Source organism: Eriocheir sinensis, unplaced genomic scaffold (assembly GCF_024679095.1).
Source record: "Eriocheir sinensis breed Jianghai 21 unplaced genomic scaffold, ASM2467909v1 Scaffold1579, whole genome shotgun sequence".
Lineage (NCBI taxonomy): Eukaryota > Metazoa > Arthropoda > Malacostraca > Decapoda > Varunidae > Eriocheir > Eriocheir sinensis.
The window spans coordinates 1-55615 of NW_026110938.1; the positions used below are offsets into that span (position 1 = coordinate 1).

At 45.7% G+C, this 55615-nt stretch overlaps 2 protein-coding genes and 2 long non-coding RNA genes across 5 annotated transcripts; 2 read left to right on the forward strand and 2 right to left on the reverse strand.

Moving 5' to 3' along the window:
- Positions 1-34: 34 nt before the first annotated feature.
- LOC126990351 (28S ribosomal protein S35, mitochondrial-like) lies at positions 35-2621 on the reverse strand (the record flags this gene model as incomplete). Its single annotated transcript, XM_050848932.1, is given in 3 exon segments — positions 35-249; positions 1275-1368; positions 1853-2621. Coding segments are annotated over 3 exon segments (427 nt in total), but the record flags the coding sequence as incomplete, so codon positions are not given.
- Positions 2622-3040: 419 nt separating this feature from the next.
- Positions 3041-6251, reverse strand: LOC126990350 (zinc finger protein 418-like). The gene is made up of 2 exons (XM_050848931.1): positions 4823-6251; positions 3041-4588 (listed from the first exon to the last, which is right to left on the reverse strand). The coding sequence occupies exon 2, from the start codon at positions 4450-4452 to the stop codon at positions 3118-3120; it is 1335 nt and encodes a 444-aa protein (XP_050704888.1). The 5' UTR covers positions 4453-4588; positions 4823-6251; the 3' UTR covers positions 3041-3117.
- A 9283-nt stretch (positions 6252-15534) lies between these two features.
- On the forward strand, positions 15535-33624 carry LOC126990352 (uncharacterized). 2 transcript variants are annotated; one of them, XR_007744241.1, is made up of 6 exons: positions 15535-16528; positions 22838-22948; positions 26057-26164; positions 29076-29161; positions 33061-33225; positions 33600-33624. It is a non-coding gene; the product is annotated as an uncharacterized LOC126990352 (long non-coding RNA). The 2 variants fall into 2 exon arrangements; XR_007744240.1 differs by having other exon boundaries at positions 33061-33618.
- Positions 33625-35834: 2210 nt separating this feature from the next.
- LOC126990353 (uncharacterized) lies at positions 35835-44281 on the forward strand. The gene is made up of 3 exons (XR_007744242.1): positions 35835-35923; positions 39681-39797; positions 44209-44281. It is a non-coding gene; the product is annotated as an uncharacterized LOC126990353 (long non-coding RNA).
- Positions 44282-55615: the final 11334 nt, after the last annotated feature.

A 55615-nucleotide genomic window follows, 5' to 3' on the forward strand; every position in this document is an offset into this window, starting at 1 on the left:
CGGGACACAACACAAAGTCACAACACATCCTTACTCTTCAAGGCCTGGCACTGCCGCTGGATGACTGGGGGTGTCAGGTGGAGGAAGTTTGGTATCTTCATGAGCTCCGCATTGCCCCATTTGTCCGGCGTGGGCTGGTTGGAGGCGGGGTAGCCCTGGCGAACTGGGAAGGGCACGGTGGCCGGGTGGAAGGATCTTGCCGCGGGCCATACGCTACCCCAGTCCTGGTCGATCTTCTGTTGTTTGTATCTGGGGGGAAGGATATGAAAGGTGGTTTAAGGTGAAGGGAAAGAAGCGAAGGAGGGATAAGTTAAGAGGAAAGAAATAAAGGGGGCATAGGTAAGTGATTTTGGGGCATAAATTAAAAGGGAAGACTAGGAATATGGTACATTGAGGTGTGTATTTTTTTCTTTTCACATCCATACGTTACTAGGAAAGACTTTGAATACAATACAAAGAGGCCTCTGCACCATGAACGTGAAGGAAAGGAAGGGGGTATAAATTACGAGGAAAGAAATGATAAAAGGAAGAAAATATGAAGGGGATGATTTACAAGGAAAGAAGTGAAGGGGGCATGAGTTGAGGAAAGAAATGAAGGGGGGCATTAGTTGAGAGAAGAGACTAGGAACAGGGTAGAAAGGTGTGCAATTTTCCTTTCTTTTAACATCAATAATTCATGAGGGAATCCTGGCCTATCTTCTACTGTTTGTATCTGGTGAAGGAAATGAAGGTACAGAGAAATAAATAAATAGGGAACAAGGTAGAGGGAGAGAAATAAAGGGGGGATAGTTGAGAGGAAAGAAATTAACCCGGTAGCAGCGACGGGCCAAATTTGTGGTTTTACCGTGTAGCAGCGAGAGGCTAAATTTGTGCCATGATATAAACCCCCCAAAAAAAGATGATACATAATCTGATCACAAATGCTTTGATATATATTATGAAATAGTTTGTGTGAGGGGTGATTTTTTCTAATTTTTCTCGCTTAGAGGGACCATTAAGAAACATGATCCCCGCTGCTACCAGGTTAAATGGGAGTAAGTTACGAAGACACTTTGGATATGGTACAAAGAAATGTGTGATTTTTTTCTTTATACTACATTTATGAGTTACAAGGAGGGACTAGATATATGGTACAAAGAGATGTATATTTTTTCTCTTTCTGTTTGTATATTTTTTTTCTCATTACATCCATGAGTTGAGAGGGGAGGAAAACTGGATGTTAAACAGGTGATGATGATGATGTTTATCTCCAAGAGCCTGACTCCTCCACTCACCTCGGAGGCAAAGTGTTCTGTGTCTTGCGCGTTCTCTGGAAGCGTTTCTCTATCTTCTTCTTGGTCAGCTCAAGGGTACGAAACTCCTCCTCTTCTGGAAAATATCAAATGAAGAAATATATAAATAAAAATAATACATTTCAAAGAGCATTTAGGTTGGGGTCATTCAACACATGCCAAACTTCACCTGAATGAATAATCCAAGTAAAACATCATGAAAGGAATGTTTGCTGAATGATGACCATGATGATGATGTCCTTCACTAAGACTCAATGCAGCCAGCCAATGCAAACAGTTTAAATATGCTCCCCCACCCTAAACCCTCTGCAAGCTATTTTGCGGCTGCGTCGGCGCTTTTGCGAATTATTATCCCCTATTTTCAACAATAAATAGTCCTGAACTGGATTCTTTCTCCTTTCTGGAAGTCACTTGTTACTGCAGTGCATTCAGGAACCAAAAAGAAATCCATGATGTAAGTATTAACTTTGCCAGAGGTGGTTAAGGTTTCGTAAATTTTCCCCATAATAATAATAATGATAATAATAATAATAATTACAATAACAAGAGCAACCCGTCACCTGCAGCCTTGGTCTCCCCGGTGAGCGGCGGTGAGGAGGCGAGGGCGCGGCGGGCCAGGGGGCGAAGGAGCTGCTGGGCCCCCCGGAGGTCACCCACACACGCCTTCTGCAGGAACATGGCTGAACGGCTGACAGTCTGGCTATATGATACTGAAATGATTGCCTCCTCCGTGTCCTTCCTGGCTGTCTGTCCCTCAACTCCCGCCCTCTTCTTAGCCTCGCAGGACACACTCAAGGGTTATTTGCGTCTCCCCGGCGGTGCTGTCAAGGGAGGCGCCGCTCACTGCCTCCCTGGACGGTCATAATGCTCTTGGGTCACTTAATTCCGCCTTAATTCACCTGAAATAACGTTTGTTTTGGTGTCCGGCTTCCAAGAGCGTGTGTGTGTGTGTGTGTGTGTGCGTGTCTCGGTCTTGGTCTTGAATCAGAGTAAGTGAATTGAATTGAAATAGTGAAAATAAGTGACTTTATTGCAGTTAGGAAAGCTATGTAATACTGAAAAGGAAAGTGTGTGAATAAGAAGAAAGGAGGAACGAGAGGTGGAGGACCTAAGAAGTGATACAAAGCGTCACAGGTCAAGAGAAGAAGGTCGTGGTCAGTGTTCCCGCCCAATCCCATCCCAAAAGCCGCCCAAAACCCGCGGACTGGAACTATTGGAATACAGACATTGTTGTTTACTTGCAACAATAAACTATCAATCAATCATCAATTATTGCACACTTTCTGCAATGGCCACTTCCTCCATCAGTCCATTACAAATTTCTGTACATCTGCAAGAAAAGCTGCGATATTTCCTTTGGTGGTTCACGCATCTTCCCTTCTAATTTATCTCATGCCCCTTCAAAGATATAGTTTCTACACTGTACGTATGTGTGTGTGAGAGACAAGACGTGCAGGCTCACCTTGGCCAGCACCTCATCCAGTGTATTGAAGGGCAGTCAGTTTCCAGTTTACTAGAGGGCATATGAGTCTATGATGCATGGTAAACCCTGGCATGTTAAATACTGTCTTGAGAATTTTAGGTGAGCAACATGAAAAACTAATGTATCTATTTGTAAACACGCTACTTATTTATTTACTTTGGGTATGGGTTTCACATTAGCTAGTATGGTTCCCAAACTTAATGTAGAACAATGGTAATTAATGTGTAGTAAAAGGTCCCAGGCCACACTCAAGAAGAATAAGAAAAAGAATGTACTATTTATTTGTTGTTCCCTGAGCTACACTTCGCTCCACCACCACATACAGCAGCACAACACAACACCTCAGCGGAAGTGGATCTTCATGTGTTGGGCAATATCATTCTTCAACTTGAAATGTTTTCCACAAACATCACACTTCAACTCTCTCAGACCAGAGTGTCGGAAGATGTGCTGGTTCAAAAGATACTTGGTACTGAACCTTCTGTCACACTCCAGGCATTCATGAGGTCTTTCACCAGTGTGTGTTAGGGTGTGCATGCTGAGGCTCTGCTTTATACTGAACTTTTTGCCACACTCTTGGCATTCATGAGGTCTTTCACCAGTGTGTGTAAGGGTGTGTCTGGTGAGGCTCTGCTTTGCACTGAACTTTTTGCCACACTCTTGGCATTCATGAGGTCTTTCCCTAGTGTGTGTAAGGGTGTGTTTTTTAAGGTGACTCTTCAGGGTGAACTTTTTGCCACACTCTTGGCATTCATGAGGTCTTTCACCAGTGTGTGTAAGGATGTGTCTGTTGAGGTCCTTTTTTATACTGAAGCGTTTGCCACACTCTTGGCATTTATGAGGTCTTTCACCAGTGTGTGTAAGGGTGTGTGTATTGAGGCTCTGCTTCGTACTGAACTTTTTGCCACACTCACGGCATTCATGAGGTCTTTCACCAGTGTGGGTAAGGGTGTGTGTGTTGAGGATCATTTTGCTACTGAACCTTTTGCCACACTCTTGGCATTCATGAGGTCTTTCCCCAGTGTGTGTAACGGTGTGTCTTTTAAGGTGACTCTTCAGGCTGAACTTTTTGCCACACTCTTGGCATTCATGAGGTCTTTCACCAGTGTGTGTAAGGGTGTGTCTGTTGAGGTCCTTTTTTCTACTGAAGCTTTTGCCACACTCTTGGCATTCATGAGGTCTTTTACCAGTGTGTGTAAGGGTGTGTCTGTTGAGGTTCTGCTTTGTACTGAACTTTTTGCCGCACTCATGGCATTCATGAGGTCTTTCCCCAGTGTGTGTAAGGGTGTGTTCTCTAAGGTGACTCCTCAGGCTGAACTTTTTGCCACACTCTTGGCATTCATGAGGTCTTTCACCAGTGTGTGTAAGGGTGTGTGTGTTGAGGATCTTTTTTCTAAAGAACCCTTTGCCACACTCTTGGCATTCATGAGGTCTTTCACCAGTGTGTGTAAGGGTGTGTCTGATGAGGTGATGTTTCAGGCTGAACTTTTTGCCACACTCTTGGCATTCATGAGGTCTTGCACCAGTGTGTGTAAGGGTGTGTCTGTTGAGGTCCGATTTTGCACAGAAGCTTTTGTCACAGTCTTGGCATTTATGAGGTCTTTTAGCAGAGTGTGTGGGTGTAATTGTAGAGGTCACCCTTCCCAGGGAGTCTTTGGCCACACTCTGGTCACTCATGGTTTCCTTCACCAGTGAGCCCAAGGCTGCATCTAGTGAACTTGCTCTCAGTCTCCAATCTTCTCACACTCAAACGTTGTTGTTGTTGTCGTCGTTGATGAGGTTTCAGGCCCTGCTCTGCCGCTGATGCAGCGCTCTACGAGGGCCGTCAACAATTTCAATGTTAGCCTCAATAATAGTCTTCGATACACTTATTCTCAAATATCGTAGTGAGTGAATGAGTGTCTTAATTTCTTTCACAAATAATATCACATATAACAATTAGTTCAGTGTTCATGTCTGCTATTTTTATTATAGTATCACAATTAAATATCCAACAATTATTTCCAGCACACTGAACATTCATCACACACAATTTATCTTGGAGTACCTTTTCTTTATGGCTGGAGATACCAGCAGCAAGATGGTGGTGGTTCATCTGATCACCCCTGTTCTTCACACCAGTGGCAGTCTGCCCCTGCTGGTCCCGGCCACTCAGGCTGCTGTCCGGCCCTGCATCCTCCACTGCAACTCTGCTCCTGATGTGAGGGGTCGGCAGGTCTTGCAGGAACCTCAGGGAAGCTGCAGAGGGTGGCAAGGTACCCTGATGCCACACTCGGGGACCAAGCCAGCAGGCCAGGTGCAGGATGCACCAAGTCAGTGGTGCTGAGCATAGCACCCGCCCCAGACCCTCACTTCAGCACACTCAGGGACCAAGCCAGCAGGCCAGGCGCGGGATGCTCCAAGGAGTCCTCAAGTCAGTGTCGCTGAGCACAGCAGTGACAGCACCTGCTCCAGGCCCTCACTTCAGCACCGGCACCAGCGCTGCCTCTCCTTTCTTCTGCAGTGCCTGGCGGGCTGGGGCTGAGGGGCTGTGAGGTCCCGCCGCGGCCTCCTCGAGCAGGCAGAGCCGCAGAGATCCACTCCGCTCCGCATTCCCGCCGAGTCGGATTCCCGCGCACTCCTTTCCCAAAACGAGCCCAAAACCCGCGGACTCCACCTTCCGCAAGAGCCCAAAAGGAGCCCTCTATTTTATTAAGAATGGGGCGGGGGTCAAGACGCCTTTGCACACCCATCCAGTATCAACTTATCAAGTCACTTGTAAGAGTCCGTTGTTTCTCCCTCGATCACCGGTACAGGCAGCTACACGAGGCTGAAGATAAATTGGCTGTGTCGAGTGTGTGTGCTGTGTGGTGCAAGGCAAGTATACTTGCCTTGGTGTGGTGTATGTGGAAATGATGGGTGCAGGTATTTGGGATGGGTCAACCAACGACGGTCTGAATGAGGTCGTGCCCTTATGATATAATCCTTACACGTCTTCTTCTTCTTCTTCTTTTGACCTGTAACGCATTGTATCGCTTCTTAGGTCCTCCTCCTCTCGTTCCTCCCTTCTTATTCACACAACTTTCTTTTCAGCGTTATGTAATTTTCTAACCTGAAATAAAGCCACTTATATTCACTTATTCAGACATTTGTGCCCTTTTTTTCCCAGCACTGCGCGAGGAACACTTTTGCCAACTTTACCATTCTTCTTTCCGTTTCCTTTTTGTCTCCATACAGCCCCAACACCGTGCAGATCGCCCCGTATTCCTCCTCTAGTCTCCTAGCCCACTCCTCTCCGCCTATTACCATCACTACTCCTGCCACCAACTCCCCTCTCTGCCGCTCATAGTTGCTGCATTCCACTATTAGGTGTTCTACTGTTTCCATCTGCCCTGTCCTACAGCTACAGTCCTGTGGGTTTCCCCCGTCCCTGTTCCTGCCGTTTACCTCCAGCTGGACTGGACTGGACAATGTTGCCAGTATTTTGCTGCCAGGTGGTAATTTAGGTAATTGCAGGTGTACCTACTCAGAAATATTATCAGTATTTACATTCTAATTCCTTTTTCTGTCAACTAACCTCAACATAGCTATGTGTTTTTAGTTTTGTACAATGGCAATTTTTATTTTTTTGTAAATAGCCTAGTAAAAGGGTATGTCTGCAAGACCAGCCATCCCCACTATGTTGTATTTTACATCAATAAATATTTCAATTCAATTAAAAAAAAAAATAATACACAAAGCCCTGGGGAGAAACCTCGAGCCTCCTGTGACATCAAGATCAAGACCAAGATCAGGCCCCGAGATCAAGCAGAGAGAGAGAGCAGACGTGTGTGAGCGGCTCCGAGTGTTTTTGAAGAAGTAACCTGCAGTTTTGTGGTGAGAACCTTTAACCATTGAAAAGATGGGTGTGAGTGACTGTGGCGTGTGTGGCAAGGGAGTGGGCAGGGGCAGCGCCGGTGTGTGCTGCGAGAGGTGTGAGGTGTGGTGCCACCAGCCGTGCGTGGACATCAAGACCAACTCGCGGCTCCTGCAGCACACCCTGCTCATCTTCCTATGCCTGGCGTGCAAGAACGTGACGAAGGACGAGTGGCGAAGAGACAGGCAGAAGACGGACAAGAACGTGCAGACGGAGACCAGCAACGAGGAGAAGGCAGTCCAGACGACCCCCAAGGACACCCTGGAGGACAGAGGTGTCCAGACGACCACCGTGGAGGCCCCCAAGGACACCCTGGAGGACAGGGGAGTCCAAACGACCACCGTGGCTGCCCCCAAGGACACCCTGGAGGACAGGGGAGTCCAAACGACCACCGTGGCTGCCCCCAAGGACACCCTGGAGGACAGGGGAGTCCAGACGACCACCGTGGCTGCCCCCAAGGACACCCTGGAGGACAGGGGAGTCCAACGACCACCATGGCTGCCCCAAGGACACCCTGGAGGACAGGGGAGTCCAAACGACCACCGTGGCTGCCCCCAAGGACACCCTGGAGGACAGGGGAGTCCAGACGACCACCGTGGCTGCCCCCAAGGACACCCTGGAGGACAGGGGAGTCCAGACGACCACCGTGGCTCCCCCCAAGGACACCCTGGAGGACAGGGGAGTCCAGACGACCACCGTGGCTCTCCCCAAGGACACCCTGGAGGACAGGGGAGTCCAGACAACAGCTGTGGCTGCCCCCAAGGACACCCTGGAGGACAGGGGAGTCCAGACAACAGCTGTGGCTGCCCCCAAGGAGGACCATGTGGAGAGAGAGGTTCAGACTGCTGAGACCCTCAAGGAAAGACCAGACCAAGCGACAGAAACAGCAAGACCTAGACGGACAACAGAAATGAAGGTGAAGAGGGCCCCCATCCGTATCATTGGAGACAGTATGATGAAGAATGCGCACTGGCACGTTAAGTGCAACATGGACGGCAGTGGCTGCACCAGCATGAGTGGTGCCCAGATCAGGAACATCAAGAAAAGAGTGCAGCATGATGCGGCCGACTTGAAAGACGGACTGCTGATCGTCCAGGGTGGTGGGAACGCCCTGGAGTACGTCGGACAAGAAGAAACAGTGAAGGACGTAGACTCTGTGAAGGCAGTGGAAGGAAAAGGAATGAAGGTTGCAGTTGTGGGAATTATGAGACGCCCAAGGGAAGGACCACAGTACGAGAGACTGTGATCTACAAACAAGAGGATCCAAGAAGAAATGATGAAGATGAAGATTGAATGGACGCGAGGGAAGAAGGGCGACGTCAGTTTCATCGACATGGACGGAGTCCTGAGGGGAGATGCAGCGTTCGACGTGGATGGCGTGCACCTGAGCGGCAACGGAACAGGAGGATGGGGAGCGCCTGCGTGAATGGGTGCGGATGAAGTCACTGTATGCAGTGGGGACAGTTTGAGCAGGTATAAATGACCTAGCACGGAGGAGTGGATACACAACCCAGGCAAGTGAAAGTATGAAGATTGGATGTTTGAATGTGAGAGGTTGGGGTGTGGGCAAACTTGAGGACATGAGTAAGGAACTGGATGAATGGAAGTATGATATAATAGGCTTGACTGAGACACACCTGAGAGGTGACGTGCAGACTGAGGGGAGTGAGTATGTGATGATTGGGAAGGGGCGAAGAAACAGGAGACTATGGGAGGAGGCGTAGCCTTCCTCCACCGCAAAAATGAGAATCTGAAGGTGGAAGAGCTAGATGTAGGTAACAGTGCTAGCAGTGAAGATGTATTGGCCGTGAGTGTGGAATGCAAGAATAAAAAGGGCAGACTAGAAAGAGTAGTTATGGTTGTTGTGTATATGACTGTAGAAGGTGAAAGAGCAGTAAGGGAAAACAGGGGAAAGTACAATATTCTTAGAAAAGTTGTGAGAGAGCATGCAGGAGAGAGAGTGATTGTTATGGGTGATATGAATGCACATACAGGTATGTTAGGTGAACGTATATAAATCGGAATGGAGAAATGCTAGCTGAGTTTGTAAGTGAAATGAACTTAGAGAACCTGAATGAAACTCTGGCTGAGGGACGTGACCTGGAGTGCAAGAAATCAGGAGTCTGCGATTGATTATGTACTGGTAAATGGGAGAATGCGCGAATGTGTGTCTCGTATGTGGATAGATGAAGAGGGAATGATTGATATTGTGTCTGACCATAATATGTTGACCGTGGAGTGCGGGCTGAAAGGTAAAAATGAAATGAAAGAAAAGGACAGGAAGAAGAAGTGGAGACTGAGAGATGTAGGGTGGGAAAATTTTCAGGTAGACTTGAGTGAAAGAAATTGGGAGCCGGGTAGTTTGAATGATGTGGACGCTTTGAATGAAAGGCTCGTAGAGAATGTGAGAGGAGCTGCAGTCCAACATGTAGGGTATGTGAGAACGAATGGTAGAAAGCGTGTAAGGAAACCGTGGTGGAACGATGATATTGGGACAGCTAGGAAAGAACGAAAGAGACTAAATAGACTGTGTAGACGAATGAGGAGAAGGAGGCAAGAAAGCGAAGAAGCTGAGGGTGAATACCAGAATGCATGGGAAAGCTACGTGAGACACCAACGACTGACAAAGCGGAAGATCATGAGTGCAAAGGTTCAGTGTGAAAGAAGTGTGATTCAGACCCTGAGAGAGAAAGGGCTTGAGGGAGGTCGTGAGTGGTATAGATTCCTGAGAGGTGAGAGGATGAGTGACAGTGAGAATGTGGAAAGTCTGAAGGTGAATGGTGAAAAAATTACAGATAAGGAGAAAATGAGGGAGTCAATTAGGAATTTTGGGAAGAAATAGGAGGAGTAGGGAAGTATTTGGTGTGAGAGAAGTATGTTGAACTATGGAGTTGTAAGATGCAAATGTGATGAATGAAAGGATCAGTAGGGAGGAGGTTGAGAGATGTGAAAAGACAGAAGAATGGTAAGGCTGCAGGACCAGATGAGATCCCGTATGAGTTGTATAAAAATGGAGGTGAGGCTGTGATTGAGAGGATGACTGAGTTATTCAACCAGGTATGGGAAGAAGAGAGAGTGCCAAGTAAATGGAATGAATGTAGAGTGACTCTGATCCACAAGGGCGGGCATAAGAGTAAGCAGGAATTAAAGAACTATAGGCCAATCTCTCTGGTAAACTCAATAGGAAAAATCTTTAGTGCTGTGTTGAATGAAAGGTTGTGTAAATGGATTGAGAGTGCCAGGGTGCTGGGTGAGGAGCAGAACAGGTTCCGAGTGGACAGGCGAGCAGAAGATAATATGTTTGTTGTGAATGAGCTGATTGAAAGGAAAAAGAGCGAAGCCGGGAAACTGTACTTAGGCTTCCTAGATATAGAGAAAGCTTATGACAGGGTGAATAGAGATGTGTTATGCAGAGTGCTTGAAAAAGTTGGGCTGAGTGATAAGATTGTTAACATAATTAGAAGTATGTATGTAGGTACAAGAGCAAAGTATAGACTAGGTGATCTAGAGACAGGTTGGGTGAAGAGTGAAAGAGGAGTGAGACAAGGCTGTATATTATCACCAACATTATTTAGTCTTTTCACAGAGGAATTAGCAGTCAGAATGAGGAGAATGAATGCAGGAGTGAGAATTGGAGAGGATAAAGTATGTGTGTTGTTGTATGCGGATGATGTGGTGGTTATGAGTGAGTCTGCTGAAGAACTACAGAGTCTCCTAGATGTGGTAGGGGGTTATGGAAGGGATTTTGGGGTTAGGTTCAGTAGTGAGAAGAGCAAAGTAATGATAGTGAATAGGTCAGAGGATGAGAGAAAGAACTTGGAGACAGGAAGGGATGAGTTGGAACAGACGGAAGAATACAAGTATCTAGGGGTGTGGATGGAGGTAAATGGATGCGGCAGGGCCAAGAATGTAAAGATAAGTATGGCAAACCAGTGGGTTGGCCGTTTAGGGTGTGCAGCGAGGATGAGAGCGAGCAAGTATGATATCATCCGTGAGGTTTGGAAGAGTGTGGCTCCTTGGCATTATGTATGGAATGGATGTGATGACATGGAATGACAGTGAGATAGAAAAATTGAGGTGGGGGCAGAGAATAGGGTAAAGAATGGCACTGAATGCACCAAGGTTTGCAGCAGTAGAGGCTCTTAGGGGGGACATGGGATGGAGCACGTTTAGGGAAAGACTAGTAAAGGCAACCTTGAGATATAAAGTGAGACTGGAACAAATGGAGGATGCAAGATTAGCAAGGAAAGTATACTTGTGGAGTATAAGAGATGGCAAATGGGCTTAATAAATGTGGGCTAATGATAGACAGGAATGTTATGCTAAGTAGGTGGGTGTACCGACCCTTTGAAGATAGACAGAATGTGTTTGAATGGAGAATAACAAACAGAAATGGAGAGGGGTTTGAGTGGGATGTAAGAAAGTGGAAGAATGTGATAGATATGGCAGTTAAAGATGAGGGATTGAGCAAGTGGAAGAATGAGATGGAAAGAAAGGAAACTCTCGACTGGTATAGGGAGAAAGAGGCCCCAAAGTGTGAGGTGTGGTATGAGGGAAGCCTGGGAGGTGATCTTCTTTTCCGTGCTAGAGCGCAGTGTCTGGATGTGAATGCAAGGAACTATAGATGGTCTGAGTCCCGCAGCAAAGTATGCCAGATGTGTGACAGGGGTGTGATTTAGACTGTGCAGCATGTAGTGCTGGAATGCAAGAAGTATGACAGGGAGAGAACGAAGATGATGCATGTGTTTTTGAGCGAGATGGGACGTGATGTAAACGGGAGGACTGGAAGGGAGTGGATGGTGCTGCTGCTGGGGCTCAGTGGAAAGACGAGTGGACGAGTGATTGAGGCAGTGAAAGAGTTCTTGGAGGGCATGTGGCGTGAAAGATGTAGGGAATGATATCTTGCCCCGAGAACATTGACTTCCCGCATGTTTTGTTTTCTTTCCACAGGAGCTGCCGATATAAAGGCCTGGCTGGGGAGAAATCCCGAGCCACCTGTGACATCAAGATCAAGATCAAGATCGAGGCGGAGGTAAACAAAGGGTGCTCGTGAGGGTGTGTGTGAGAGCGGTCCGAGGTTTTTGAAGATTTTTCCGGCTACGTGCTCTGTTTTTGGTGAGAACCATATTTAATAGTTACTGAAGAGATGGATGTGGACGACTGTGGTGTGTGTGGCAAGGAAGTGACCGACAGTGGTGTGTGTTGCGAGAGGTGTGAGGTGTGGTCTCACCAGCCATGTGTAAACATCAAGACCTCGCGGCTTCTGGAACACACCCTGATCGTGTCCCTTTGCACGGTGTGCCTGGACACCAGCAGGAAAGAATGGCGGAGTGAGAAGCACGACAAGACGGTCCAGACGGAACCCAGCGTGGAGGAAAAGGCTGTTCAGACAACGGTCGTGCAAGCCGCCCCAGCGAGTGAGCCTGCCCCCAAGATCGGCGTGGCGGTCCAGACGGAACCCAGCGTGGAGGAAAAGGCTGTTCAGACAACGGTCGTGCAAGCCGCCCCAGCGAGTGAGCCTGCCCCCAAGATCGGCGTGGAGGACAGGGCAGTCCAGACTGCCCTGTCCCCTAGGGCCGGACTTGAGCGGCGGGACCTAGAGGACAGGAGTATCCAGACCGAAGAAGCCCGGAGGAAGAAGACAGTGAAGATGGAAGTGAAGAAGACTCCAATCCGCATTATAGGCGACAGCATGGTTAAGAATGTCCACGTGCATGTGAAGTGCAAGTTGGAAGGAAGTGGCATCACCAGCATGAGTGGTGCACAGATACCGAACATCAGAAAGAAAGTACAGGAAGAAGCTGCTGGAATGAAGGATGGCCTCCTGATCATACAGGGCGGTGGGAATGGCCTGCAGTATGTGGGTCAGGAGGACACCATCAAGGAAGTCATAGACTCTGTGAAGGCAGCAGAAGGACGAGGCATGAAAGTGGCAGTAGTGGGCATCATGAGAAGACCGAAGGCAGGACCCGACTATGAGAAGATGCGACGGACGACTAACAGGAAGATCCAGGAAGAGGTGATGAAGCTGAAGATGGAGTGGTTGCAGGAGAAGAAAGGCGACGTCAGCTTCATCGACCTGGACAAGGCACTGGAGAAGGACGCGGTGTTTGCTGTGGACGGTGTCCACCTCAACGAAGAGGGGACGAGACGGATGGGACAGCGGCTGTGTGAGTGGGTGAAAATGAAGTCCCTCCGTCCGGTAGAGGCTGTTTGAATGGGCCCGAGTGCCCTAGTGCGGAGAAGTGAAGACACCAACCAGGCGAGTGAATGCATGAAAATTGGATGTTTGAATGTGAGAGGCTGGGGGGTGGGGAAGTATGAGGACGTGTGCAAGGAGCTGGATGAATGGAAGTATGATGTGGTAGGTCTGACTGAAACACACCTTAGAGGTAGGGTACAGTCTGAGGAGAGTGAGTATGTGATGTTAGGAAAGGGCCGCGAAACAGACGATGATGGGAGGAGGCGTAGCCTTTCTCACCAAAGCACTTGAAGATGGAAGAGTTGGATGTAGGAAACAGTGCTGGCAGTGAGGATGTTTTGGCTGTGAGAGTGGAATGCAAGGATAGGAAGGGCAGACCAGAGAGAGTAGTAATGGTTGTTGTTTACATGACTGTGGAGGGTGAAAGGGCAGTTAGGGAGAACAGGGTGAAGTACAACACCATTAGAAAAATTGTAAGGAGCATGCAGGCGAGAGAGTGATTGTTTTAGGTGACATGACCGCACACACGGGGATGCTAGGTGAGCGCATGAGCAGGAATGGGGAAATGTTAGCTGAGTTTGCAAGTGATATGGATCTGGAGAACCTGAATGAGACTATAGCAGAGGAACGGGTGACCTGGAGTGCGAGAGACCAGGAGTCGGCGATTGACTATATGTTGGTGAATGGAAGAATGCGTGAATGTGTGTCTCATGTGGATAGATGAAGAGGAATGATCGATATTGTGTCTGACCATAATATGTTGACAGTAGAGTGCATGTTGAAGGGTAAGAATGAAAAAAGAGGTCAGGAAAAAGAAATGGAGGCTAAGAGATGTAGGATGGGAGAATGTTCAGGTAGATCTGAGTGAAAGAAACTAGGAGTCTGATGATATGTAGGATGTGGATGCACTGAATGAGAGGCTTGTGGAGAACGTAAGACACGCTGCAGTCCGCAACATTGGGTATGTCACAACGAATGGTAGAAAGCGTGTGAGCAAACCGTGGTGGAATACAAGTTATAGAGAAGAAATGAAGAAGAGGAAGAGGATGAATAGACTGTGTCGGCGGCTGAAGAGAAAGAGACATGATAGCGAGGAAGCTGAGGGTGCGTATCAGAATGCATGGGAAGGATATGTTAGGCAGCAGCGACTGACGAAACGAACGATTATGAGTGCGAAGGTTGACTGCGAAAGAGGTGTGATTCAGAGCCTGAGAGAGAAGGGCTTGAGGGTGGCCGTGAATGGTATAGATTCCTAAGAGGTGAGAGGATGAGTGACAGTGGAAATGTAGAAAGACTGAAGGTGGATGGTGTAACAATTACAGATGAAGAGAAAATGAGGGAGGCAGTCAAGGAGTTTTGGGAGAAAATAGGAGGAGTGGGTGAAGAAATGAACGTGAGAGAAGCGGGTGTGACCATGGAGAGGAAAGATGCAACTGAGATGAATGAAAGGATCAGTAGGGAGGAAGTTGAGAGGTGTATTAAGAGACAGAAGGATGGAAAAGCAGCAGGACCAGATGATATCCCATACGAGCTTTATAAGAATGGTGGTGAGAGTGTTATTGACAGAATGACTGACTTGTTTAACCAGGTGGGAGGAAGAGAGAGTGCCGAGCAAGTGGAATGAATGTAAGGTGACTTTGATACATAAGGGTGGACACAAGAGTAGACAGGAGCTTAAGAATTACAGACCAATCTCCTTGTAAACACAGTAGGGAAAGTTTTGTGCAGTGCTGAATGAAAGGTTGTGTAAATGGATTGAGAGGAATAGGGTATTAGGTGAGGAACAGAATGGTTTCCGGGTTGACAGGAGAGCTGAAGATAATATGTTTGTGGTGAATGAACTGATTGAAAGGAAAAAGAGAGCAGGAGAAAAGTTATACTTAGGTTTTCTAGACATAGAGAAAGCTTACGACAGGGTTAATAGGAGTATGTTGTGTAGGGTGCTGGAGCAGATTGGACTGAGTGATAAGTTTGTGAACATAATAAGTAGTATGTATGCAGGCACAAGAGCTAAATACAGGTTAGGGAGCCTAGAGACAGACTGGGTGAAGAGCGAGAGGAGTGAGGCAGGGTTGCATTCTGTCACCAACATTATTTAGCCTGTATACAGAGGAGCTGGCAGTTAGGATGAGAAGAATGAATGCGGGAGTGAGAGTTGGAGAGGACAAGTTGTGTGTGTTGTTGTATGCGGACGATGTTGTGATTTTGAGTGACTCTGGGAGACTTACAAAGAATGTTAGATGTGGTAGGGGCTATGGAAGAGATTTTGGTGTTAGATTTAGTAGTGAGAAGAGCAAGATTATGATAGTCAATAGGTCAGAGGATGAGAGAGAAACAACTTGGAGACTGGAAGGAATGAGTTGGAACAGACCGAAGAATACAAGTACCTAGGGGTGTGGATGGAGGTAAATGGATGCGCAGGCCAAGAATGTAAAGATAAGTTTGACAAACCAGTGGGTAGGGCGTTTAGGGAGTGCAGCGAGGATGAGAGCGAGCAAGTATGATGTCATCCGTGAGGTTTGGAAGAGTGTGGCTGTCCTGAGCATTATGTATGGAATGGATGTGATGACATGGAATGAGTGAGATACAAAATTGGAGGTGGGGCAGAATAGGGTAGCAAGAATGGCACTGAATGCACCAAGGTTTGCAGCAGTAGAGGCTCTTAGGGTGACATGGGATGGAACACTTTTAGGGAAAGACTAGTAAAGGCAACCTTGAGATATAAAGTGAGACTGGAGCGAACGGAGGATGCAAGACTAGCACGAAAAGTATACCTGTGGAATATAAGAGATGGCAAATGGGCGAATAAATGTGGGGGAATGATAGACAGGAATGTTGCGCTAAGTAGATGGGTATACCGACTCTGAAGATAGGCAAAATATGTTTGAATGGAGAATAACAAAAACATAAATGGAGAAGGTTTTGAGTGGGATCTAAGAAAATGGAAGAATGTGATAGATATGGCAGTTAAAGATGAGGGATTGAGCAAGTGGAAGAATGAGATGGAAAGAAAGGAAACCCTCGACTGGTACAGTGAGAAAGAGGCTCCAAAGTGTGAGGTGTGGTATGAGGGAAGCCTGGGAGGTGATCTTCTTTTCCGTGCTAGAGCGCAGTGTCTGGATGTGAATGCAAGGAACTATAGATGGTCTGAGTCCCGCAGCAAAGTGTGCCAGATGTGTGACAGGGGTGTGGACGAGACTGTGCAGCATGTAGTGTTGGAATGCAAGAAGTATGACAGGGAGAGAACGAAGATGATGCATGTGTTTTTGAGCGAGATGGGACGTGATGTAAACGGGAGGACTGGAAGGGAGTGGATGGTGCTGCTGCTGGGGCTCAGTGGAGAGACGAGTGGACGAGTGATTGAGGCAGTGAAAGAGTTCTTGGAGGGCATGTGGCGTGAAAGATATAGGGAATGATATCTTGCCCCGAGAACATAGACTTTCCGCATGTTTTTTGTTTTCTTTTCACAGGAGCTGCCGATACAAAGGCCTGGCTGGGGAGAAATCCCGAGCCACCTGTGACATCAAGATCAAGATCAAGATCAAGATCAAGATTTGATTTTCTCTTCTCTGTTCTTTGGAAACGCACGATAAATTAATCAAGCCAAGGAGAGGGTGTTCCCCGGCTGCCTGGGACGTGACGGGAGAGCCAAAGAGGTAGAGTTATTAACACATGCAGCCGTGAACACTTTTTGAAGAGGCGCTGTGGGATTACTTGTGTGGGGAGAGGAAGGAAGGTGAGGCCAAAGGGTGCTGTGTGTGTCTTCCTCATAGGTAAGGGGGCTTCGTGGTGCAGTGGTTAGCACACTCAAGCTCACAACCGAGAGAGCCTGGCTTCGTGGTGCAGTGGTTAGCACACTCAGCTCACAACCGAGAGAGCCTGGCTTCGTGGTGCAGTGGTTAGCACACTCAGCTCACAACCGAGAGAGCCCGGGTTCGATTCCCGGGCGGAGTTGACAAATTTGGGCGGCCTTTCCGATACCCTACGCCCCTGTCCACCCAGCAGTGAATGGGTACCAGGTATTAATCGGGGGTTGTGTCCCATCTCTTGGGATCTGACTAATTCCTGGGATCTTCTATAATTCCTGGGAGCTCCTATAATTCCTGGGATCCTATAATTCCTTCCCCTTCTGTCTCTCCGGCATATGACCACAGATGTTGCGCCGACTAAACCAAACTTTCCTTTTCTCAGGGGTGACAATGGATAACACCCACTAGTTTGGTTAGGGCTTAATTAAGGTGTGGAATGTTGGAGTTTGTGTTCCCCGTGTGGGTGGGTGCTACTTATTTCCCTGTGTGCATGTTAGTTTAACCCGGTAGCAGCGGGGATCATGTTTCTTAATGATCCCCCCAAACAAGAAAAATAAGAAAAAATCACCTCTCACACAAACCATTTCAAAATTTAGATCAAAGCATTTGTGATCAGATTATGTATCATTTATATTGGGTGGTTTATGAATAGGCATGAACTCGGCACAAATTTGTTTGGACTCCCATATTTCAAAAAGTACTGGTTCAATCTTCCTCAGGTTTTGACAGTAGGTAGACATACATATGAACTATATAGTATCCAAAATTTAGCCCTCTGTGTGCAGCATTTTTTGAGTTATGGCCAAAAAACGTGGATCAATAATAAGTAAGCGAAAAATTATGGTAAAGATTCGTATTAGGTCCGTGCCAGTATCTCGTAATCTACTTTATGAAACATCAGTATCTCTTCATATATCTTTTCTACAAACCTTCAACAGTCATGAAAACGCTTTGAAAATCCAGTTCAAGGACTTTTTTTTTACTCTTGAAAATAGGGGATAATGTTTACGAAAGCGCATCGCCTCCTCTGGTGCTGACCGCGGCGACGCTGCAGCCTCCGCAGCCGTAAAATAGCTCGCAGAGGGCTTAGGGTCGGGTAGCATATTTAAACTACTCCAACCGAACTTTATGACCTACTAACGGGGGGGCTGAGCCCCCCTCGATCCCCCCTTCTAACCCACGTGTATATGTGACTTATTTCAGCGAGGAGGTGTTTCTCGCAACACCGGCTGCAGCGTTGCTGTGGCCGGCACCAGAGGAGGCGACGCGCTTTCGTAAACATTATCCCCTATTTTCAAGAGTAAAAAAAAAGTCCTTGAATTGGATTTTCAAAGCGTTTCCATGACTGTTGAAGATTTGTAGAAAAGATATATGAAGAGATACTGATGTTTCATAAGGTAGGTAATGAGATACTGGCACGGACCTAAAACGAATCTTAACCAAAATTATTAATATGCAAGTATTTTGATAAGTTGGGAGACACCACCAAGCCTGTGCTCTGCCTTGCCGTGTTATCTTAAACCCAAATAGCCCTATCTTGACTTAGTGAATAGTAACGAACTTGGCGCAAAAAATTTTGGACTCCCATATCTCAAAAAGTACTGGTTTAACCTTCTTCAAGTTTTGACAGTAGATAGACATACATATGAACTATATAGTATCCAAAATTTAGCCGTCTGTGTGCATCATTTTTTTAGTTATGGCTGAAAAATGAGAATCAATAATAAGTAAGCGAAAAATTATTAATATGCAATTATTTTGTTAATCTGGGAGACACCACCAAGCCTGTGCTCTGCCATGCTGCGTTATCTTGCCCAAATAGCCCTATCTTGACTTAGTGAATAGTAACGAACTCGGCGCACGAACTCAGTAGTGCAAAAAAATTGGTACTCCCATATCTCAAAAAGTACTGGTTCAATCTTCCTCAAGTTTTGACAGTAGGTAGACATACATGTGAACTATATAGTATCCAAAATTTAGCTGTCTGTGCAGTATTTTTTGAGTTATGGCAAAAAAACAGGGAACAATAATAAGGAAGTCAAAAATTATTAATATACAAGTATTTTGACAAGTTGGGAGACACCACCAAGCCTGTGCTCTGCCATGCCGTGTTATCTTGCCCAAATAGCCCAATCTTGACTCAGTGAATGGGCACGAACTTGGCACAATTTTTTTTTTTACTCCCATATCTCAAAAAGTACTGGTTCAATTTTCCTCAAGTTTTGACAGTAGGTAGACATACATATGAACTATATAGTTTTCAAAATTTAGCCCTCTGTGTGCAGCATTTTTTGAGTTATGGCCGAAAAACTGGGATCAATAATGCGGCGCTATCTAGTTACCAGTTAAATTTGCCATGTCTGTAGTAGTAGTAACGGTTATAGTAGTAGAAGTGGTTGGTTTTCTTTCTCTTTGTTTTGCTTTCTTTCTTTATTTCCTTCCCTCTTTCTTCCTATATTTTTCATTCTTCTCTCTTTTTCTCCTTTCCTATTTGATGATTTCTGTTTTTTTTTATTTTTTTTTATTTTTTTTTTATTTTTTTTACAGCAAAGGAGACAGCACAAGGGCACAAAAAAAAGGAAACAATAAAAAAGCCTGCTACTTAGTGTATAGGATATGTTAAGGGTTATAGGATATGTTAAGGATATATGTTATATGATATGTTAACCCAGTGTGGCGGACTGAACGTTCCCCCCTGTTCCCCCCTCTACTGCGCATGCGCTGACCCGTGTTGGCCCGCCCCATTTAAAGGGGGGGACCAGCTGGCCCGCATCTACTGCAGACTGATCGGTCCCCCGACGAGACATCGGTCCGCCCTCCTTATTCTAGTAGCAGCGAGGATGATGTTTCTTAATGGTCCCTCCAAGCGAGAAAACTGAGAAAAATCATCACTCACACAAACCATTTCATAATATATATCAAAGCATTTGTGATCAGATTATGTATCATCTATTTTGGGGGGTTTATATCAGGGCACAAATTTGGCCCATCGCTGCTACACGGTAAAGCCACAAATTTAGCCCATCACTGCTTCACGGTAAAGCCACAAATTTGGCCCGTCGCTGCTACACAGTAAAGCCACAAATTTGGCCTGTCACTGCTTCACGGTAAAGCCACAAATTTGGCCTGTCACTGCTTCACGGTAAAGCCACAAATTTGGCCCGTCGCTGCTACACGGTAAAGCCACAAATTTGGCCCGTCGCTGCTACACGGTAAAGCCACAAATTTGGCCCGTCGCTGCTACACGGTAAAGCTACAAATTTTTCCTGTCGCTGCTACACGGTAAAGCCACAAATTTGGCCCGTCGCTGCTACACGGTAAAGCCACAAATTTGGCCCGTCACTGCTACACGGTAAAGCTACAAATTTGGACCATCGCTGCTACCGGGTTATGGGCAGGATAAGGTAAACCTGTAAACCAGCAACATATCCCCTATTAAGCTGCCGGGTCCAACAGTGCTGGACCAGTGATTGTTGTCAGGCTGTGTTTTGAGAATACTGTAGAGTACCTTTGGTTCCTAACATGCTTTTTTTTTTTTTTTTTTTTTTCTCATGCTGGCCCATATCGGTCTTGCTTGAGGGGCCTGCTGGATGGTAGTCGGGCCCCTCATAGATATAGGTTTTGACATAGACTCCGTATCCTTGACTTGTGTCGAAGGGCTTTGCCGCAGCAGCTCGCTGGATAGGCGGCAACGCTCGTGCATAGTCGGTTAGTAGCGAACACCCAGTGCTTCAAGTAAGTAGTACCCCGCGCTACACTCCCTTGCTGTCGCTGATATTGCTTTATTGTTTCTTGCTTCTAATTCAGCGGTTCTTAACCCGGAGGTCGTGATCTTGGAATGAGGTGAGTTGTTTTTAGGAATATTGGATTCTATTCATATGGTGTAAGGTTTTCTGCATGTTTTACCGTATCTACAATTTCTGTAATTAATTATAAGTGGGAAGACTTGCTAATAAGGCAATGAAGTAGTCGGTTAGTAGCGAACACCCAGTGCTTCAAGTAAGTAGTACCCCGCGCTACACTCCCTTGCTGTCGCTGATATTGCTTTATTGTTTCTTGCTTCTAATTCAGCAGTTCTTAACCCGGGGGTCGTGATGTCCTTGGAATGAGGTGAGTTGTTTTGAGGAATATTGGATTTTATTCGTATGGTGGAAGGTTTTCTGCATGTTATACCGTATCTACAACTTCTGTAATAAATCATAAGTGGGAAGAGTTTTACAATCTGTGATAACTTGCTAATAAGCCAATGAAGTAGTCAAGACAAATACAAATTCTAAACTATTATTTTGCATTTAGGAATACTAAGCTATTATTTTGCATTTAGGAAACTAGTAGGCTATTATGCATTTAGGAATACTAAACTATTATTTTGCATTTAGGAATACTTAGCTATTATTTTGCATTTAGGAAACTAGTAGGCTATTATGCATTTAGGAGTACTAAACTATTATTTTGCATTTAGGAATACTAAGCTATTATTTTGCATTTAGGAAACTAGTAGGCTATTATGCATTTAGGACAAGACATTCATGGAACGTGTTTTGTGTGTATATGCGTTTGTGTAGATGTAGTGTAGCTTGACTGACATAAATGTTAGCGTGTGTGTGAAACAATATGTAGAAGGGAACTGTAGCAAGACGAGGACAGGCAATAGAAGACAAACGAGTAACAAAAATACTTAACAATGAAGACGCGACACAACAGACAGGGAGACATTGCACACGAGTACACTTAATTAGTCTGTGGTGCAGCGCCACATTTTCTTGGGTCACCGGGGAAGCAAAGCACACCGCTTTCAGCGGTGGCTGGTACAAGGGCTCCACGGGGCATTCTATCTTGACGGTCCGTTTTATTCTACCACACCGGATCAGGGTCGAGGCTCGCGCCATGACCCCGACCTCTACTTTTTATTTTGTTTTTGCCGGAGAGTTTATATATGGGGAGTGGATGCAAACCCCTCCCCAACCAGCCTAGATCAGGGGCTGGACTTTTTTTTTTTTTTTTTACGTCTCCGCCTATTGCGCCGGTAAGCTTGCTTGAGGGGCATGGATGGTATTCCGCCCCAGCCCGTCATGGCGCAGGCAAGTGTTTATAGTGGTGCCATCTTCTCTTGGCTCATGCTGCCCCCCGGAAGACTTTTTGATTCTTGGACGGTTTCCTCTAGAGTCCGGGTTGATGGGTGGTCTTCAGGACAGCATGTGGGTAGTTTTGAGCCACTCGGCGGTGACTGAAAAATCCGAGGTGGTAGCGTGGGGATTCGAACTCGTGTCGTCCATCACGTGGTGAATGTGGGCCCAGCACGCTACCACTTCAGCCACCACCTACCCTGACTGACTCCTCACCATGCATAGGGCAGGGACGCAGGACTCCTTAGAGGATTGATCCCCCAGTTACCCCAAAAATGAAGCATAAATAGGAGAGAGAAAGACAGCTCGGGTAAATTGAAGACGGTTCATTCGTCACCCAGATTAACCTGCCCGTTTCATTCAGACCTAATTTAACCGATTCCACGCGTTCCTTTATATTATGGAAATTGACCAAGCCTTCTTAGGCCTCTGTGAATAAAAAAAGGCCCTGCTTGCTATCCTCGGGCTTGCCTCTCCAGTAAAATGCGTGACCCCTCTTAACCCGGTAGCAGCGACGGGCCAAATTTGTGGCTTTATCGTGTAGCAGCGACGGGCCAAATTTGTGGCTTTACCGTGTAGCAGCGACGGGCCAAATTTGTGGCTTTACCGTGTAGCAGTGACGGGCCAAATTTGTGGCTTTACCGTGTAGCAGCGACGGGCCAAATTTGTGCCTTTACCGTGTAGCAGCGACGGGCCAAATTTTTGCCATGATGTAAACCCCCAAAAATAGATGATGCATAAACTGATCACAAATGCGTTGATATATATTATGAATTCGCTTGCGTGAGTGATGATTTTTTCTCATTTTTTCTCGCTTAGAGGGGCCTTTAAGGAACATGATCCCCGCTGCTACCGGGTTAAGCATTTTATGTATGTCAGCAAGCAACTTCACCTCACTGAGTCTCACAACATCCATCTACCTGTCCTACTATTTATCCATTTGCCTATATCTGTGTAATCTAACTATCGATCAATCAATCTAGCTTCCTCTGTTAATCGAGGGAACCAATATCTCTTTTCTCCCCCACAGCGACGAGAAGCACCCAGCGCCACCCCACGCTGAGCCATCTTTCCCTTCAACGAGACTCAGCCACAACACAGATCATCATGTCCCGCACTTTCTATTTGCTGCTTTTACTTGGTGAGATCCTTTGTTATGGCCCTTACCTGCAAGCATAAGTGTGTGTGTGTGTGTGTGTGTGTGCAAGAGAGAGAGAGAGAGAGAGAGAGTATGCTTCTGGCCAGTTACGTGAATTAGTTTTGTGTACTTTTGGAGACTCTTTGCTCAAACTCTATCTTACAACATGGCAGTGATCTGTTTCCCAGCACAGTGGCACCTTACTTGCAAATGTCTTTCAGCAACCGCCTAGATTGATATAGTCAAATTATTTACATGGGGCTCTGTGTCATATGTGGGCCCATTAAGATGGGATATGTTTTAACTTATGTAAGGCAGAAACACTGAGCTTATCATATTGTGGCGCTCCACTATCCTGGGTGTAAAATGTGGCACTTTTGTGCAGGACCTTTACCTCCAGAACCTTTATCTCCAGTTTCCTTTCCAACCGTTCTATCTCTGCTGTGGTAGACGGTCACTGTTCTTCCCCTAAACCTATCAACAGTGGTGTCCCGCAGGGCTCTGCCCTATCTCCCACTCTCTTTCTATTGTTCATTGTTGATCTTCTTTCCAAAACAAACTGTTCTCTCCATTCCTACGCCGATGACTCTACTCTGCATTACTCAACTTCTTTTGTCAGAAGACCCTCCCCACAGGAACTAAACAATTCCAGGCTGGAGGCCGCAGAACGCCTAACCTCAGACCTTACTATCATTTCCGATTGGGGCAAGAAGAATCTGGTGTCCTTCAACGCCTCAAAAACTCAATTTTTCCACCTATCCACTCGACACAATATCCAAACACCTATCCCCTATTCTTCGACAACACTCACCTATCACCTTCATGAGTATGCAGTGGCAGTCTCACATCGGTTTATAGTATTTCCACGAGAATCTGGCGGGCGGGAGGTGGCGGCTGGGGGGTCAGCCAAGGTCAGCACCGCCCCGCGTCCTGCCACACACTTTCAACACCTCCCTCTTCCTCTCATATGTCAGATATTTACTAAGATTTTTGCTTGCGCTGGAAAATATTGAGAAAAGTAGCACTGGCAGGCTTGCTGGGAATCAGGACCAATATAGGGCTCTGCCGAGTAGAGCTGTCATAAGGAGAGAAAAGAAGAGGAATGTCAGGACTTTCGCTGAGAAAGTCGAGGGACATTTCAATACAAATAATCTCTGACCCGCCATCGAGCCCTGAGGAAACTCCGCTCCAAGTCTCCCTTTCAGGTGAGCGTTTCGAACAGCAGATGCATACCTGTTAGATATGGATGAGCGGAGGGCTCGTTTGGATTAATATTTGAGTAGTTATAGTACATGGCAGACCCTCTAAGCAGGCAATTTTCGGTTGCTGGGTTACAAATGGCGGATGCTGATCCACAAACCTCTCTTATATATATATATATATATATATATATATATATATATATATATATATATATATATATATATATATATATATATATATATATATATATATATATATATATATATATATATATATATATATATATATATATATATATATATATATATATATATATATATATATATATATATATATATATATATATATATATATATATATATATATATATATATATATATATATATATATATATATATATATATATATATATATATCTATATCTATATAACATCAGGTTACCATCAGTGAACTGCTCAAAGCTGAAGAGAGGCCATGATCCGCAGGATGCATGCGATATTGACTGCCGTAGGCAATCCGGAACCATTCCTCCGGATTGGAAAAATGGGCAAATCGTCCCTATATGGAAAGGTAAATGGAACAGCCAAAAATGCAACAACTTAGTGTAACAGACAAGGTGTTTACCCATCAATTGCTCATGGCAGATTTGCAACCAGTTACTAAAACTGCAGAACCCTGAGCAGTCCAGGTTCATGCCTGGTAAATCGACACCTACCGTATTCTAGCGCTTCGTGTATTGGTGGAGCTCCGACGTGAGATTCGACAAGGGATTCTTGGACCCTATGCAGATCTCAAGAAGGCGTTTCATTCACTGCATCGGGAGACACTCCAGGATCTACTGCGACTCCGTGAGATTCCTGCAAGGACCGTTGGTCTGGCCTGTACTCTGGGGCTGAGTTCTGTGAAGTGTGTTAGTGGGGGAGGCGTGTCTTGCTTATTTCCCGTTAACGCGGGAGAGAGACAGGGCTGCGTCTTTGTCCCATCCCTTTTTAACACTTGCATGGACTGGATATTACTTTTTTTTACAACAAAGGAGACGGCTCAAGGGCAACAAAAAGAATGTAGAAAAAAAGCCCGCTACTTGCCGCTCCCAAAACAGAAGATAGTATAGAGTGGCTAAAAGAGAGGTCAATTTCGGGTGGAGAGGTGACTTGATACACTGTTCTTGAAAGAGTTCAAGTTATAGGCAGGAGGAGATTCAGACGAAGGAAGGCTGTTCCAGAGTTTACCAGTGTAAGGGATGAAAGAGTGAAGATGCTGGTTTACTCTTGCATAAGGGTTTGGACAGCATAGGGATAAGCTAGAGTAGAAAGTCTAGTGCAGCGGGGCCGCGGGAGGGGGGGAGGCATGCAGTTAACAAGTTCAGAAGAGCAGTCAGCATGAAAATATCGACAGAAGATAGAAAGAGAGGCAACATGGCGGCGGAATTTAAGAGGAAGAAGACCGACAGTATGAGAAGGGGAGTTGATGAGACGAAGAGCCTTTGACTCTACTCTGTCCAAGAGAGCTGTGTGAGTGGAGCCCCCCCACACGTGAGATGCATACTCCATACGAGGGCGGACAAGGCCCCTGTAAATGGACAGCTTCTAAAGGGGAGAAGAACTGGCGGAGACGATACAGAACCCCAACCTCTCGTGAAGCTGATTTAGTGAGAGAGGAGATATGGAGTTTCCAGTTGAGGTTTTGAGTTAAGGATAGACCGAGGATGTTTAGTGTAGGAGAATGTGACAGCTGAGTGTTGTCGAAGAATACGGGATAGGAGTTTGGTTTGTGAAAGTTAACAGTAAATAAATTATGACTGCCATTTTTTTTTCTTGAAGCTCTGCTAATCCAAACAGGACCGGGTCAGATGCTGTTTGAAATGACGGAATATTACTGTTCGTAATCCCTTCCTCCCTCTTCCTGCAGCCCCCCACGGAGTCCTCCTCACCAGCCAAACGAGAGAACTACAGGTCAGCTTCATCCACCCTGAGTTCCCTGTTGTCAAGATTAAGGCCAACTGCGACCCGTCTTCAGGTAAGGACACACACACACACACACACACACACACACACACACACACACACACACCACTCAATAGCTCAGTGGTTAAAAGCTCTGCGCTGCCAGGTTTCGCGGCCTGACAGGCATAGGTTCGAGCCTCGCTCAGGTCGGGATTATTCCCCTTACAAGGAGTGGTTACTGTCCCCCCTTGAGCAAGGGAGATGGGCGATGTGCTGTGTGGAGGTCCTGGTAGTATCCAGAGATAGACTATAATGAGCTTGCTTTTGTCAGGAAAATACTTGCTGGTAATTGCCAGTCCATCCCTTGACCAGGCCGTGGTGAATTACACATACACATGGTTAGCACGCTCACCTCACAACCGAGAAGTTCTGGATTCGATTCCCTGGCGAAGTGGAGACGGATGGACAGTCTCTTTCAATCTATTTTCTCTCCCTTTTTTTGGCCTTTGCCTATGATACCGCTTTATTCTCTCCTATTCCTGATCCTCGAATAGGTATCCTGTGGCCACTTAGTTGAATGCGGATCTTGATTTGATTTATTTCTTTGTTGTTAGCGTTGGACCATAAGATTAAATCCTGCCAAGGACCTCTGATCCACCACATCCTGATATCTTAAAATATTGATTGACACCCAAGTAACTCTTGTAACATCTTGTAACTCTTTGAAATTACTTGGAGTAACATGAGGATTCAAGTTGACTTTAGAGAATCATATTAGGAAAACTACCCTTATTTCCCATAAGGTTGTGTATTGTTTTTAACTTTTTTCCCCTTAATTTTACCCTTTTTGAGGGCTGCGGTCCAGTTTGGATGTCGGCAGCTCCATCTGGCGTGTGCTTCCAGACGACTGTTCCTCTTTTTCACAATGATAAGTTTGCAGCAAAAGTCAGCACCCCCCGGTGTCTCATTAGGCATTGTTTTTGTCTACCTTTTTTTTTTTTTATTCTTCTCCCAACTCTGCCGTCGCTCTTTCATTTTCATGTCCTTGTCTGTTCATCGAGGTTTGGGTCTTAAGATTTTTATTTTATTTTTATTTTCTCTTGATGCTCTTTCATAAATCTCAGTAATAATAATAATAATAATAATAATAATAATAATAATAATAATACAGGTAACTCTCGATTTACGCGAGTTTGGTTTACGCGTTTTTTAAATAACGCGGGGTCCAAAATCCAAATAAATGTTTAATTTACACGTTTTTTCACTTATACGCGATATTTTATGGAGTGGCCACCATATGTCTCAAGCAACTGGACTCATACGGCGCCGCGGCCACACAGCTGAGCTCAGTTCTTCCTGTGCGCCACTTGAACAACAATACAGTACCCACGCTACTCAACAATAGGGGTAGGCAGGTACCGGTACCAGTATCGGTACTAGCGGTACCAGCTATACGGTACGGTACCAGTACCAGAGTGCTCGGTACCGGTACCAATACTAGCCAGCCGTTCATGGTGTCCCTCATTTCTTCCTCACACGAGTGAGGCTGAGACTGAGTGCCTGAGTGGATATCACGGTGATAGATATTCTCTCTCTCTCTCTCTCTCTCTCTCTCTCTCTCTCTCTCTCTCTCTCTCTCTCTCTCTCTCTCTCTCTCTCTCTCTCTCTCTCTCTCCACTGAATGAAGTGAATGAGCATATTATTCCCACCATCACTCGTAGGTTATGACAGACATCTAGGCAAGACACAATTCACACGGTTCTGGTGACACGTGGCATGCAGCTGTTTGTTGTATGGGTGTGGTTGTGTGGTTTGTAAACAATGCAAATGGCGGCCGGGCTGGTATTGCGCGAAATAACTCGTACAAGACTCATGATGTACAGTTTCTGATATCATATTTACCCCATTATTCTCACTAATATTAATTAATAATGAACACATGGATATTTTTTCCAATATGATTTTTTATGTTGCTTGTACTGCTCCTTAGTCTTACAATCGTAAGCCACCTGTGACATCAAGATCAAGATCATACAAATGGCGCCCGACGAAAAAACAGGACAACAGCAAGGCATGGGCGATCGTCCACCGATTTAATTTTTGTATAGTATTTATTAACTCGCCCTGTATTCTATGGTAACATATTATAAGACAGCTATGGACTATGAAGGATTATAAACAATAATAAAGGTAAGTTTGCCGTTGTTATTGGGTAAGACGAAAGACAGACCCTTAAAAACACCCCAAAGAAAGAAAATCATTAAAAAAATTTTCATTCGACGTATAACGCGCAGGGCTAAACTTTCAGGCATTTTTTATGTGAAAAAGGTGCGCGCTATACGCCGGAAAATATGGTATTTATTTTTCGACAGAAACCTACCTCTTGTTTGATTTACATTGTTTTTGATTTACGCGACCTCTTCAAGAACGCAATACTTGCGTAAATCGAGAGTTACCTGTAATAGATAAATACACAATAATTCATATTTACATTACAAATTCACAATATTTCTTTATTTTCGTGTTCTTAACAGTTTGAAGTATTCCTAGTAGCATTCAGTACTTAACTCCTGTATTCCTTCCATCTCCGGCTGTGTGACTCTAAAGCCGGCCACACACACGCAGGCCCGCCCTGTCCGGCCAACGAAAAGGGGGGGTTGTCGAGGCCCACACTCACACAGGCCGCCTCATGAAAATATACAGTACACGTCAGACCACCGGGCTACATGAAAAACACCCCGATACCCGCCCCTTTTCGTCGGTCGGACGGGCCGGGCTTGTGTGTGTGTGACCGGTTCGTGACAGCAAAAGCCAGTCACGTATCCACATAAGGGTTTCAATACGTGCCACTTCACCCTGCTTAGCTAAACTTAGAAAAAGACAACCAGGTTTTGTTAATTAATCTCTCTCTCTCTCTCTCTCTCTCTCTCTCTCTCTCTCTCTCTCTCTCTCTCTCTCCTACTCTGTACTGTATGTTATTGCAGGTCGAAAGATGATTTTGGATGTTTACAAGTGCCCCATGAATGCAAGTCAACCATATTTACCAGTGTCGTTAAAGGGAGTCTGCGAGGTAAGTGTGTGTGTACTTCTAATTTGACCCTTACTTATACTTGCTTCATGGTATTTAAGTAAAGCGTCGCCCTACACATAAAAGTACATCAATAAGCTGTTGACTCGGTTTCTATTGTAACAGGCAATCCGTTGAAATGATAAGGGATACTTTTTTTGCTTTTCCATCTCTCTTATGCGCCGCACTGTAGTCCGACACATGAATGAAGTCAGTTTGGGAGTGGCCTACAAGATCCCTGCATCTCGAAGGAGAAAGGAATCCCTAGTAAACATTTTTATTTTGGGTGTGACCGGGGTGGTGCAGATACGGCGCCCATCGGCAGAACAAGGCCTGGGACTAGCCCAAGTCTATATACACCAAGTCAAGTCATACGCAGGTTTGTGGGAGGAGACACGGCCGAGGCGTGGTTTATGCGTGACACTGCTTGGAGCCAAACTAGAGAATGTAGAAACAGGGATTTAGAGAAAACGAAGAAAGGCGGACTAATTTAAATCAATCACTTCAACATGCCCTCCCTCACACCCCACACAGCCGTTTGTAGGCATTGGAATTATAGTCACGCAATAGCACAATAAAAAGACATATTTTTTCGTCAGTGGCTTGCCTAAACGCGCTGTGAAAGAAGGCGAGAATGCACATCCAGAGTGCACATACGGCCCCAACTTTAGTCGCCCCTGAACTGGCGGGTATTTTGGGGGGGGGGCACCAAGTGACGTCATCCCGCTGCTCCGCCCCAAAAACCGCCTCCTGCGCGTACCGGTCGCAGTTTTGAAGCAGAGTGACTTCTATCCTTAAACTCCATCACAGAGCAATATATTTCAGTACACGTTTTACATTATTTAGTAGTCAATGATTGGTGGGCGTGGCAAGAGTACACGTCACGGCCATACGTCATGGCAGACACACCTCAGCCCGCTCCCAGTGCCCCAGCTGATATTTGCCTTTTTGATGACTCGCCTTTCGATCAGATTTTGATGGCATGTCTCTAAGACAACTACCCTAATGAAGCAGAGTAGATACTTGGTTATATTTTTCCTAACTACGTCGGTGTCTGAGACACAACGTGTTTTAATGCCGTGTCAATCAGCAACCTAGTTTAGACGCTATTGCAATAAAACGATATGTAGCGGGCCTTGAAATACATATTTTTTTTTTAGTAGGCTGCACTAGAAAAAAAAAACGTATGAAACAGTTGAGTGAAGCAGTCGAGCAGGGTGCTGGCAGCGCCACCGAGACACAGGTAGAGAGAGGTGCCGCAAGCCCATACTTCATTCTTTCAAGGTGCTTCGACGGAGGCTGGAGGAACTTTCTGTAGAGAAGGAGGTGGGGGGGAATAAGGAATGTGCACTAGTCACTCCGGGTTCCCAGAAATAGGTTTCTCAGAGATCAAAACCGTCATTTTGGGAACCCTCCATGACTATACTCTGCCCGCACACCTGTAACACGGGGAGAGAGGCGCGTCTCGAGGGACAAGCGAACAAAATGGCGCTAACCACCCGTCCTGAAACGCAAGTCATTTGTCATAAGTGCAGCCGCTTCTCCGCCGGTGACATGGGTAGGGAGGACGCTGGTCCGGGAGGGAGTCGTTGACCCGCGCCTCCGAACATAAGGACGCCAGGCATTCGCCACAAACACGGCCGCCCTTCTCGCCAAGGACATGGGAAGAGTGAGCGCCGGTCCGAGGGATAGAGATCCACACCTCCAGGGACGAAGGTTGACCAAATGGACGCAGGTCAAGCGAACCATATGGATGCAGGTCATTCGTCACAAACACGGCAGCTCCTCTCATCCGTAACACGGAGAGAGAGAACACCGGTCCGGGAGGAGATAGAAATCCGCGCCTTCAGGGACGAAAGCGAACCAAATGGACGCAGGACAAGCGAACCATACAGACGCTAATTACTTGACACAAACACGGCCGCTCCTCTCGCCTGACAGTGGCACGGGTAGAAAACCGCCGCTTCAAAGGACAAGGAACTTAAGCAAGGTACAGGGAAACCAGGCCAAGCAAAATTAGCGCCTTGACGGAGCGAGGCGGCTTAAAAGAATGAAGTATGGGGCTTGCGGCACCTCTCTGCGTGTGTCCAGCAGGTGTAGTGCAGCCTAGATTTAATAAAGTCTACAAGTTGCGATATTTGCCGTTTTTCTCTAGGCTTTATCGCGAGAGGGAGTATCCCGCTCACATTACAGCTATTGTGCACTAGTCATGCGGGGGTCCCAAAATAGTCTAATATGACGGATTCCCAGACTACAGTTTTCCTTAGAGCGAGTTACAAAAAAATATATATTATTATTATTATTATTATTATTATTATTATTATTATTATTATTATATACTCAATCATTATTTTTTTTTCCTTTTAGTTATATTAAAAAAGATTCTTCTATATTAATGATAATAAAATGATAATAGTAATAATAATTACAATAAAAATAATGATGATAATAATAATAATGATAATAACAATGGTAATAATAATAATAATAATAATAATAATAATAATAATAATAATAAAGATAATAATAATAATAATAATAATAATAATAATAATAATAATAAAGCAAAAATAAAACTTACTGTAATTATTATTATTATTATTATTATTATTATTATTATTATTATTATTATTATTATTATTATCATCATCATTATCATTATTATTATTATCATCATCATTATCATTATCATTATTATTATTATTATCATTATCATTATTATTATTATTATTATTATTATCATTATTATTATCATTATTATCATCATCATCATCATCATTATCATTATTATTACCTCCGCATACGAAGTAGGGTGGAGGTTATATTTTCGGTCTGGTCAGTATGTTTATTTATTTGTTTGTTTGTTTGTTAACAGTCTCCTGTGCACAACTTTGCGGATATTTCAAACAATTTTTCAGGGAAGCTTCGTGTCCATCCAGAATGGAACACATTAAATTATTGATGTCAAGGGTCAAAGGTCAAGGTCGCACAAAACTTCAGATTGGCCATAACTTCGGTTCTCGTCATCGTAGAGACTTCAGACTTGGTTCATGGAAAGACGCACCTTGCATGGCCTTGACCATGACCTTTGACCTTGACCTCGAAAAGTTCACCAAGGTCAAAGTTTAAAAAAATAGAATTTCATCAAATTTCGAAACAAATGCTTCCATATGATGCAGAGGATCACAATTGATGCCCATACCAATTTTCAGGACGATCTTTGGCGGAGGTGTGCACTCTCCGAGTGCTATGCGTCTAGTTATTATAATTATTATTATTATTATTATTATTATTATTATTATTATTATTATTATTATTATCATTAATTGTACATTATTATTAACACTTTTATTATTATTATTATTATTATTATTATTATTATTATTATTATTATTATTATTGTTATTATTACTATTATTATTATTGTCAAAATTATTATTAGCATTATTATTATTATCATTACTAATACTCTTATGGCCACCAAGTTTTCCTGGGAACATTTTCTACTCGACTACTGACCCGCGGTGCCACACAAAGATGTTTAACTTGATGGTGGCACGAGGGAAAAAGGCTGACAGCCACTGCTACAGAACGTCGCAGCGCCTCTGTCAAACACAAGGCTCGCCTTTTGTCAGCGCCTTCGTTCCTCGACCTCTAACTCTTGTAAACGGACAGCATGATGTGTGCTACTACGTCATTGGTTTTTCTTGTTAGCCATTCACCGGTAATAAAGTGTCGGTAATCAGACAGATTATTTTCCCTTGAGAGGATCAGCGCATCAGGAAACCGTGTCATAACATGGCCTAGAAGAACGGCGTGACGGGGCTCGAGCTGTGAACATTGCTTTTAATTAACAGAGTCGCGGAGACGTATTATAATAATCACCATTTGTTCTCGCACAGGAGGAGGGCGGGACACACTGCCTCACCGAAGACCTTGAGCGAGGATTGCTTCGCTATATCAGGATATTTTTGGAAAGAAAAAACCTTGAAGTACACGTCTTCCGAGCTCAGCCTGGCCAACGTGACCTTTTTCAGCAGAGAATTTACGGTTGAAGCCACATCCTGGTGAGTCTTACCCGTTGAAAAAGCCTCGAAGTTTTTGTAGAAGTTGATTCCATTCAGAAGAAATAAATCAGTTTAACCCGGTAGCAGCGACGGGCCAAATTTGTGCCATGATATAAACCCCCAAAATAGATGATACATAATCTGATCACAAATGCTTTGATATATATTATGAAATGGTTTATGTGAGGGGTGATTTTTTTCTCATTTCTCTCGCTTGGAGGGACCATTAAGACATGATCCCCGCTGCTACTTTAACTGTTTGGGGCAGATAGTAATTGCTCGTGTTTGGGGGTCATTAAAAAATCAATCTTTTTTTGGTTATTTTGACCCCTCCCGCCTTTGTCATGCCTTTAACACATGTTCAAACCCACTAGAAAATTGTGTAACACCAGATGACCCACCCCACCCCTACTGGCGCCAGCAGGTCAGGGAGGGTCAGAATGTATGCTTCAGCTAGTAAGTGCAAAGACACATCTTGCTGCTCACCACCAAGGAACTTCTATTTCTCACTTGTAAAGGACCAATGATATTTGCACAATCAGATGATGGTGTTTTAGCTGATTTTCTAAAGCAGCAGTTTGCTCCACTGTTTGTCACCTGTCAGCTGGGAAAGGTACCGTTGCCAGCCCACAAACCGCCATATCTCCAGAGACATGCCGTATGACTATGGATGCCCGTCACTCTAGGAACAACCCCATAAATGTATTTGTGTCGCGTTTGACCTCTACAAAGCGTCCGTGGTCTCGTTGACTATGCACTGACAATTCTGCACGATGGAAGGAAGAGAGGCACTTCGAGGCCCTTAACCCTTACAGCATGTTGTCAGAGTGAGCTATTGTGTGCAATCAAGTACTTGAAACAACTGAACTTGAATTTTTATTTATTTATTTAATTTTTTTTTTACGTCGTGGCCTATTGCGCCGTTAGGCTTCTTCCCGGTGGATCCTGATGGTCGGCCCAAGGCTTCTTCCCGGTGGTGCCTGATGGTCGGCCCAGCCCGTTCTGGCGCAGGCGAGTGTTTATAGTGGCGCCATCCTGCATTGGCTCATGCTGCCCACCCGGAGCTCATCCTTAATCCTAGAATCTAGAGTCCGGGTTGATAGGTTGTCTTCTGGACAGCATGTGGGTAGTTTTAAGCCACTCGGCGGCGGCTGAAAAATCCCAGCTTGGTGGCACCGGGCGGGGATTGAACTCGCGTCGTCCTGAACGCGGCGCCGTCACGCTATCCATTCAGCCACCGCCTCCCCGAATGGCACGATGAGGAGCTTGTGGATACAGCCGGTAAACAGGAAATACCAAGATCAACAGTGGTGGGAACCATTCGAGTACTCTCACCTGAAGAGAGAGTCCGGTGTGGGAGAGGCAGGAGTGGGCTGACAGTTGTTTAGGTCGTTTAACTGAAATCCGACAACAATGACTAGTTTTAGTTTGTGATAATCTAAGAGTTATCTTATACCCAAAATAAAACTCAAAGACTTTAACTACCATATTCATGTGAACCAAAATGTATTAGTTTGTTGAAGAATGTTTACAAGCTCTTTCGTCATTCTACAAGCCCATCTCTTGAAAAATTATAAAATCCGAAAACGCTATGCAATTATGTCTGAACCCTTCCCCCCTTCCATGCCACGCTCACAACGCTCATGCCCCGACTCCCCTTAGGCGGTACGTAATTTTTGAACGGCCCTTTGCATGCACTAGGAATGCAAAGAATTGTGGTCCTCCAAACTCTACAACAGACATCCTTCTGTTGACACTGCAGTAGTAAGTGTTGTCTCCTAATGTGTATTACTATTTTCGTCTTAATTACTTTTCTGAACCTGCTACGTAACTGCACTCACCTCCCAACCTTTCCACTGCCTCACCGTACCTCATTTTATATTCCAGCTCGTCTCCTTGCTGTCTAACTTTTTAATGCAAGAGTTAACAGGCATCTTCATTCTTTCATTCGTTTCACTGATAAACTCTAGAACAGCCTTCTCTGCAGCCACGCAGTTTTCCATGCAGTTCATCTCTAAGCTGGGGGGCTTCGTGGTGCAGTGGTTAGCACACTCGGCTCACAATCGAGAGAGCCCGGGTTCGATTCCCGGGCGGAGTGGAAAAATTCGGGCGGCTTTTCCGATACCCTACGCCCCTGTCCACCCAGCAGTGAATGGGTACCAGGTATTAATCGGGAATTGTGTCCCGTCTGGGGTCTGTTCCCTTCTCCTATAATTCCTTCCCCCTCCTGTCTCTCTCCGGCATATGATCACAGATGTTGCGCCGACTAAATGAAACTTTCCAACTTTTCATCTCTAAGCTGTTCAACTTCTCAATGCAAAAGCTAACAATCATCTTTATTCTTTCATTTGTGGCACTGATATACTCCGGAGCAGCTTCACTGAAACAGTCCCTCTTTCTCTGCACGTCCTCCTTTCTGTGGCTTAAACCATGTCAACAAGGGAATATAAAAACGCCTCAAATAAGATAAAAATCATGATTTCGGAGTCCTGCTGTGTTTTTTGTGACAGCGTTTTCTTTGTGAACTCCTTGCCGGCTCTTTTATTTGCAATTTTGTTTTGTTTTTGGTTTGTTCCTTAGGCATAAAAATAAATGTTCTCTGTGCAGGAAACAAGGCAACACATCGGTGCTCCACCTCAAGCCAGTGGCCGGGATTCCCATCTACATGCTCAAGCTCGAGGATGCCAGTCAAAACAAGGTAAGTTTCCTAAACTGAGGGCAGACTTATCTGGTAGAGTAACGCAGTGCACTCAACCACCGCGAGCTGTGTCCTTCTTTCATAAGAACATAAGATCGCAGGAGTCTGCTAGAGGCCTGTAGTCCTGTTCGATGCAGCTCTTTCTGAATAATTCTTTCCATTGAACGCGCCACATCCAGAACGGAATGGCATGCCCCTAACCTTAGTGCGCCCACAGTTTTCCCGTGAGTATCGCCTCCCAGCCTGTAAGGCTGGGAGATGGGAGTCCTGGAGGCTGAGCGATGCCGTAGACATGTGCTGCGGCCTGTTACACACCTCTTTGGTCCCTTATTCTAGCCAAGATGGGCGGCCTTTCCTGGCTCAGAGAGGTATATCATCTAGGTCGCGTCTTGGGTGACCATGAGCCAAACGTCCACCACTATATCAGGTGATGGCTGCGTATATCCTTCTGCTACCCCTTGGGTGGTTGGGCTTATAGGCCCAACGAACAGCCTCTTTTTGCAGGGCCTAAGCCCCGTTCACACTGTGGCGACTCTGGGCCACGACAACCCAGCGACTTTTCCATTTGACAAGTTGGTTCCCACGCTGCAAGAAGGGGGGAGGTTTTATGGGGGTCCTGGTGTCTTGCCGACTGTCTGGGACATTCGGCCAACTAGTTGCCAGCATGTCGTGCTAACCCTCACGACTCCAGACTCCCGTCACGACGTTGGCGCAGCATTCGGCAACAGTCTCAAGACATCTTTCAAGACATGCCCGACCCTTTCACAGCAACACCCAAGACCTCGTGTACCCTAGAGTCGTGGGTAGTCGTGCCCCAGAGTCGGCACAGTGTGAACCGGGCTTTAGTGGTGGGTTGGAGCGTAGGAGAGTGAATTCTTCCTCAAGACGTTTATGGCATCCAGTACTTTGACAGGGGTGGAGGGGGGGGGTAGGAGAGCATCAGTGCCTCACCAACCACACCCACACCCTTTTCTTGGGGACCGCCATGGTGGTGCAGACGAGACACACGCTCGAGGAGCCAGGTCCGGGGTTAACCTCCGGCGAGCCCTCCGTGTGGGTGCTTGGAACATCCTTAACTCGGTAGCAGCGAGGGGCCAAATTTGTGGCTTTACCATGTACCAGCGACGGGCCAAATTTTCGCAAGACATAACCCCCAAAATAGATGATGCATAAACTGATCACGTATGTGTTGATATATATTATGAATTGGTTTGCGTGAATGATGATTTTTTTTCTTATTCTTCTCGCTTAGAGGGAAGGGCCCTTAAGAAACATTATCCCTGCAGCTACCGGGTTAACCTCAAGGAGGAGCAGCAATTACCCCATCGCGGCCATCAGTCAGCTGAGCTCAGAAGGTTGAGAGCGGACATAGTGGTGCTCTTTTAGACGAGGAGACTTGGCAATGGAGAGTTCAGTAGTTGTGGTTATACCTACCACTGGTCAGGCCAGAGCGATGGTGCCCGTCTCAAAGGAATAGCTATAGCCATTTCTAGCCGACTGCAATCCTTCGTTGCACGGGTTACTCCGACTGATGAGCGTATGATGCTGGTGAGGTTGAAGCACACCTCGGGCTTCGTATTTCTTATTGCAGTGAACTCCCCTACCTAAATGTGTGAACTTGAGGAGATAGTGTGAACTTGAGAAGAGGTGTTCTCTGCCAAGCTCGACCCTATAGTGGTGTGGAGTGAGAAAATAAAAGTTGAATTGTGACATGTAAGGCCCCTAAAAGTTGCCATTTGTCCGACCTAGCTTGCATGTAAAATTTTGCATTCTAAAGCCAACATTTTCTGCCCTTTACACGCAGTTTCTGAATGATCAGTGACAGAGATTGTAACTGCAGTTTTGGAAGACGTAAGCTAAGAGAGTAGAGGAAGGGGTTGAGTGGTACAGGAACGGAAAAAATGAAGGAGATAGGGAAGATGAAGTGGAGAAAGAGAGTAGTGGAAGGTAGGCGATGCAGGAAGTAAGCGGACAGTAAGGGAGATATAAAGGAAAATGAAGCTAATAGAATAGTTCTATGGCATAGTGACATATGAAGACTGCAGTGATGTCATCGACAGAATCAAAGTTGCAGATGGCTGCTGATCCATTAAGACGAAACTACACCCTCTCTTGCAGAGGTGAGAGAGACTGTGAGGATATATGAAGGGTGGAACGGAGGCTGGGGTCTGTAATTTCAATGCGGAGATGGTGAAAGTCGGGAGTGAAGCAATGATCCATGGGTTGTATGCGGTACTGTTTGCCATGTCCGGTACCATTCCTCTTGACTGGAAAAGGGGGATGAGTGTCCTTATTTGGAGAGGATAGAGGACCAACAGGAGTACTACAATTACCGTGGTATTACGCTGCTCAGTTTGCGGGCTCTGGGATTAAGGGCCAGTTTCACAGTTCCCATGATTGGTTAGTAAGCTCCCAAACCAATACCAGAACCTTCGAAATTTCCATTTATAGTGTCTGGTGTTTATATTTAAGTTCACAAATTTGATGAAACTATACAGGAAAAGTCTTGTGTATTTAGTGTGGCATCAAGACCTCACCATTTTGGAGTGTATGGGATTCTGTAGTTTGATTCGGGCTGTTCTGAAGACACTGTATTGGACTGTGAAATCGGTTCTAAGATTAAGAGTGGCGTAAAGTGTGGGGGAGGTATGTGCTTCACTCGTCCTGTCTTGGTGGGATGTCTTGTGGTCGAGCAACACGTATTCTCCTCTAGACCATTTCAGCCATGGACGTTTTCTCCTAAGTCTATATACACCAAGTCAAGTCATACCCAGGTTTGTGGGAGGAGACACGGCCGGCGTGGTTTATGCGTGACGTTGCTTGGAGCCAAACTAGAGAATATAGAAACAGGGATTTAGAGAAACGAAGAAAGGCGTAATAATTTAAATCAATCACTTCAACATGCCCTCCTCACGCCCCACACCGCCGTTTGAATGCGTTGGAAGTACAGTCACGCAATAGCACAATAAAAAGACATATTTTATCGTCAGTGGCTTGCCTGAGCGCGCAGTGAAAGAAGGCGAGAATGTACATCCAGAGTGCACATACGGTCCCAACTTTAGTCACCCCTGAACTGGCGGGTATTTTGGGGGGGCTCCAAGTGACGTCATCCCGCTGCTCCGCCCCAAAACCGCCTCCTGCGCGTACCGGTCGCAGTTTTGAAGCAGAGTGACTTGACTTGGTGTGTATAGACTTAGGTTTTCTCAACAAAGCTCCCCTATGGATATTTTCCCACGTGGACCTTTTACTCCCTGCATATATTTGACAGCAGTGTGTCACGATAACGAACACTGGCGAAAAATGTAATACTAATTCAGTGGGGCAAGCTCACTATTATGAACATTATTTGTACTATTAGGTAACATTGTCATTATTGGGAGTGGCTTTTGATGGTGATGTTATTATTGTAGTACCAGTATTATTGTTTTTTTTTTTTAGAATTGTTGTTGTTATCATTATTATTATTATTGTTATTGTTATTATTATTATTATTATTATTATTATTATTATTATTATTATTATTATTATCATCACTATTATTATTATTGAAAGACTGTCTAGATGGTGTCTGCCGCTGTCTCCCCCATGTGTGTCGAGACTCACTCTGCCACCTAACGTCAGCTCGATGGGATGTAGCTATGACCATTCTGACATATGGTTTGATGACACACAGGCCTATATCTCATCAAACCTTATGCCGGGTAATATTCAATTCGTCATTACTATTATAACTCATCTATGTTTTATCTCCTTGAAGAGTGGGAACTGCAGCTCTCTGGTCCTGACGGGTGGCACGGAGGAGCCATTTGACACAATTGTCTTCACGGCACACTGGCACCAACAAGTCTTCCCGGGCTGCACCTACAGGGTCTGGGTAAGGGCGTCACTCCTGTCATCATCATTATCATCATCTGTTGTTATAAGTGAAAGGCAGGAAGAACGCCCTTCCTAACGTTGATGTTCACCTCTGTCAGTTTTAGTGCGATTTATTCTACTCCGGAAGAGGTTCTAATTCAATCTCTCCACTTTTTTCCCTCTTCCCTGACATCTACATTTTCTTAATTGACTGTTTATCACGTTGAGTCTCTCTCTCTCTCTCTCTCTCTCTCTCTCTCTCTCTCTCTCTCTCTCTCTCTCTCTCTCTCTCTCTCTCTCTCTCTCTCTCTCTCTCTCTCTCTCTCTCCCAATCCGAGGGGAGCCTCAGCTTCAACTTTTCCTACTGAGTACCGCCCAATTTCTACTACTCCTATCCTCTCTAAGATCTCTGAGAGGCTTTTGGCTAAACGGCTTTCCATATACTGTGATAATTTCAGTCGGTTACCTGATTCTCAGTTCGCATTCCGTAATGGTTTGGGAACATGTGAGGCTCTCTTGACTCTGTCTCATGACCTGCAGTCTCGTTTGGATCGTGGGCATGAGTCTCGAGATGTTGCTATTGATTTTAGTTCTGCTTTTGATGTTGTGAATCACAGGGCTCTAATTTATAAACTACAACTCCTTGGTATTGGTGGAAGTCTTCTCAGTATTTTTAAAGAATTTTTTGATAATCGATTACAGTGTGTGGCTGTTGATGGGGCCTGCTCTGCTTCTCTGCCTGTTGTTTCTGGTGTTCCTCAGGGCAGTGTCCTTGGACCTTTATTTCTTCCTTATTTCTGACTTGGGCATTAACCTCGAAAATAAGCTTATTTCATATGTTGATGATACAACTCTATACTCCGCTGTTCACTCTCCTAGCAACTGAGGTGAAGTTGCTGCATCTCTCAATAGGGACTTGGCAATGATCACCGCTTGGTGTCAACTTTGGGGCATAAAGATTGATGCTAATAAAACGCATTCCATTACCATTAGTAGATCCCGTACCTTGAATCCACCTCATCCTTGTTTGCATATTTTTGGTGAACAGATTAAGGATGTTTTTAGTATTCGTTTGTTGGGAGTCACTCTTGATTCTAAACTGACATTTGAGAAGCACATCCGTTCCATGTCTTCCACTATTGCACAGAAGACTTAACTAGTGCTTCAAAATATTTGTCTGTGACTCAACTGTAATAAAATCTTTTTATGCATTCATTTTGCCCCACTTTGAGTATTGTGCTCCTGTTTGGATGTCTGCTGCCAATTGCCATTCAGAGTTACTTGACAGAGCTATCAAATTAATTAAATTTATTACTCCGGCACTTGTTCTTGGTCTTGATCATCGGCGTCAAGTTGGTGCCCTTACCATTTTAAAGAATAATCGGCATCCCTTTCACAATGTTTTGCCTGATCCTTTTACTCCTGCACGGGTCACGAGGTTTGCTCTTAGTCAAAACGGTCTTGCTTTTAATCCTATGAATTTTGGTACGACACAATTCTCAAGATGTTTTCTTCCATCGTTGACAAGTTTATGGAATCAGTTACCCAAAGAAATTGTCCTTTCTGCAGACATTTCTACATTTAAGTCTCGTGTGAATGTCTTTTTCAAACAGTAATTTTATTATTCCTCCTTTTGGCGTTGACTGGACAGTTTCTTAACTATTCGTTCCCTTTGCTTTTTCTCCAGTACCTTTTTGCATTTTGTGCGGTTCAACTTGTTGTATCTGCACCCTGAAGGGAGGCTTTGGTAGCTTATCATAATAATATATATATATATATATATATATATATATATATATATATATATATATATATATATATATATATATATATATATATATATATATATATATATATATATATATATATCAAAGATAGAGAGGCAGCTCACAAGAGGTACCAGAGCCTTCGCACTCCTGCAAACCATGATCTTTACATTTCTGCCCGGAATCGTGCAAAATCTATTCCCCGACTTAACAAAAACTCCTTCATTAATAGAAAATGCCAAAACCTTGCTTTTTCTAATTCTTCCCGGGATTTCTGGCATCTAGCCAAAAACATCTCCTCCAACTTCACTTCTTCCTCTTTCCCTCCTCTCCTTAGTCCTGACGGCAGCACCGCTATCTCATCTATCTCTAAGGCTGAACTCTTCCCTCAAACTTTCTCTATAAACTCCACTCTGGACGATTCTGGGCATATTTCTCCTACTCATTCCCCATCTGACTCCCTTATGCCTATTGTTAAGATTCTTACGAATGATGTTTTCTATGCCCTCTCTGGCCTCAATCCTCAGAAGGCTTATGAACCTGATGGAGTGTCTCCTATTGTCCTTAAAAACTGTGCTTCCGTGCTGACCCCCTGCCGTGTTAAACTCTTTCGACTCTGTCTGCCAACATCTACCTTTCCTTCCTGCTGGAAGTATGCCTTCATACAGCCTGTGCCTAAGAAGGGTGACCATTCCAATCCCTCAAACTACCGTCCTATAGCTTTACTTTCTCATCTATCTAAAGCGTTTGAATCAATCCTTAACCGGAAGATTCAAAAGCACCTCTCCACTTCTGATCTTCTATCTGATCGCCAGTATGGATTCCGCAAGAGGCGTTCTACTGGTGATTTCCTTGCCTTCTTAACTGACTCTTAGTCATCCTCTCCTAGCCGTTTGCTATTGCGCTGGACATATCAAAAGCCTTTGATGGGGTCTGGCACAAATCTTTTCTTTCCAAACTACCCTCCTGCGGTTTCTATCCTTCTCTTTGTACCTTTATCTCCAATTTCCTTTCTGACCGTTCTATTTCTGCTGTGGTAGACGGTCACTGTTCTTCCCCTAAACCTATTAACAGTGGTGTCCTGCAGGGCTCTGTCCTATCTCCCACTCTTCCTATTGTTCATTGATGATCTCCTTTCCAAAACGAACTGTCCTATCCATTCCTACGCCGATGACTCTACTCTGCATTACTCAACTTCTTTTAATAGAAGATCCACCCACCAGAAACTAAACGATTCTAAGTTGGATTGCAGAACGCTTAGCCTCAGACCTTACTATTGTTTCCGATTGGGGCAAAAAGAACTAGTGTCCTTCAACGCCTCAAAAACACAGTTTCTCCACATATCAATCAACACAATCTTCCAAACGCCTATCCCCTATTCTTTGACAACACCCAGCTGTCACTTTCTTCAACACTAAACATCCACGGTCTATCCTTAGCTCAGAATATCAACTGTAAACTACTCATCTCCTCTCTCACTCAATCAGCTTCCTCGAGGTTGGGCGTTCTGTATCGTCTCCGCCAGTTTTTCTCACCCGCACAGTTGCTATCCATATACAGTGGCCTTGTCCGCCCTCGTATGGAGTATGCATCTCACGTGTGGGGAAGCTCCACTCACACAGCTCTTTTACACCGAGTGGAGTCTAAGGCTCTTCGTCTCATAAGCTCCCCTCCTCTTACTGACAGCCTACTACTTCTTAAATTCCGCCGCCATCTTCTATCGATATTTTCACTGACTGGTCTTCTGAACCTCTTAACTGCATGCCTTCCCATCTCTCGCGGCCCCGCTGCACACGACTTTCTACTCAAGCTCATCCCTATACTGTCCAAACACCTTATGCAAGAGTTAACCAGCATCTTCATTCTTTAGATCCTTCACTGGTAAACTCCGGAACAGCCTTCCTTCGTCTGTATTTCCTCTTGCCTATGACTTGACCTCTTTCAAGTAGAGTGTATCAAGACACCTCTCCATACGAAATTGACCTCTCTTTTGGGCACTGTATGCTTTTCGCTGTGTGGAAGCAACAGTTAGCGAGCTTTTTTCCTACTTTTTCTTTTTGATGAGGCATATACAGGGGAGGGGAGGGGTGCGGCATGCAGATCATAAACACTTTGTTCTCCTCTTCGTTTCCTCTTTGCTTCAATTAACAGAAGAGAGTAGTACAGCATTATCTCTGAGGACATATTCTCTCACTTTCCACACCTATATTAGTAGTAGTAGTAGCAGCAGCAGCAGCAGCAGTAGTAGTAGTAGTAGTAGTAGTGTTGGTGATGATAGTAGTAGTAGTAGTAGTTGTAGTTGTTGTTGTTGAAGTATTTGTGCTAGAAGTAGTATAGTGGTAGTATTAGTAGTTATAGTAGTAGTGATGGTAGTAGTAGTAGTAGTGGTAGTAATAGTAGTAGTAGTAGTGGAAGTAGATAGTAATGGTCATAATACCAGTGATGTAGTAGAAGTAGTAGTAGTAGTAAAAGTAGTAGTAGTAGTAGTAGTTGTAGTAGATATAGTAATAGTATTGGTTGTAGCTACCACTGAACAAGGCTTTCACGTTGTTTGGAGAGCTGAGCTTCCAGGTATCGGGCCGAGAGACTTAAAGCACTGCTCTTCTCTCCCTCATGTTTACCTTGTGGACCATGATTCTCCTTCCCCTCTCTTATTCTCAACAGTTCAGGCCGAGGACCGAATGTCAAACAGATATGATCGGCGCCAAGGACAAGGAACTGCCGAGGCTTCAGTACGCATGTTTGCGAGCAAAGAAGTAAGTCAAGCAGATGGATTTATTAATTTACTTCGTTACTAAAAATACATAGTAGTTAGCTAGCTAAGAGCTGAATACTTAATTTGCTTAAAAGTTACTTGGTTCTTTAGCTACTGATTTGGTTGGCTTATTAATGAGTAACTTAGTTGTTTACTTCGTTAATCTACGAGTTAGTAAATCAGAAACTTTGCTATATAGCTTATCAAATGGTTAACTATTATAATTAGTTTAAATTACAGTGTACGAGAGAGACACTCAAGGGAGACTCATTTGACCAAAAGTTGCACAGAGCTGAGACTTCGAATCTGGCGGTCCGAAGGATGTGTGGACTTTCCTCTTGTAACAATATACCTTGAGAGAGAGAGAGAGAGAGAGAGAGAGAGAGAGAGAGAGAGAGAGAGAGAGAGAGAATTTACAGCTTGACAGTCACACCACACATGTTAGACGTTTTTGGTGGATATTTATGTTTGATTTTTTTAATTTTTTATACATAGCAAAGGAAACAGTTCCTAATGTATAGACACTTGCAGAGTCGTATGTCACTTTATGCTGCAATCACTTGATAAACCGATTATTATTATTATTACACACACACACACACACACACACACACACACACACACACACACACACACACACCATTTTCTTCTGGATCATTTTAAAAGACTTTTTCTGGACCAATTTATAACACGCACACAATATCAGTGCTGCTAATACGTACATGGTTGTTTATTTTTTCTTCCACAGGAAATACTGGTCGAGGAGCCTAGGACCGGAAAACTCTTTGTGGCGTCAGTGGCGACGGCGGGCTTGTTGACCTCATTGGCTATGGTGCTGTTGTTTGCCGTCATTCATCACGCCTGGAAGTCTCGACGAATTCAAAGTTCAGTCCCGGACAGAAGTGAAGACACAGATAGCATAACACCTCAGTCAACTGGCGAAAACTTGCAACTAATATGTAGGTACCGTTAGTTTGAGTACCGGTAATACCGGTCCCGAGAACTCCAGTACCAATAGTACTGTTGTGCTGGAAGCTTCCCCCAGCGACCATAGGCCTCTAGAAGGCTCCCGGAGAAACGAGCAAAGGGGCGGGGAGGAAGGCGAGCCGTCCACGGGCGCCAGGCGCCAGGCGGAAGTGTTGCCAACTCGCATATATTTTTGCGACATGTTCTTGTATGATCTAAAATATACTGTAATATTCTAGACTGTACTGTTCTGGATATATATAGGAGAAGAGGGCGAGAGAGAGTCAGTCCCAGTCATAGTAAGCTAGTGGTAAGTGAAGAGTCAGAGTGAAGTGTACTACTAAAGAAGAATATTAAACTACAGAAACTGTGCAAAGTGTTTACATATCTCCCTCCCACGGAGTCTCCTGACGGCGACACGGAACCCAAGTAACACGTCCGGCATAACACTGGTGTCAGGAGTGTAGGCATTTGTTTTTCGCCATGGAGACTCGTTCCCAAGCTGCCCAGAGGGACGACATATTGACTGAACTTTTGGAAGCCTTGAGACTACAGGGTTAGAAACAAGAAAGAGCACTCCAAGAACTCAAAGAACAACAAGAAAGAGCACAGCAACAACAAGAAGGAACACTCCAAGAACTCAAAGAACAACAAGAAAGAGCACACCAAGAACTCAAAGAACAACAAGAAAGAGCACAGCAACAACAAGAAGGAACACTCCAAGAACTCAAAGAACAGCTAGAAGATCGCTTCACAGGATTACAGCTACAGCTTAAAGCAGTACAAGATGGAAGTGAGTCAGTGCGAAGAGAAATGACTGATGTAACCACGAACTTGGGACAACGCCTGATAGAAGTGGAGAAAGAACACACAAATCTTCAACAAGAGATGGAGGTGGTACGGAGACGACACACAAAGAAATATTAGAAGTGCAAGGAAAGGTGAACCGTACTGAACAGGCAGTTTGTGACGTAAGTGACAGAGTGAAGGCCCTTGAAGACTGCTTGGCTGGAAACGGACAGCCAGTGCCTGCAGGGGCTAGTTGTACCCAAGATGCTTCTCCCACGCAAGTCCGGGGTAGTTTGAGCCCTGTTTCGCCTGAGTTTATCCCTCAAGAAGTTCCGCCAGCCCCATGGGTCTGCTGGGTTCGCCTGTTAGAAAGAAGCCTCAGGAGTTTGATGGCAAGGTCTCCTGGGAGGCTTACTGCGCTCAGTTTGAGCTGTTGGCAGCTCGAACGGATGGGATGACCAAGAGTGCGCGGTACAGCTGGCCACTAGCCTGAAAGGGGCGGCGCTGGAGGTCCTTGCTCAGCTCGACAATGCGACAAAGGGCAGCTACAGCGGGCTGGCACAGGCGCTGGAGCAACGATATGGGACCAAGCACCAGAACGAGCTCTTCAGGGTTAGGTTCAGAACCCGCAACAGGAGGCGCGCGAGTCTCTTCAGGAACTCGCTCAGGACCTTGAGAGCATGGCGCACAAGGCATACCCAGGTGCCACCCCTGACCTGCTGACGGTTTTGCTGCGTGATCAATTCATCGATGCCCTGGACAGCCCTCAGCTGAAGATACAAGTGAACCAAGCTAAGCCAACATCAATGCAGGAAGCTCTGGCACGTGCCATGGAGTTTGAGTCCTTTGTTAGGTCTAGCTTGTCAAGCTTCAGGGACGACTCGACTTCTGGCTTTAGGGCACGAAAGGGCGCTGTCAGCGACACAGACAGGTTCCAAGGAAAGTGCTGGTACTGCGAGAAGGTTGGGCACAAGGAGAACGAATGCTATAAGAGGAAGAAGGAATATGAAGGTGCCGCTAAGAAGAAGCCCAGGGAAGGACCCAAGTGCTGGACCTGTGGAAAAAAGGGCACTGGAAGAATGAGTGTCGGAAAATGTGCCCCAACGAGGGACCACCACTCGGAAACTAAGAAGGCCTGGTTCACGGGGCAACGACCAGTCTGTCCTGTACATGCCCGAAGATATCAGTGTGCAGGAGAACCACCATGACAAGCTGCCAAGTGGAGGGCAAGGTTGACGGAGTGTTGTGGCCTGTGGTCGCCGACACAGGCTCGGAACGCACATTGGTGCGGCCTGACGTGGTGAGTCATCGTCGGCTTCCTAAGACGCCGCATCGACTGTGCGGAGTCACAGGACACTACGCAGAGCTCAGAGGCCCAGTGGACGTGAAGTTTGAGCTCGGAGGAAAGGAAGAGTTCCTCTCTGTGTACGTGGCCGACATGGATGACCCTGCATCCTAGGTATGGATTATCTTGTCTCCCACAGGTGCGAGCTGGACTTCCGCGCTAAGCAGCTGACTGTAAGAGGAAGGAGGTGCCACTGACGACTGTGAACAAGGAAGACCTGCCAGTGACGGTCAAGCGCACCACCATTATTCCTCCGAGGTCGGAGATGCTGTTACCCTGTCAAATTACGGGTGCCCCCTGCTAGCCTGTGTGTGGTAGAGAGTGAAGTCGATGCCCGTAGAAAACGGGGTGATTGTAGGCAGTACTTTGGTAGACCCTGCTGCAGCGGAAGTGCCTGTCGACGAGGCCAATATCTCCTTCAGCCCAAAGAAAATAAAACAAGGGACCATGGTGGGGTTGTGCCAAGAGATCGACCAGAAACCAAGAACCTGTGTCTGCAGGAGAACCCTGACGAAGCCCCAGGAGGAGCTGCCTGACTACCTGTGCGACCTGTTTGACAGGAGCTCCAAGTGTCTAGAGGAACCCCAAGTGGAACAGCTCAGGGAGCTTCGTGAGAAATGCAGATGTGTTTTCCACAGGAGACCTGGACTTGGGGTGTACGGACCTGGTAGAGCACCACATCGACACAGGTAGCCACCGCCCAGTGAAGCAAGCTCCTCGAAGGATGGCACCAGCCCGTCGCAAGGAGATGGATGAGGTAATGGATGATCTCCGGCAACAAGGGTTAATTGAGCGGTCCAGCAGCCCGTGGGCGTCTGCTGTAGTGCTCGTCAGAAAAAAGGACGGTTCCCTCAGGTGCTGCGTGGACTACCGAGCCCTCAACGATCTCACCATCAAGGATTCATACCCACTCCCACGGATCGACGACACGCTCGACGCCTTGGTGGGCTCCAAGTGGTTTTCAACACTGGATATGAAGTCTGGGTATCACCAAGTCAAAATGGCGGAGCAGGACAAAGAGAAAACAGCCTTCTACGGTCAAGGCCTGTGGCAGTTTAAGGCCCTTTGGCCTGTGCAAACGCGCCGGCCACGTTCGAGCGGCTGATGGAGAGGGTGCTGGAGGGACTTCACTGGAAGACGGCACTCATCTACCTCGACGACGTGATTGTCTTTGGCCAGACCTTCGAGCAGGAGATGGAAAGGCTATCAGAGGTTTAGAGCTGCACACCTTAAGCTCAGCCCGAAGAAATGCTGTCTGTTCCAAAAGGAGGTCCAATACTTGGGACACATCGTGAGCGAGGCTGGAGTACGCACTGATCCTGAGAAGGTGGCTGCGGTAAGGGACTGGCCGACACCCACCAACGTGAAGGAGCTGCGAGCTTCCTCGGGTTGTACTCATACTACCGCAGGTTTGTGAAAGGCTTCGCTGATTGCTGCACCACTGCACCTCCTGACGAAGAAGGGGTGCAAGTTTGAGTGGACAGCGGAAACTCAGGTTGCCTTTGAGAGGCTCAAGGAGGCCCTCATCAGCTCGCCCGTACTCACCTACCCAGACCCCTCTAAGCCTTTTATACTGGATTGTGATGCCAGTGATGAGGGGATTGGTGGAGTGCTGTCCCAGGCATGTGCCGACATGGAACGGGTTGTGGCCTACTTCAGCAAGAAGCTCACCCCAGCCGAGAAAAACTATTGCGTGACCCGGAAAGAACTCCTGGCAGTAGTCAAGAGCCTTGACTTTTTCCATGCTTACCTGTACGGTGCAACTTTCACCATCCGCACGGATCACGCTGCATTGCGGTGGCTGAAGTCACTGAAAACCCTGAGGGCCAGCTTGCTCGCTGGATAGGTAAACTAGAGCAGCATCACTACACTATTGTGCACCGATCTGGACTAACACACGGTAACGCGGACAGCTTGAGCGGCGCCCATGCCTACCGGAGTGTCAACATTGCCTCCAGAGGAAAGCGTCCAGAATATGTGCCGCACTACAGTGGAACAGACAGCGGAGGTGCCATGGGAAGACTTGGGAAAACTGCAGCGGGAGGACCGAGATCTGAGACCAATTATGGAGTGGCTGAGTCAGTCGTCAACGCGACCTGGGTGGGAAGTAATCTCGAGAAAGCCCTACCACCAAGAATTACTGGACTCAGTGGGACACTCTTCGGATAGACGACGGGTGTTGCAGCGACGCTGGGTCTCTCATGATGGTCTTGACCACTACTGGTCCACGGTGCTACCTATGAAGTCCCGGAAGGCGTCTTGAAAGAAATGCACGACAACATCACCAGCGGACACCTAGGGGTAAAGAAGACACTGAGTCGCCTGCGTAAAGGTTCTACTGGGTTGGCATGAGGAAGGACGTGGAAGAATGGTGTCACGTGTGAGGTGTGCTGTGCAAAGAAGGGCCCCAAGAAGGCCACCGTGCCCCACTGCAACTATACCAGGTTGGAGCCCCATGGAACGGGTGGCAGTGGATATAGCAGGACCCTTGCCTCTGACGCAAACGGAAATAGGTACATCTGTGTCACAATGGATTACTTCACCAAGTGGCCGGAAGCCTACGCCATCCCTGACCAGGAAGCCACCATCGCCAAGGTTTTGGTGGAGGAGTTCTTCTGTCGGTGTGTGCCTAACGAGCTCCATTCCGACCAGGGAAGGAATTTTGAGTCAACAGTCCTTGCTGAGTGCTGCAAGCTTCTGGGTATCAAGAAGACCGGACCACCCCTCTGCACCCACAGTCAGATGGAATGGTGGAGAGGTTTAATTGGACGTTGGGCCAGGAGTTGGCCAAGCAGTGCAACAATGATCAGTCTTCATGGGATCAGAAGCTGCCTGCGCTTCATGGCCTACAGGTCTGCCGCCCACGAGACTACGGGGTATTCACCGCAAAGCTGATGTTTGGACGTGAGCTGCGATTGCCGGTGGACCTACTGACAGGAAGGCCTCCTGGGGAAAGCCTTCCAAGGACGCCTCCAGTTTTGCCCGTCAACTAGAGGAACGGCTGGAAGAGGTGCACCATCAAGTCCGTGGTGCCTTGAAGTTCTCCGGGAGGCCATGAAGCTGTTACAATATGAGGGCAAGCCACGTTGACTTCAAGGAAGGAGACCGGTCTGGCTTTACAACCCGCAGAGGAAGAAAGGACAGTCTCCGGTTACAGAGCCCCTGGAAGGCCCTTACACTGTGCTAGAACGCCTCCGGCGTGACTTACCGAATCCGGAGAACGGAAAAGACCAAGCCGAAAGTTGTCCACGTCAACCGCCTATGGAGGTACCACGGTCCGGAAACTACACCTGGAACAACTACAGACACCCACCAGCCGACGCAACGCAAGGGACGTCCAGGACCGAGAGGAGGTCGACGACGACGTAGGCCTCCTGGCCCTTTCAGCCGAGGGAGATAACCTCCGGCTTCGCAGATGTTCCAGGGACACCCCAAGAAGCGGACGACGAGGCGCACCAAGAGACAGACGCGCAGGAGGCAACGAACAGAAGACAGAGACAACGCAGGCGTCCACAGCGATACGACGATTATTATGTTTTTGATTAATTCTCTTATGTTTGTACATAGTTAAGTGTGTGATCGGGACGATCACAATTAAGAGGGGGGGATAGTGTTGTGCTGGAAGCTTCCCCCGGCGACCATAGGCCTCTAGAAGGCTCCCGCAGAAACGAGCAAAGGGCGGGAGGAAGGCGAGCCCACGGGCGCTGACCAGGCGCCAGGCGGGAAGTGTTGCCAACTCGCATATATTTTTGCTACATGTTCTTGTATGATCTAAAATATACTGTAATATTCTAGACTGTACTGTTCTGGATATATATAGGAGAAGAGGGCGAGAGAGAGTCAGTCCCAGTCATAGTAAGCTAGTGGTAAGTGAAGAGTCAGAGTGAAGTGTACTACTAAAGAAGAATATTAAACTACAGAAACTGTGCAAAGTGTTTACATATCTCCCTCCCACGGAGTCTCCTGACGGCGACACGGAACCCAAGTAACACGTCCGGCATAACAGTACCGGTACCATATATGCTGTCAGTATGTATAATAGGTAGGGAAAGTTGGCACCAGAACTTTGCTAATATCTGCTGTAGTGTTATTAGATAATGAGTCTTTTCATAATACCTATATACTTATGTAGAAAGTAAGTACTCAGAGAGAAAGGGTCACACACTCGGTACCGTACTAACGGTACCAACGATGATGTCGAGCAGCATGGCTCATGCTTGATTTTTTTTTTTCATATATTTATTTATTTTTTTATTTATTAATTTATATATTTACACACACACACACACACACACACACACACACACACACACACACACACGAACTATCCTTTTAAGATGTGTGTAGCCTAGCATCGTAAGCTGTTCCCTACATAGTAGCAGCATTTTCCATGGCGCCATATATATATATATATATATATATATATATATATATATATATATTTATATATATATATATATATATATATATATATATATATATATTAAAATATAAGGCTAATAATAACTTTTATAAGATGATGTGTGTCATCCCAAGGAGTTCTCCCAACACTGAACGATAACGTTTAATAAATCCATTGTTCTTCCACACACATAAAGGATCATTTTTTCATCCGCGTTAAAATCATGTTCAAGTATGAACGTTGCTTATTGATTTTATGTTACGGTTTGAGTAAAAGAGTTGGACATTATAGTAATATAAATAGCGGAAAGATCAGCCATTGGTAGTTGCCAGAAAGCAGAGTCAAATTAGTGACACGATAATTGTTTTAGCATTAAATGGATATTTTCACCCCCAACAAAGTACTGTTACTTTCTTTTATTTATAAGCAAGTGTTTTTATCAGGTATTTTACAAATTTATTGCTTGTGAATCAAATTAATGATTTCTCCCCTTGGTCTGCCTCACGTAAACAAAGATAAACCACGAAAGTCGCCGCCAGTGACGGTGCGCAAGGCGGCTCCCAGAACCGTCCTGCTGGTGTACACGCCAAACCTTCACCGTCAGATGGCTGCCCTCGCCGCCCGCTTGAAAGAGATGACGGAACTGCAGGTATGTGTATTTACCCAGTTGTATTTACCCAGTTGTAATTTTACAGGGCCTGGGCTTACGCTCGTGTGGTCCCGTCTCCGTATCTATAATTATCCAACTTTTCCTTGAAACTTTGCACACTCTTCGCCGATACTATTTCTTCACTTAATCTGTTCCAAACCTCTATATTTCTTTGTGGGAAGCTATATTTCTTTATGTCTCTTGAGCATGGTGTGTGTGTGTGTGTGTGTGTGTGTGTGTGTGTGTGTGTGTGTGTTTTCGTATTTTTCATATAATTTTTTTAAACTTAACTAGTTTTTTTTTATTTATTTATTTATTTATTTATTTATTTTTTACGTTATTGCCTATTGCGCCGGTAGGCATCTTCCCGGTGGGGCCTGATGGTCGGCCCAAGGCTTCTTCCAGGTGGGGCCTGATGGTCGGCCCAGCCCGTTCTGGCGCAGGCGAGTGTTTATAGTGGCGCCATCTTGCATTGGCTCATGCTGCCCCCCGGAACTCGTTCTTGATTCGCTTGGACGGCTTCCTCTAGAGTCCGGGTTGATGGGTGGTCTTCAGGACAGCATGTGGGTAGTTTTAAGCCACTCGGCGGTGACTGAAAAATCCGAGTGGTAGCGTGAGGATTCGAACCCGCGTCGTCCATCACGCGGCGAATGTGGGTCCAGTACGCTATCACTTCGGCCACCGCCTACCCTAAGTTTGACTCTCACAATTCATTTCGTAATTCATTCCCTTCATCAAATGATCGGTTTCATTATATTCCAGAAGATTTTATTATAATCTTTTCATGTGAACTACGAAAATAAACTCCCCTGTAACCATTACCTGTAAATCATTTGTCCGTCAAAAAGTAGACCTTGCCTCCTCTCCAATGCAGCGGCCTCAATGTGCTTGGTGGATGCTGGAAAAGGTGAAATGTTTTGATAGCTGGCTGGGCTGGCGTTGGAAGGCTTATTTCCAATAGAACTAAAGACACTGTCCACTGAAGTGCAGTAGGGAGCCAGTACAGTGAAGGCCGCGCTGAGCCATGCCGTCGCTGTGATCAGAGTAAAGACACCGAGCACAGAACACAAAGATGAAGTATTGAGTATTGCAATATTGAGCCAGTTGATAGGTTGAGGATTAGCCCCTTGTCTTCGGATTTCCTACAAGAAGACATCACCAAGCTGCAGGAATGGAACGAAAAGTGGCTGCTACAATTAAATGAAGAAAAATATAAAGTCATGCATTTTGGGAGGGGATATCCAGCACACCAATACCACATGGAAAGCACTCCACTATCAACCACAGATGCAGAGAAAGGCCTGGGAGTGTATGTTACCAGGCTACCACTGAAAGGCAAATACGTGTCAATCGCAGCGGATGGGTTAAACAGTGACCGTCTTCCAGGGACGGGCGACAAAATCCCCTCTAAAAAGGAGGACATAATCCGTAGGAGAGTAATTTAGAAGGCAAAGATTTGTGCCAGACTGATAAAGGCTTTCGAGATAGCTAAGGCAACAACAAAAGGTTCACCGAAACAACTGAGAGAAGATGACCAGGGTGGCCTTCTCAGACGCTTCCACCTCTCATGCCACCTACATCCCTAAGTCTATAATTATATACAAAGTCAAGTCACTCTGCTTCGAAACTGCGACCGGTACGCGCAGGAGGCGGTTTTGGGGCGGAGCAGCGGGATGACGTCCCTTGGAGCCCCCCCCAAAAAATATACCCGCCAGTTCAGGAGTGACTAAAGTTGGGGCCGTATGTGCATTCTCACCTTCTTTCACAGCGCGTTCAGGCAAGCCACTGACGAAAAAATATGTCTTTTTATTGTGCTATTGCGTGACTGTAATTCCAATGACTACAAACGGCGGTGTGGGGTGTGAGGGAGGGCATGTTGAAATGATTGATTTAAATTAGTCCGGCTTTCCTCGTTTTCTCTAAATCCCTGTTTCTACATTCTCTAGTTTGGCTCCAAGCAGTGTCACGCATAAACCACGCCTCGGCCGTGTCTCCTCCCACAAACCTGCGTATGACTTGACTTGCTGTATATAGACTTAGGTCTGAGGCACAGGAAGAAGAACTGGTAGAAGGAAACGTACGCATCTAAACAGTGAACCCGAATCGACTCCAATAGTTATTTATACACCTTTAGATTGTTGAGAATCTAGTAAACTAATATATAACACTACCTATATGCTGCTGTGCTCCCCAGATTTTCAATACATCCTAACTTCAACGACTTCGTTCAAGTGGAGCACCGGAGAGCAGAATGGGGTCAACGAGACATACATCAAGGTAGCCACTATCAATAAAATTTACCTACACCACTATAGCGTACTTGTGTCGTCCAAGAAGCCCCTATTGACAGCCTACAGCTAAGTCTATATACACCAGGTCAAGTCATACGCAGGTTTGTGGGAGGAGACACGGCCGAGACGTGGCTTATGCGTGACGTTGCTTGGAGCCAAACTAGAGAATGTAGAAACAGGGATTTAGAGAAAACGAGGAAAGGCGGACTAATTTAAATCAATCACTTCATCATGCCCTCCCTCACCCCACACCGCCGTTTGTAGGCATTGGAATTACAGTCGCATAATAGCACAATAAAAAAGACATTTTTTCGTCAGTGGCTTGCCTGAACGTGCTGTGAAAGAAGGCGAGAATGCACATCCAGAGTACACACACGGCCCCAACTTTAGTCACCCCTGAACTGGCGGTATTTTATTTTTTAGCTTCAAGTGACGTTATCCCGCTGCTCCTCCCAAAACCGCCTCTTGCGCGTGCATCGGTCGAAGTTATGAAGCAGTGACGTGACTTGGTATATATAGACTTAGACCTACACGTTCTACAGCACCTAAAAAACAAAAATGATCTCCAGTAGAACCCCCCTGGCCGAATCTATATAAGTGATCACAGAGGTCAGAAGTTGATAGATGTTGAGGATTGTTTAAAAGCTTTAGAAAGACAAGAAGCTACACTCTTAGGACGGTAGTTTGAGGGATTAGAGCAGTCACCTTCCTTAGGCCCAGGATACATTTGGGCGTACTAGCAGATGTTGGAAGGCAGAGAATGAAAGTTTGACCAGGCACTCCATCTGGTCCATAAGCCTTCTGTAGATTCATGCTAGAGAGGAGATATAGAACTAATCATTCTTAAGATTTATTTTATAGGCATAGTGAAGTC

Excerpts from the sequence above, each read along its gene's own strand:
- LOC126990350 (XM_050848931.1), bottom strand. The coding sequence starts at position 4,452 with ATGAGTGACCAGAGTGTGGCCAAAGACTCCCTGGGAAGGGTGACCTCT.